Source organism: Ambystoma mexicanum, chromosome 10 (assembly GCF_040938575.1).
Source record: "Ambystoma mexicanum isolate Mex_15411 chromosome 10, UKY_AmexF1_1, whole genome shotgun sequence".
Lineage (NCBI taxonomy): Eukaryota > Metazoa > Chordata > Amphibia > Caudata > Ambystomatidae > Ambystoma > Ambystoma mexicanum.
Genome location: NC_090932.1, coordinates 822,125,474 through 822,197,562, shown reverse-complemented (window position 1 = coordinate 822,197,562; position 72,089 = coordinate 822,125,474).

The following is a 72,089-nucleotide window of genomic DNA, read 5'->3' as shown; positions in this document are numbered from 1 at the left end:
TTCTAAGCCTGCTGTGTTTGAGATTGATTTTTCTAAACTATTTAGTCTTATTGTGGCTTGGTCACACATAGGTAGTGTCATAACATGTACATCTAGTTTGTCTGTGGCGCTAATTTCCATTATTGGTTGCATTTCTTTGCTTAACATTATTTCATTGAATTTGAAACAACCTGCAAGAGTTGGCATTAAGGCCATGCAAGTGACATTTTTGTGGACTAATTGTTCCATAACATCTGCAGCACATGCATTATCACCATAAAGTGCATTAATTTGCCGGGTTTTCAATATTGATTGTGCTTCTTGAGATAGTATACCAACTCTAATACTTTTTAAGATGTTGGCATAAATGAGATGTGCAGATTGCCGCATGTTTTCTGTTAATTCTCTGTATTGGAAATGTTGCCAAAGGTTGACATTTCCTATGCTGCCAACCGTTTTACGGCAGAGTTTGTGTCCTAAGATTTTAAAAATAGGCTCTCCTTTCACTGGTGTCAATTGAAGAAAAACTCAGAAAACAATAATGTGTTTTCCTGCAAAGAGCTCTTCATATTTTCTTTTCAGTACTTCTTGTAATCTGAGGTGAATCAAAGCCAACATTAGGTTGGAGACCATGCTCACTTCATCTATTAGTAGCATTTTCATTTATTTCAATACTCTGCGTAGTTCCATTGCAGCTTCTGCAGAAAGTTTGTAATAGTCTAATTTGTTCTGGTGTTCTACTGGCAATAGTAGTAATCAGTGTAAAGTGACACCACCTATGTTGTAGGCAGCTAAACCTGTGGGGGCAGTGACAACAGCTGACAGTTTGTTGTTTGTCAATTGTTGAAGGAATTTACTGATAATTTTAATTAGGAATGTTTTGCCAGAACCAGCTTCACCAATGACGTACAGTAGTATAGGTTTATAATTATGGCAGGAACATTCTTTATTTTCATGTTGTACACCATTTGTAATTTGTTTTGTTACTTCTTCAAAAATGCTACGTTGTTCGTTGTTTCGTTTTGATTGTAGTATAGTTAAGTCTTCTTTATCTTCATACTGCCACATGGTGTTTTCTACTTCTATCATAGCTAATTCTTCCTCATTTATTATTAGTGGTTCTCCCAGTGGTTCTTGGCTTCCTGTTACAGAAGGTTGACTACTGTCAGGAGTGTCTTTATCTAGTTGGGCCTTGAGTTATTCTTCATGTTGCTGTTCATTGTGCAACATTGTTTTGTATTGTGTAAAGTTTACATCAGTTATAGTGCTTTCATTTGCTTTGAAAGCATCTTCATATGAGTCATAGTTTTCTAGTATTTCTTCTTTACTCCATGGTTTAAATGGTTGTTGCAGGCACATGTAATATATTTCTTTATGTTGAGGAGTCTTCAATGACAATTTGATATGGTTAATTAAATTTAGTTTAGTGAGTTTAATTAAGCTGCTTTCACAGTGTGTCACTCTGTATTTACTTTTTTTTCATTAGGTTTTATGTTATTTTTGTATGTGTAGTTTGGGGCTATGTGGTATAGACACATGGTTTCCAAAGTATTACTTCTGTTTGGGTAGTATTTGTCCAATAAATTGTTTTTTAAAATGTCTTGGCTGTTGGGATCATGTTTGGTTGTTGCTTCTATATCTTCGTATGCTTTTAGAACTCTTTTTCTAGTTTTACCTTGACCAAGACTTAGCCATACTATATTTTCAGATTTACCATACAATGCAGTACCAGTTAAACGATCAGCTGCTTCATATGATCCACATTCTCTATGGGAGAGCATTTTTATGCCCAAGCTGTATAATTTCTGAGACACTGTTTTATCTGATGACAGGTCATTCCAGAGGTCTTGGGGCTATGTCTTTTCTGCTTTGGTTAAGTATGCTGTGACATATCGTGCAACTGCAGTAGAATTGTCTACAATGTACTGCACATCTATGTTTGCATTCCATACGTGGGTAATGATTGCATTATAATCATTGATATATTTGTCTTCTTCTTTTCTTTTTATGTAATATGTATTTTTAGGTGACTTACCTTTAACACTATGTCTAACTGAAGATATGAGGTTGTTCACTTGACCTGTATTTGTAACTGGCCTAGGGAAACCAAATCGGCATTTGGTGTAGTATTTCCCTTTCTTTTTGTATTTGCAATGACAATATTTGCCACAATTATGTCTTTGAAATTGTAAAATGTGTGCAAGAAGATCACTATTTGTGGATTCTGATGGAATTTCACAAGTGACATATTTTTCAATTAACTGTAAAACAGTGGCATCACTGTCTTGACCAAATTTAGGAGCATCTTTAATCCATAAAAGCATGTGGATATGTGGAGCTCCTCTGGCTTGGTATTCTTTTCTCCAAAAGAAGTGTTGCACTTCTCCAAGGGGAGGAACAGTTTTATTACAAATAAAATGTAGCATAGCAATGAAGCGATGGTGAAAATATCTTGAAACATTAACAGGATCCAAAGAACAAAGTTCTCCAGGTGTTAGTATATCTATGTTTGTTTTGTTTTTATTTGATATGCGTAGGAAATCATGTAAATCTCCCCATGCATATTCTGCACAACTTAATGTGACCAACCAAGTGGGTGGGCCAAGGTTTCTGATCATACAACGCACATCTCCGTGACGTCGAAACCAGTACTCTTTAGTACCACACATATTTGCTAATAGATTTGTAATATTTGATTGTAAAACCTCATCCTTTTGTTGCACTTTTTGTAATAATTGTGTAGCTGTCATATTTTGAAAGTGGCATCCTGATTTTAATATGTGTGCAACTCCGTAACATAAAGTTGCTAGTTCACTTTCAAAGAGTAGGTGGAATATGTATTCCACATTTTGTCTAAATCTGGGATCTTCAGAATACATCCGTAATGAGCGGTATTCTGAAGCTGATATTTGAATAGGTCTATCATCATACCTTCCGCCTTTGCCAGTAGGAAAGAGTAGAGGAAAAGCACGTGCTTCTATACTTTTTTCCCATATGCTGATTGGTGATCCTTTTGTTTGACGCAGTTGGTATGTTTCCAGTGCATCTTCTATGGTGTCATTAGAGTGCAAAGGATGAATTGTATAATGGTCTAAAGTATTTGATATTGTTGCAGGATCTAGTAGCTCAAATTGACCAGCTTCTTGTGTTTCTTGAATTATTTCAGTTGTATCTTTCAAGTTTTCTTCAATATTAATTTCTTTGTAATATTCATTATTCTCTTTAAGATTTTGTAAGTCTTGTCTAACTTTATGTAAATCTACCAGCTGTTGCCATATTTTTTTGTCTTTTGTAGGTACTCCATTTACTAAGATAATTAAAGATTGCTGCATTGGACGTTGCACTCCTAGAGTATGCACATTTTCTTTTAGATCTAATGATAAATAAACTACTTTTCCATGAATGCCTTTTACCAATTCAGAGGGAGGTAATTTTACTGTTTTTGGTTGAAGGCGTATTATTGCTTGAAATTGGTGAACTGTTTGAATTATGATGCTCTCATATAAATTAAGTTGCTGTAGGGGTTTTGGTAGTGGGTATAATTCCACATTATTTGTGATAGCATGTGAAGGAGTTTGGTTGTTGTCAAGTTTTGTAGTGCAGTAACTGCATAGTATTAAGGGGTCACTTATTTCGTATTTGTTTTCTGCTACAAGGTAGAGAGCTAATTCAAACCATTTAGAATCTTCATTGTCTTCTATTTTATATGATAGGTCTACAGTTTTCGTGTTACGTTTATAAAAAGTTCTGCGGCAACATACACATACATGGTTTGGTACTTCAGCTGATATACTTTTAAATGTACTTTTATGTGTTTAGCAAAAGGTTGCCATGTGTAGAATTGTTACTAATTTGGTTTAAAGCTATTTCATTCTGTAAATGGCTTTCACTTCCAAAATATTTTTTCAGGATATAGTCAATTTCCTGAAGTAGGTCTTTTGCTGTACCATGTAGAAGAATGTTATTTAAATTTGCTAGTGCTAAAGCAGGACTTTTAGCATAGTACAGTTTATAGACTAGATTTTGTTATAGTTGAATGATGTGTTGATATTCTTTTGATATCATGGAAGGTGGTTTTACAAGTAGGTCCTGTAATGCAGGCCAATGAATGTCCTTGTAGTCCTGTGTATTTGCGCACTGGACAGGTATCCATATTTTGCAGTAGTTTAATTTGGATTTTGTCTTTGCTTTTTACATATTGATTGAGGAATTGGCGTAAAGACTTGAAAAATTGTTTTGGAATGTTACATATTGACGTGCATGGCCATTTGTACACTAGACGTTCTGATTCAGTTGAATAGAGGGGTAATTCTAAGTTTTCAGGGCATATTTTTGTAAGGAGTACTTCTTGTTCCATTATGGTATTATTAACTTTTTCATAACCTCGACTACTGCTATGTATGATAATTGTATTTGTTTGTTTTTGTTTGTACGCTTCTTCATTAAAGTATGGTTCTGTGCTCGTAGTGTGACTCCATTCACCTCTGCAGATACTTAAGAAGTTTTTTCTGTTGACATTTTGTTTATTGAGAACTCTTTTTTGTAATTTAGTTATTAGTTTGGTTAGTGGTTTCATTTTGTTTAACACTAAAATAAATAACTTTCGTTTGAGAAGAATTGCACTATCTATCAATGCTTCAAAAATGTATTTCCTACGATAGGTTTTAAGCATTGAATCTGATTTCTCTCCTGTTTTTATAAGATTTTGAAGGACTTTGTGACGGAACATTTTGGCTAAAATACTTTTCTTGGTATGCTTACTTTGCACTATATTAAAATTTAAAGAAGTAGTTTTATCTTTAGTGATAGCTGATATTTTGTTAATTGTTTTTTGGTTTGTTTTACATTTTGATAGAGAAGGCAAAGTTTTTGTACTTGAAACTTCTTCTGTTTCACTAAAGGACTGTATTAGCTGTTTTGTTTGAACTTTTAAAAAAAATTCTGCTAGAGATGGATGCTTATGTTGGACACTTTTATTTTCATTTGCTCTACTTCTGCGTTGCTTTCTACGGACTTGACTTTTGGTAGGCATTATTTAGGGTCTGTTGAAAAAAATAAAGAAGGTATGGGTTGGGGTGTTCTGCAATGTATGTGTGCTGTGTGCATGAGTGTTTGAGTAAGATGATGTATGTAATGGTGTCTGATTGTGCATTGGGAACTACAACTAGAAGGGATGTGTTTTCTTCAATGAATATGTTACTAAACTCACTTCCAGATGACAGAAAAAAATAAGCTAGTGGTGTGGAGAAGTACAAATAGTAAATCTTATGTATACAATAAAAACATTTGTTTGTTCTATAATATGAAAATTCTAGCGGTTGAGTTGGGTAATTTGTGTGTCCAAAAGTAGGAATTTGTGCGCCATTCTGGCTGTAAATCGCTGTTTAAGACATGGGGATTTTTGGACAGAATGGTGCACAATCTCTATTTTTAGGCACAGAAATAGCATGAATTAACTTTACAGTATGTTTGATTAATAATACAAATATTATGGTGATATTCTACTTACTTTTTTTCTAAAATGAGCAGTTTAATTCTTAGTTCTTCTTTGTTCTTGAAATTCGGCTGCTTCTTTTCAGGAGAATGGTCTTCACTGCAATTGTAAAAGAAACAAATTAGTAATTTTGTATATATATAGCATTGTTTTTAATTTAGATATTGATTTTTTTAATTGAAATCCTCAGCGCCTTCCGTAAAACCATTAAAACTATCTTAATCACATAAGAAATGTCGCACCAGTTCAATACATATGCTATGTTCTTAATGAACAAATTGTATTGCAATGAGTAACTGTAACAAACAACATATCTTTAGTATGTCTTGAGAAATTCATAATGTACCACTGAATACCACCATTTCTGTAACTAAGCTGTTCTAGGTAATAATGCCTTAATGTCATGCTTAAATTAAAGTAGTCAAATAAATAAATAAATAAATAAATAAATGTAATTGTATAAGTATTATTTTTTGAGATTGGAACATAGAGTGTGCATGCATGCAATTTTGTTTCAATATATGTAGTCTATAAATTTCATTTAAAAAAATGTTAGTTTAACATGATTTGATAGTGTGTGTATTAAGAAAGTAAATAGTATAAAGGTTTATAAGTGATAGTTGATTTTAGGAAATTGGAAAAAAGACAGTAGATTCATTTTAAAGATTACACAAGCTAAAAGTCAGTTTGAAAATGTGTTCATGTACTGTACATAAAATATGCATACCTATAGTTTGTGTTCATGCATATGGATATGCATGGAGCTGCAAGTAGAAATCTTGGAGACTTGTACAGTATTTCTTGTATATGGTGCTTGCCAATGATATGACACTTGTACTCAGAGAGATTCACAGTACATTTGCAGTGCTGATCTATGATGATGCAGTTAGATGTAGAGGTCTTGAATGTGATTGGTGCATGGTCATGTGATTTCTTAGCTACATCCAATGAGGGGATGGCACAGAGAGTGAAGTGGAATTGGTAGAAGGGCTGTTCATGTTACGATATGTTCGCGGACATGGCAGTAGTTTGCGGACATCGGGAGTGACAGGGATTGGTCAGGAAAGTTTAGTGGGTGTGTTGTGCCAGGAGAGAGTTTCTCAGATACTCTTTGTGCTGAGAGAACAACAGATAGCTATGGCTGTGTGTTTCAGAAAACAGATTGTTTGGATTTTGGGAGATTTGTGGATACATTGGTTGAAGGTGCATGCACAAAGCTGTGGAGTAGCTGTAGATCTTGGATTTCCACATGTGGAAGTACACTGGCATGGAGTACGTGGAATGAAGTGGTTGGACTTGCTACCTCTCGGTGCTACTTTGAAAACAAAGGAACATCCAGACCTACTTGTAATTCATTTGGAGGGAACAGTTTAGGACATGTGTCTGGAATTTCTTTGCAATTTGCTATGAAAGAAGGATTTGGGAAAGTCATGGACATGTTTCCTAATTCTCAAATAATATTTTCACGGATTGTGCAGAGACAAATGTTTCTTCGTTCTTCTTCATTTGGTCCACAAATGGAAAAAGCAAGGTGCAATGTTAATAAGGCTGTTTGTGCATTTCTAAGAGATTTTGGCATGTCCTCTTTTCACAATGAAAATATTATGTTTCGTAGTACATACATTTTTCGCAGAGATGCTGTCCATCTTACTTATGCTGGTAATCAGATTTTTCTGAGAAATGTACAAAATGCACTGGGACCTTTTTTAGAAATACAGCATCCATTTTGAAGTAGGTGTTAAGTATTTATAATTTTTGACATACAAACACCTCCCAAAGGCTCTTTTCAGAGCCACCACTTCCGCCCAGAGAAAAATGCAATGGTAACAATAGGATAGCACCCCAATTTTTTAATGTTCGCGAACTGTCTGCGGATTTTTAAGAAATACAAAGGGCCCTACTTTATTTATCTTGACTTCTATTTTTTAACTGTGAAAGGCGGCTCTGATTTTTGTAATTTTATATATTTTTTGGGTTTTTTAGACACGAACCACTAGGAGAAGAGGGGAAAGGAGAGTAAAGGGAGGGACACCAACCACAGGGATAAGAAAGGGCGAGCTGAGAGAGGAAGATGTAGAGTGGGTTTTATTTGGGTAGTGAGCAGGTCTTCTCGTGCTCTGAGACGATAGTCTCAAAGGCACTCCGAAGTCGCTCCCCCCTGCAGACTACTGTGTCACAGTACATACATACAGCTGTGACCCTTGAAAGGTAAGGGTCATCAGAATTCTGTATGGCCTGTGAGCCAGCTTGAGGAAGACGCTGTCCCACAGAGGTGGACCTTGTGGTGACAGGATCAGAAACCGAGGATGAAGTACAGGAAATCAACCTACTACGTTCTTCGCAAGGTACAACCTTGCGAATAGCCCCAGAGTGAAATGACCTCAGGTGTTGCTTCATGGTCGTGATCCCAAAGCTGTACGAACTGTGTTTCCCGCGACTGAGTATCATTTTGCACTCATTGAATATAACACGGTTTGCACGAGCCTTAGAACCATTCCTATAAGTGGAAAATAACCGCCACACCCAAGACTCACGTCTAGTGGGGTAGTAGGGATTTCCTCTACCTCATTCACATCATCCTCTTATTCCTCCTCTGCATCCTCACTCCTGTTCCCCTCTTCAGGCCCTTGGGAAGGTGGTGGTGGTGGAGGGGGTGGGGGTGGTGCTGAAGCAGGTGCAGCACCAGGTGGCAGTTCTGCAGCCAGGGATGCCATCTCGATGGTGGAATCAGCAAGTTGCTGGAGAAATAGCTGTGCTCTGAAGACTAGCCAGAAACACAATGAGAATAAGCTCTAGGGAGTGGTCTTTTATAGGGGTGCTTGTACGCGCTTCGTGGACATGCGCACTGTCCGCGGACAGATCGAACACAAAAAAGGGTTCAAAAAGTTTCAAAAGATATGTAGAAACTCAGGATTACTATGTGGGACTTGTGCCATGATGAGTTTTTATGGAAAAATATTGTGCATTACTCGAAAATATACTTTTAAATTGTTCGGGGACATGAACAGTGTCCGCATTCAGAACACACGATCAGCATGGGCGCGGTGACATGATCCCTTTGTGAACAGGTCCGCGAAGGAAGCTCCTGTCCGCAGGACACCACATGCATGGACATTGGTTTGCGCATGCGCATTGATGTTCTACGGACAGTGTTCGGGTCCTGAATTAATTAAAAGTGCGTCACACATCAAACAAACATTTCTGGACATCGCGTATGTTCTAGAACAGTTTAAACTTGCTAGCGAACACTACGGACAGATATAGTGTTCTTTGGGACACTTCCATTTTCGTTTGATTACGAACTTTTTAGGACATCAATTGTATTCTTAGAACATTTAACTTGCTAGCGAACATTAAGGGAAGGTATAGTGTTCTTTAGGACACCTCCATTTTCGTTTAATTATGAACATTTCAGGACACCAACTGGGTTCTTAGAACAGTTTGAACTTGCTAGCGAACAGTACGGACAGGTATAGTGTTCTTTAGGAGACCTCCATTTTCGTTTAATTACGAACATTTCAGGACACTGCTTGTGTTCTTTGAACAGTTTCAACTTGGTAGCGAACAGTACAGAGAGGTATAGTGTTCTTTAGGACACCTCCATTTTCGTTTAATTACGAACATTTCAGGACACTGCTTGTGTTCTTTGAACAGTTTCAACTTGGTAGCGAACAGTACACAGAGGTATAGTGTTCTTTATTAGGACACCTCCATTTTCGTTTAATTACAAACATTTCAGGACACCAATTGGGTTCTTAAAACAGTTTCAACTTGCTAGCGAACAATACGGACAGGTATAGTGTTCTTCAGGACACCACCATTTTCGTTTATTTACGAACATTTCAGGACACCGCTTGTGTTCTTAGAACAGTTTTAATTTGGTAGCGAACAGTACGGACAGGTATAGTGTTCTTTATTAGAACACCTCCATTTTCGTTTAATTACGAACATTTCAGGACACCAATTGGGTTCTTAGAACAGTTTCAACTTGCTAGCGAACAATACGGACAGGTATAGTGTTCTTCATGAAACCTCCATTTTTGTTTATTTACGAACATTTTGGAACACCCGCGCTGTCCGCGGACATCTACATTGTTTTTAAAAAAATAAAAAATGGGAAGTAATTACAACACAACATGAAAATGTAACTTTATTTCACATATATTAATAATTTATGACAGAGAAGGTGAGGCAGAAACAGAAACAAAAACAGGAGAATTAAGGGTTTCAACATGATTGATATCAGGTGAAGAAGGGATGGAAGTCTCATCAAAACGTTTTGGATTATGGAGAGGGTTTGGGGATAATTGACTGGGATATGGTGAGGGGGGACAAGTACATGTGGGACAATGCTATTAGGTTTTTGTTTTAAAATGATCCTCAACAAAAGTTTTGAAATTATTAAAATTGCTCAATAATAAATCAATTTTTCCTTTTAAGCTGTCAAGCGTGTTTTCCATAACAGTTTCTTCAGACATATTTTCTATTTTGGTATGCTCTGTACAAAAAGAAATATATATGTTAAATATTTATAAAATAATAACACTTAAATGGTTTATATTGTAAAGTGTGTACCATTAGCTTCACTATTTTCTGACATTTCGTCATGTGGGAAGTGCTCATCTAGCCATTCCAGAGTACTAGACATTTCTGTGAGAAAAAAAACAAAATAATAATACTTTTTTTAATCTAATACAGAAAGTTTATAAAGATATGAGTAAAATGATGTACACTTACTATTTCAGGTAAGATATGTTCTGAGTAGTCTGTAGGTCTGGTCTTGGTCTTAGTTGTGGAGTGTCTGTCAGGTAATTATGTTGGAAGCCTATTTATCTTCTCTTGGTATATTCCATTTTAGAATATATTGTATTTAAATGAATGGTTAGTGTGGTATATAAATATGGGTTACATTTCTTATGTATTACTACATATAATATGTATGTGTACTACTTTGTGAATGTTTTAAATGTTATCATGTTGTAATATAACAATGAAACATGCCCCCCCCAGACTTTTTAGGTTGTCCGAATATGTCCGCGGACATCAAAAATGTTTGCGGACCTTACATTCAGTAGAAGTGGATCAGTAGGTTCCATATTACATGTACATAAAGTCAAAGTTACTATTGTAAAGCTTTGCTACTAAAAACCTATGAAATTCAGTTAAAAAACTTTGTTAAAGGGATGTCATCTTTGATATCCTGGGTGTTAGTCTTAGCAGTGCACGGTGGTGGCGCGAGTTATGGTTGCTTAGCTTACCATAACTGGTGAATTTCAAGGGTTTTTCGGTTTTACTTGGAACCATAACGTCCCTTTAACAAAATGTTTTCACTGAATATATATATATATATATATATATATACATACATATATACAGACACACACATACATACACACACACACCACTTCTCGCATATAAAGCACTGTTCTTTTCAAAGCACTATTACAACACACCATACACGGCTCCAACTACAAACTAACATTCCATTACCACAAGGCCAAAGTTTTCCTATTCTTTAAAAACACTGCAACACATTCCAAATACAGCACTCACACTATTTCTACAATATCATTTCTTAACTCTCCTATTAGCACACATATACACACTTCCTTGCTCCTTTTCAATTACACCCACACAACCGTCATACCTATGCATTGAAATCACAACATTATAATAGCCACTGTTATCCTCAAAACATCATAATGTTCCTTCGTATTCATCACACCACCACTCCCTTACTCACCAACACCAGTAGTGCCCAACAAATTCTACTATCAATACTTTATTTCCCCATCACATAAATATATATACATCAAACTGACTGTTACTGCAATACTTCTTGTAAAATCCAATATAGTTAGAATACACAAACGGATATCTTAACTATGTTAAGCATACACTTAATTACAACACACTTCAAACAAACATCCTATCACACTTGCACTCACATAATATATCCATGCTACCACACACCTATTCTATAACATATATTCTTTAAAACCATGTAAATGCTAAAAACTGTATGTAAATACAGTCTTTTTTTTTTAAATCCACTCTGGATTTTGTTTCCCCAATCACCCAAAAATTAATTCAGGTTAATACAACATCAGTGTACCACACACTAATGTTGTACCAAACATAGTAAATAGAATGTGCTATTTATGAAGGTCAAACAGTAAATCTATATGTACAATTGTATGCAATTAAAGATTTTAAACTATCTTTAACAAATTATACTTTTGTTTTTCCATGAATTCCAGCTTTATGACCATATACAACTAATACCCAGTATTATCCAATTTCTTCTCTTCACAAACTACGGTCTATAAGCACTATCCTGAATTGTACTATGATCATAAATGCCATATACAATTCAATTATATCATTCCACCATATTACAAATACTGTAGACTCATACTATAGTGCCTATTATTACTCTTTGCAAAAGCACTGTTTCGAAATGAATGTCCCACTCCTCGTGCAAATTTGGTAAAAATACTTACAGTGGTTTGCGCTGTAAGTGCACACAGAATGATTTTTTCCATTATGTCTATTATGATATCTAAATCTTTGGGGCCGCCCTATAACTTTGCCCCCCCCTGAACGATACCGCACCAAACTTTGCAAAGTCGTTGCAGTGTGGCCATATAATTTATTTTGCAAAGTTCCGTAAGAATTTGTAACCCAACGCCAAAGCTATTAGTCACCCAAAAAATGCTCTTTCTAGGGGTTGAGCAACTTAACCTTAACTACATAGCTGCTACCGCAGACTGTGCAATAGCCATATTACTATAGTGTGAGTCGGTGGACAGTGGTATGGTTTGCGGACAGTTCCTCTGAAGTGACTCCACCCATTACTTTTAGTCATTATGAATCTGGCTATCCATGAGAGCACAAGGAAAAAGCCCCTGCTTTGCAGTCCACTAACTTGCATCTATGGCTCCAGTCATGACCCTTCCACCTCCCCACAGGCCGCCTCCGCACGGGCCGCCACCACCCCCGTCACCATCACCAACAGGAGGGCCTGGACAGGAGAACAGGCATGATGGTACAGAGGAGAACAGCAAGTAACAGGATGATGAGGTTGAGGAAGTTCCTACCTCCACCACCCAGAGAGAGACATGGATGTGGCATTTTCTTACCATCATTGGGGTGTACCAAAAGATCAGGCTTCCCAGGTGAAATGCATTGAGTGGGGATCATACTCGGTCACAGAAAACGTGGGCCGTACTCTTTTGGGACCACCTCCATGCACTCCCACACTCGATCCACTCACCCCGGGAGCTCTGAGAAAGGCTGTTCCTTTCTCATGGAGAAGTACGCTATCTTCCTCTTCCCCATCTTTCTCAACCGCTCCTGCCACCACACCCTACTCCTGTGCAGTAGAGGATCCCACTGGCTGTCTCGCAGGCCATACATGACTCTGTCTATCCTTATCTTTTGAGGGTCAAATTCTTCCGTTTGTACTGCAACACACCACTCTGCATGTGGGGGGCACTTTCAGAGCACTTTCCAGGCTTCAGTCAAGGAGCATGAGAAACACTGCACCTACCTTAGATTTAATGCTTGCCCAACATCATCCCCTGTCCACATGCCTCTCTTTATCTGTGGTTGGTGCCCCTTCCCTCCCCCACCTTACCTCTCCTAGACAAAAAACTACAAAAATAAAATAAAAGCCAGAAATACCAACAAAAAAAAGGTTTCTTTAGAAGCCACCTTTCACAGTTAAAAAATAGAACTAAAAAAGACAATCAAAACACCTTTTGCAGTGTAGTCCATGGACATAGTCCGCGGACACCTGGAAATTAAAATAAATTAACTTGTTTTTTGGTAAAAAATGGTGGCTCTTTAAAGAACTTTTTTTTAAATGAGGGGGTTTTACTGAAATAACAAGTGTTCTACTGAAAACCTTTTCTATATTTCACAAAAACTGCTTCAATTTTTTTCTTTTTATTTACAACTACTAAAACAACTTCACTAAATATTTCACGTGTTCACAAAAACGGTTTCAATGCATTTTGCATATTCAAAAGAAAAATATTAACAATATCAAACTTGATGTTTTCATAGTGGAAAGATGTAATTCCATCATCCTGCAAAAAACCACATCCAGCTTTGTTTACATTGCCCCTTGCTTTCTCGATTTGCGGACAAAATAAATTAGAAAGTGTCCACATTTGTATTTGAGCTTTCTGAGAAAAAACAATCTTCGAACATGAAAACCGTTTCATTGACTTTGCAAATGTATCCTTTATAGCAAACTAAGAAATTTCCAGTGACATAGCCAAAACTGATGACTCACAGAAAACTACAATGATGTCTGAAGGCTCCAAAGCAACCATACTCTTGCTAAACAGGAGCCATTCCACCCACTTCATTCCTCAGACTCAATACCAGGAAACTTCAAATCCAAGATTCACAGGTAATCCACACTGCTCACAGTACACCTTTAACTAATGAATCCAATAATCGCCCACCATTTAAACACTCTCCTTCCTCAAAGCCATAGCCATCTTCACTGAAAACAATAAAAATAACTCTTGCTACCCTGTCTTCCTGTACGCACCACAACCAGGAAACACCATTGTCTAATCCCCTGATATCCACAGACGTCCATAGCACAAAGCAGCCCTTCTACCCATTTTACTTTTATGTTTGTAACACTGCCTTATTGGCTACTTTTAAACAGTCACACATCCATCCACCAATCGCATCCAAAAACTCTTCATGTAACGCTGTCATCTCAGTTCAACACTTCAGATGAACGCTTGAACTTTCAGAGAACATCTCCTGTTACTCACAGCCATCTGTATCAAAAAACACTACGAAACTCTCCAAGATTTCTATTTGCATATTCAACAACATCTGCATCTAACAAGATATATTACAGTTATGCGTATATTTTTTTAAAAACTTTTACTATATATATATATGTATATATATATATCACATGGCCTGCGGTAGCGGCCATGTAGTTATGGTTAAGTTGCTCATCTCACAGGAAGAACACTTTTTGGGCGGCTTATAACTTCGGATCCCCCTGGATGAACCTTCACCAAACTTTGCAAAAACAGTATATGGCCCACTCTGAATTATTTTGGAAAGTTTGGTGAGGTTTGGTCCAAGGAGGGCAAAGTTATATGGGGGGTCCCAAAATTTCTTTTTTTCGCATAGACATAATGGGAAAAAAAACTTTGCTCACGCCTACAGCCCAAACCGCTGGACGGATGTCCACCAAATTTGCGGCAGGAGCGGCCACTTGGTCCCGAAAGCTTGCTTTTATTAATTTGGTGTAAATCCATCCAGTAGTTTTTTTTTTAAAAGGACACTGATTAGTTAATCAGCTTGCGTCATATCCGCGGACAAGTAACGTGTTCACTGATTGGCTAAAGTGAGGCATGAGGGGCGTCACATTGTTTCGATGCGCCCACCATCTTGGATCCGCGGACATCCACGGACAACGCGGCGGCGAACAGAGGCAAAATTCAATTTTGGGGGTGTGTTGGTGTGTACGAGTGCTTGGGGAGGGTTGGGGAGTAAGAGATGGGTCAAATACTGTATTTGTTTAGGTGGCAGGTGCCCCTGATGTGTTTGCAATGTCCACGGTCATCGTGGCTGTTCGAAGACATAATGCACTACTAGCAATTTTCTTTAGTATGATGTTGGTTTTGGGTTGTTAATAGAGCATTGATTGTAATTAATATCCCCTATAAGCAGCCCACATACCACAGTCAAAATGTCTGGTAGCATAGGTGTGTTATGCTGCAGTGGTTATGGCCAGGGCCTAGAGTCTGCACCCAAGACCCTAGGCCCTGGCCACAACCACTGCAGCATAACACAACCATAGAATCAAACAGCCATCAAATATCCACAACCCAAAATATTGTGTACTGTTTCATTTGTAGATGTTGTATGTGAAGTTTTGGCTAGGCTATGCAGTTAAGATTGTAGAGTTTGTAACAAGGACTGCGGCATAAAATACCCATGGAAGTAAACATTTTGGATTGTGGTACATAGTTAGATGTTTGCCTGAATGGGTGTGTTATGCAGCGGTGTTTGTGAGTCCATTTATTGTATACTTACTGGTTGAGATTTTTGTGGTTGTATTCAGTTTGTTCATGACATGGGTAATTGGACCAGACATTCTTTTTCGATCTGTGTGATAAAAGAAATGATCATATGTTAGTGTAGGTTGTTCATAATGAGTTATTGCATTGCATAATAGACATTTCTGTATTTTTTTTACCCTCATATTTAGTACTTTACAAGTACTATAGTTTAAACCTGTGTACTGTGCAATTTGCTCAGTTTCTGTGTTTGTTTTCTAAATCATTGGGTCTGTGGTGGAAAAAATCCATGCTGGATTAAAAAAAACCTTCTATGTTGTGGTACAATATATTTCTTTCATTGTTTTATGGTTTATTTCTTGTTTCTTGCTAATCTTCTACCTGTTGGCTTGTTGCATATTTTTGGGGCAGTTAGATACCTGTTGGCGGTTTCTAACTGTATATTTCTTGTTTGATTTTAGTGGTATTTATTTTGGGGCAGTTAGATACCTGTTGGCGTATTCTAACTGTGCATAGTTTTGAAGTTGAAGTTTTGCTTATGTTCATACACAGATTACGTATACAATTTTGGTTTTAAGAATATTAAGTAAGCATTTACAAGATTTGCTGCTAATCTCTGCTTTAGAGTAACGGTACTATCATTACATTCAAACCATCCACAATTCTTTTTTATATATGTAGTGTAGTGACCTGCATTGGTTGTGGCCCCTGCGTGGTAGATTATACCTATTGTTGTGAAGGTTTTCTTAACAAGTGATACTTGACCATGTGTGAATACAGTCAGTTTACAGTTGTTTTTGGTACCATCTGCATTGTAACGTAGTTACTGTAACGCTCACCTGACTCCCACGGAGGCGCTGGCCAGGTTCGCACTGCTGTGACCTCTTCTAAGGTGATGCGCAGGGTTCAGAAGACGGACTGGACCGGGCACCCAAATCTGGCTTGTCTGGCTTGCAGAAGTATCCTTCTGTGGGCGAAAATAGGGGATTAACTGTCTGCGGGGTAATGCAATCGGCCTCCCACTTTCCCCTCTCACCCTCCTCGAAACCCTTCTGTGATTTCTCGTAGCGTCTCACCTTAGGGTCTGGAAGGACGAGCTCTCCATCCTGCTTCTGATGCAGGGGCGCGTTGGTATCCAGTTACTTCACTGGATTTTCTGATTGGTGAGAACCAAACTTGCTTGGCTTCCAGATACGTTTTTTGATAAGAGGTTCCCCTTGTGTCCATGCATTAATGTACTAATGCTAGTGTCTTTTTCCCCATAGGGGCCAGGGTACGGAATGCCGGGGAACAGGCACCGACCCGAGATGAGAGGTGAAATCCTTGTAGAAATCAGGTAAGTCTTTAATGAGCGTTTTTTTTTTCGGTAATGTCTTTTCATTCGCTCATTAACGCTGATGTCTCTTTTTCCCCTTAGGGGCCGGGGTCCGGAAATGCCAGGATGCGGCGTGGACCCGAAATGGAGAGGGAATGAATCAACAGGTAAGTCTTAACATGGAGATTTAGCTTTCCTTATTCCCTTCTCTCTCTCACCTTTTGTTCTGGTCTTTTTCTCCCTAGGCGCTGGGGCGTCACTGCGAATCCGGATGATCGCTGCTGAACATGGAGGCACCCTGTAAAGGTGAGTAGAATGCGGCGCTGCAGCGATCGACGCGATGAGCTTTTAAATAAAAGTCTTCCTTTTCAGGATTGTCGGCGAGATGTCTCCGGGATGCGGTTTTTGCAGGTAAGGATTTTTCCTTCTTCTGTTCTCTTCTTCTCTTCCTTTGCAGGTGATCCAGGATGCTGGCAGGCGTGGCAGAAGTCAGGATGCAGGAGCAGACACGGTGAGCGTCCAGCTGCTAGATGCAGAACAACGCGAAGCACGTGTGGCTGTTCGGGTGGGGTTTAAATAGCCTTGGAAGAAGTTCCAGGTATGTATCCTTCCTCCAATCAGGTATGTATCCTTCCCCGACCACGCCCGGATGGTAAATTAGTCCCACAGGTAAAGTAGTTCCTTTCAGGCCTCAAGGAGGCCGGGATCCTGCAGCATGGTCTGCATCAGGTAAGTGCACCCAAGCACTCCCATAATGAGCCTGGCGCCTATGGCGCCAGGACTGATGTCTTTTATGAGCCTGGCGCCATAGGCGCCAGGACACTGTCCAAAGGGCCCCTATATGGGGTTGCTGGGTCCTTCCTTGGGGACTGGATGTCCGCTTTCGGGGACACAGGGCTTGAACCGGCTCCCCGGGAGCGGGCATCATGACAGTTACTATTACGTATTTACTATGTGTCTGTATTTGTAAGGTGGAGCGATTATCTGAATTGCAGGTAGTACATGATCTGCCATGGTTTGCATTTTGTACAAGTTGCTGAAATGGAATGGATTCACAGTTAGGTATGGATGCATACACGAAGCGTTCATTGGGGACTTGTTCCAGTGCCACATGCCTGCAGAGAGTGCATGTATGTTTCCACATGTATGAAATCTGGAAGATGTCATTTATAGGTATGTTTTTGTTTTCCAGTACTTGTAGTAAGTACATTAGACATTCTTGTGGATCTTCTTGTGAGTTGTTGACCATTCCAGCACACTAGTCCAATTCTTGTCTTATTCCATGAAAACCAAGTGTTGTCAGGATTGTTGGTTGCATTTCTATGAAGGACTAACATTTGCAAACACAATTGGTCTGTATTGTGTAAGTAAATGTTGTCAACAATTGGAATAGAATATTTATTGCTACATTTGCATAGCAATTTACACCAGTTGTATTTGAAAATCTGAATGGACCTGACAGTTCTGTGTTGAAGTCATTTGTTCGGAGTGTGTCTTGCTTCTTTGAAGAAGTAGTTGAGTTACTTTGAGCAGTAGATTCTTCTTTGGTTGTGGTACTTGATGAAGTATTAGCTTCTTTTACTTTCTTTGGAGGAATTGCGGTGAGATCCTGTATCGGTTCAGTTTGAAGTAGTTGTCTTTTACAACGTTTTGCTTTTTGCAGAACAGGATAGGTTTTTAGATGGGGGTGTAGAGTGAACGCAGTCTATTGTATTCTAGAATGCAAGGAATATCAGCATTTACTTTACTTGCATCAAAGTTGATTAGAAATAGCCCATCAAGTGTATGTAAGCGTGATAGTGCTACATAGCTCATGCCTTCTATAAAGACTGTGCTACCAATATCTATCAATGTTTTATCTAGAGTAAGACCTTGCGATTTGTGAATGGTAACTGTGTATGCTAGAGTTAGTGAAAATTGTTCTATGCGAAAATACATGTCTTTGAAAAGAAGGAAGCGGGCTGCTGAGCATCCTATTTTTAACTTCTGATAGTTTGTAAAAGAGAGTATTGACAAATTGAATGTTGTTGTCAAGTGGTATGTTTGAAAGCCAACAACTGTACCAAGTGCTCCATTAACTAGTCCTTGCCCTACATCAAGGTTACGTTTAAACATTACTCTACAGTTTAAAGATAATTTTAATATTTTCTCCGAACCAGCTGTGTTGGAGATAGAGTTTTCTAAGGTATTTAGTCTTATTGTGGCTTGTTGAAACATGGGTAGTGTCATATTGTGGCTTGTTGAAACATGGGTAGTGTCATACCATGTACGTCCAGTTTATCTGTGGAACAAATTTCAATTATTGATTGCATTTCTTTTGTCAACATTGTTTCATTGAATTTTGAACAGCTTGCAAGAGTTGGCATCAAGGACATACAACTGACATTTTTGTATGCTAATTCTTCCATGACATCAGTAGCACACGAGTTATGGCCAGAGAGTGCATGGATGTGCCTGGTTTTTAATATTGATTGTGCTTCTTGAGATAGTACACCAACTCTTATACTTTTTAAAATGTTGGCGTATGTGAGGTCTGCAGACTGGCACATGTTTTCTGTTAATTCTCTGTACTGGAAATGTTGCCAAAGGTTGACATTTCCTATGCTGCTAAGAGTTTTACGGCAAAGTTTGTGCCCTAAGGTTTTAAAAATAGGTTCACCTTTCACTGGCGTCAATTGAAGTAGATCTCTGAAAACAATAATGTGTTTTCCTCCAAAGGTACTCTTGGTAGTCTGTTTTGAGTACCTCTTGTAATCTGAGGTCAATCAAAGCCAACATTAGGTTTGAGACCAAGATCACCTCATCTATTAGTAGCATTTTCATTTGTTTTAAAACTCTGTGTAGTTCCATTGCAGCTTCTGTAGAAAGTTTGTAATAGTCTAATTTGTTTTGGTGTTCTACTGGAAGAAGTAGTAATCCATGTAAAGTGACACTGCCTATGTTGTAGGCTGCTAAACCTGTGGGTGCAGTTACAACAGCTGACAGTTTTTTGTCTGTCAATTGTTGGAGGAACTTGCTGATAATGTTGATTAAGAATGTTTTGCCTGAACCAGCTTGACCACTGACAGTGACCACTCACGTATAGCAGTATAGGTTTGCAGTCTTGGCAGGTACAGTTTTTATGTTCATGTTGCACACTATGTTTAATTTGTTTTGTTACCTCTTGGAAAATGCTACGCTGCTCATTGTTCAGTTGTGATTTCAGTACAGCGAAGTCTTCTCTAGCTTGTTCATACTGACACATGGTGTTTTCTACTTCTGTCATGGCTAATTCTGCCTCATTTGCTATTAGTGGCTGTCTAAGTGGTTCTTGGCTTCCTGTTACAGAAGGTTGACTACTGTCGGGAGTGTCCACTTCTGGTTGGGCCGGGAGTTCTTCATGTTGCTGTTCATTGTGCAACACTGTTTGGTACTGTGTAAAGTTTACGTCCGTTATAGTGCTTTCATTTGCTTTCAAAGCATCTTCATAGGAGTCATATGTATCCAGTAACTCTTCTTCTTTTCTCCATGGTTTAAAAAGTTGTAACAGGGACATGTAATACAGTTATTTATGTTGGAGTTTTTAATGACAATTTGATATGATTAATTAAGCTGTGTTTGGTAAGTTTCACTAAGCTGCCTTCACAATTGGCTACTCTGTATCTACCTTTCTTTTCATCTGGTTTAATATAATGTTTGTATGTGAAGTTTTGGGCTATGTGGTAGAGACACATGGTTTCCAAAGTGGTAGTCCTGTTTGGGTAGTATGCGTCCAGTAAATTGTTTTTCAAAATGTCTTGGTTGTTGGGATCATTTTTGTTTTTTGTTCCTATGTCCTCATATGATTTGAGAACTCTTTTTCTAGATTTATCAGGACCAAGACTTAGCCATATTATATTGTCAGATTTTCCATACAAGGCAGTGCCGGTTAAATGGTCTGCAGCTTCATAGCAGCCACATTCTCTATAAGAGAGCATGTTTATGCCTAACCTGTACAACTTCTGTGATAGTGTTTTGTCAGATGATATGCCATCCCAGAGGTCCTGAAGCTCCGTTTTCTCTGCTTTGGTTAAGTAGGATGTGACATATCATGCAACTCCAGTGGAATTGTCTGAAATGTACAGGCACATCTATGTTTGCATTCCATAGGAGGGCAATGATTGCATTGTAATCATTGATGTATTTTGATTCTTCTGTTTTTTTTATGTAATATGTGTTCTTAGGTGATTTACCTTTGACACTATGTCTGACTGAAGACATGAAGTTGTTTACTTGACCTGTTGTTGAAACTGGTCTAGGGAAATCAAAGTGGCATTTGGTGTAGTATTTCCGTTTGTTTTTATATTTGAAACGACAATATTTCCCATATTGGTGTCTTTGAAATTGTAAAATTTGTGCATGAATGTCACCATATGTTTGGGAAGGGGTTTCACAAGTGACATATTTTTGGATGTACTGCAAAACAGTGGCATCACTGTCCTGACCAGATTTAGGAGCATCTTTAATCCATAATAGAATATGGATGTGTGGTGATCCTCTGGCTTGGTATTCTTTTCTCCAAAAGAAGTGTTGAACTTCTCCAAGGGGAGGAACAGTCTTATTACAAATAAAGTGTAACATAGCAATGAAGAGATGATGGAAATATATTGATACATTTACAGGATCTAGAGAGCAGAGTTATCCTGGTATTTTTATATCTATGTTTTTTTTGTTTGCTATGCGTAGGAAATCGTGTAAACCTTCCCATGCATATTCTGCACAACCTAATGTAACAAACCAAGTGGGTGGGCCAAGGTTTCTTATCATACAGCGTATATCTCCGTGATGTCGGAACCAGTATTCTTTTGTACCACGCATGTTTGCTAAAAGATTTGTAATACTTGCCTGTAAAACCTCATCTTTTTCTTGCACTTTTTGTAAAAATTGCGTACCTGACATATTTTGAAAATGGGTACTTGATTTTAATGTGTGTGCAACTCCATATCATAGAGGTACAAGTTCACTTTCAAAGAGCAGGTGGAATATATATTCCATGTTTTGTCTGAATATGGGGTCGTCAGAATACATTTGTAAAGAGCAATATTCTGATGGTTATCTGTGTGGGTCTATCATCGTACCTTCCTCCTTTTCCAGTATTAAAGAGTAGAGGAAATGCCTGTGCTCTATAATTGTTCCCCATATGCTGATTGGAGATCCTTTGACTTGTCGCATTTGGTATGTTTCCAGGGCATCATCTATAGTGTCTTTAGAGTGTAAAGGATGAATTGTATAGTAGTCTAAAATATTGGATTCTGTAGCAGGATTTAGAAGTTGAAATTGACCAGTTTCTGGTGACTCTTGAATTATTTCAGTGGTTTCTCTCAGGTTTTCTTCAATATCAATTTCTTTGTAGTATTCATTGTTGTTTTTAGATATTGCAAGGCTTGTCTAACATTATGTAAGTCCACGAGTTGTTGCCAAATTATTTTGTCTTTTGTAGGTACGCCATTTACTAAGAGAATTAAAGATTGATATATTGGCCATTGCACTCCTAGAGTGTGTACATTTTCTTTAATGGTAAATAAACTACTTTGCCACAAGCACATGTCACTAATTCAGAGGGAGGTAATTTTGCTGTTTTTGGTTGAAGGCATATTATTTCTTGAAATGAGTGCACTATTTGAATTATGATGCTTTCATATAAATTTAGTTGTTGCAGGGGATTTGGTAGTGGGAATAATTCCAAGTTATTTGTGATAGCACGTGAAGGTGTTTGGTTGTTGTCAAGTTTTGCAGTGCAGTAATTGCAAAGTATTAAGGGGTCAGTCATTTTGTATTTGTTTTCTGCTATAAGGTAGAGAGCTAATTGGAACCATTTGGAATCTTAATTGTCTTCTATTTTGTACGTTATATCTACAGTTTTTGTGCTACTTTTATAAAAAGTCCTGTAGCAACACACACACACGGTTTGGTACTTCAGCAGATGTGCTTTTAAACTTTAGTATTTCTGTATGTAGTAGAATGTTGCCATCTGTACAATTGTGGCTAGTCTGTTGTAAAGCTATTGCATTTTGTAAGTGGCTTTCACTTCCAAAATATTTTCTCTGGCTATGCTCTATTTCTTCGAGTAGTTGTTTAGCTGTACCATATAGAAATTGTTATTTAAATTGGCTAGTGCTAAAGCAGTACTTTTAGCATAGTAGAGTGTATGGACCAGATTTCTTATAGTTGAATGATGTGTTGATCTCATTTCGATATGATGGAAGGTGCTTTTGCAAATAGGTCCTAAAATGCAGGCTAATGAATGTCCTTGTAGTCCTGTGTATTTGCGCACTGGACAGGCATCCATATTTTGTAGTAGTTTCATTTTGAATTTGTCTTTGCTTTTTACATACTGATTGAGGAACTGGCGTAAAGATTTGAAAGATGTTTTGGCAATCTTACCCATTGATGTGCACAGCCATTTGTAGACTGGACGTTTTGGTTCAGTAGAATGGGGAGGTGATACTGAGTTTTCTGGGGATATTTTTGTGAGCAGAGTTTCTTGTTCCATACTGGTCTTATTAAGTTTTTCATACCCTCGTCCAGTGCTATGTATGGCATTTGGGTTTGTTTGCTTTTGTTTATATGCTTCATTAAAATATTGTTCTCTGCTCGTGGTGTGACTCCATTCACCACCACAGATGTTTAAGAAGCTATTTTTGTTGATATTCCGTTTATTGAGAAGCTTTTTTGTAGTTTAGTGGTTTGTTTTGTTAGTGGTTTCAGTCGATTTAAAACTAAAATAAATAACTTCCTTTTGAGAAGGATTGCACTGTCTATGAGAGCTTCTAGGATTAATTTTCTACGGTAGGCTTTAAGGGTGAGCATGATTTCTCTCCTGCTTTTATAAGGTTCTGAAGGACTCTGTGGCAGAACATGTTTTTGTAAAATATTTTTTTTTGTATGGTTACTTGTCACTACATCACGATTTATAGGTGCAGCGCTAGCAGTAGAGGTAGCTGAAGTCTTGTTAATCACTTTCTGTTTCATTTTACATTTTGATAGAGGAGGCAAAGTTTCTGTACTGGAAGCTTGTTTTGTTTCACTTAATGACTGTATTATCTGTTTTGTTTGAACTTTTTGTACAAAATCTGTTAGAGATGGATGCTTATTTTGGACACTTATTTTGATTTGCTCTACTTCTACGTTGCTTTCTACAGAGTTGCTTTTTGGTAGGCATTCTTTGGGATCTGTTGGAGAAAAATAGAAAGTGTGCGTTGGGCTGCTGTGCAGTGTATGCGTGTTTTGTGCACGAGTGTCTGAGTATGATGGTAAGGATGTTTGTGGAGGTGTGTGATTGTGCAATGGGCAGCTACATCAAGTTGGGAAGGCTAGTCTTTTATTTGTGCGTTACTATACTGGGCTTCAGATGACAATATCAAGTATGAAGCTGGTAAGGGGAAGCACTAATACTACATCTAATGGTAGAGGGTTAATACACTTGTTTGTTCTACAATACTAAAATGTTAGTGTTTTTGAGTAACAGTTAGAATATTATATTAGCTTTGTACATACTTTTTGTATGGAAAGAGTAGGTTTTTTCTAAGTTCTTATTCGCACTTCAGACGCTGCTGCTTTTCAGGAGACTGGTCTTCACTACAATTGTAAAGGAAAGAAGTTAGTGAATGTGTGTTTATAGTACTTTTGTTAATGTAGACATTGATTTTTTTTGTTTTTGTAGTAGTAGTGTTTTCTTATAACTGAGCATAGTATGCACATGCACTTTGCTTTGCCTATGTGCATCCTCTATATTTTTATTTAGAATCTGTTAGTTGAATATGTTTTACAAATGAGTATAATAGTAAACGTAGAGAGCACACTGTTTTTTTAAGGCTGTGTTATTGGATGTTAAGAGATAGAAGAAATAATCATATGCATTTTTTGCTATTTTTACAGGGTAAATGGCAGAGATTGTACAGAAAAGCATGCAATGTATGCATTTGTGAAGGTGTGGGAAATAAAGCAGAAAGATTTGATATAGAGGCAGTGGTGTTGTTTCAGCTGGGAGCCTTTCTAATGATATTGTCTGTGTGTGTGTGTGTATGAATGAAGATGCATGTCCTCATCCTGGCTGTGTGTAATTTTATAACACACTAGACAGCCTTTTTCATAATTATACTGTTATTTCTCCCATCTTTTAATATGAAATGTAAATGTTTTAGATAACTGTGTGTGTAAACAAACATTTGGAGAGCAGACAGGTTTGCAAGTGACACTTCATCAAAGCAGATGGGAGAAATTACAGTAAGTTCATTGTATAGTTTATACAGTGTAAGTGGCAGTTACTCTGTTTATATGTATTCCTAGAAGAGCTGTACATGTACCGTGTAGAAAATATTCATACCTGTAGTCTGTGTTCATGCATGTGGATGTGCATGAATCTGCAAGTAGAAATCTTGGTGAGTTTTAAAGTAGTTGTTGGTGTAAGTCTTTTGCAATCACAGCCCAAATGAACTGAGTGATCAATAGTACATCTAAAGTGCTGATCTGTGATGATGGAGTTAGATAGAGTTCTTGGATGTGATTGGTGGATTATTGTGTGACTGCTTAACAGTAGCCAATGAGGAAATGGTGCAGAGTGAAGTGGAAAGGGTAGAAGGGCTGCCCCAGTGTTATGTGCTCCACGGACACAACGGTTGTCTGCAGACACTGTGTGCCACATCCGGGGTTTCTCAATAAAACCAGAATGGAAAGGGGACTGTAGGGATCAGCCAATCAGATGTTGAGGTTATGGTTTGTGTTGAAAGAGGCTGTGTGTAGTGAATATGGCAGAGGTGGAGAAAGTCAGGGTGTTGGTGGTTGGAGATATGTTTGTGCATGGTTTGGAGCAGTATGCTAAATGCAGGAATGTGGCAAACAATTCTGATTTTAAAGGAGTGGAGGTGGTGTGGAGCACTGTGCCTGGTTTTAATGTGCAGAGAATTGTACAAGTTTGTGGAGATATGGGCAGGGTGAACAGTCCACATGTAGTTGTTTTGCACTGTGGTGCTTTGCATTTGGGCTGTGTCAGTGCCCCTACTTTGTTGGAAGATTTGGAACACTTGGTTCAGGCAGTAATGAAAAGACTTCCAAATGCCAAGGTTATTTTATCTGGTTTAGTACCTAGGGCAATATTGAACAATAGTTCTGTTTTTTGTCCTCAGCAAAATATTGCTAAGTGTGCTATCAACCGAGGCATGTTTGTTTTCATGCTTAGAGCTGCTATGTTCTTTTGTAATAATGGAACATTGATTCTGGTAATGTTTATTTTAAAGAAGATGGCATGTCTTTATATTTTATGGGAAATGCCATGCTGTTTTAGAACATAAGGGTTGCTTTGGAGAAGCTAATGTGAAGATTTCTACAGGAAAATAAGAAAAAAAGAAATAAATACAAAATAAAATGTGTTTCTGAAGCATCATTGGTTTTCAGAGCCAACCTCAAAAGGGAAATGGGGCACACTATTTAAATTTTCATTCCCCACACTCAGATTTTTCTATTTGTCCATGGACATTGCAGTTGTCCGTGGACAGCGCGTATTACATATGGGGATTTTGGGGTTGAGAGGTATGCAAATGAGACTTTGCAGAGCAAGGGATTGGTCAATAAGGTTTACTGGGTGTGTTGTGTAAGGAGAGAGTTTGTCAGAAAGTATATTTCCTAAGAGAAGAGCAGATGGCTATGGCTGTGTGTTTCAGAAATCAGATGGTTTGAATTTTGGGAGATTCGTGGATAAATTGGTTGGAGGTGCATGCAGATCGCTGTGGAGTTGTTGCACATCTTGGATTCTCTCATGTGGAAATGCACTGGCATGGAGAGCGTGGAATGAAGTGGCTGGATTTGGAACCTCTCTGTGCAACTTTGGTGATACAGCGTCATCCAGACATTATTATTATTATTCATGTGGAGGGAACAGTTTAGGACATGTGTCTGGAATCTCTTTGCAATTTGCAATGAAAGAAGGACTTGGGAAAGTCATGTACATGTATCCAAACTGCAGAGTAATATTTTCCCCTATTGCGCAGAGACAAATGTGGCTGCGTTCTTTTTCATTTGGTCCACAAATGGAGAAATAAAGGCCCTATGTTAACAAGGCTGATTGTGCCTTTTTGAGACATGTTGGTATGTCCTCTTTTGTAGTACACACATTTTTTTCGCAGAGATGTAGTACATCTTACTTATGCTGGCAATCAGATTTTTCTGCGAAATATACAAAATGCATTGTGGAATTTTTTGGAATTACAACAATACATTTTGTAGTAAGTGGTGACCATTTCAAGTTTTTGAAACACAAGAAAAACCACCAAAAGGCTCTTTTCAGAGCCACCACTTCCTCCCATAGAAAAGTGCAATGGTTCTGATAGGGCAGTACCCCAAAAACCAAAAAAATTAAATGTCCACAGACTTCTACAAAATGCACAGGGCCCTGCACTATTTATTTGTCACTTCTATTTTTAAACTGTGAAAGGCGGCTCTGAAAAGAGCCTTTTTTGGGGCATTTTTTGTGGTTTTATATACATTTTTTTAAAACATGATACACAAGGAAAGGAGGGGAAAGCAGGGTAAGGAAGGGACACCAACCACGGGGATACGAAAGGGCAGGTGGAGAGATGAAGATGTAGGGTGGGCCTTATAGAGGTAGGTCACAGACATTGTCATGCTCCTTGACCGCAGTCTCGAAAGCACTCCGAAGGTTCTCCCCCTTGCAGAGTGCTGCGTTGCTGTACATGCACAATATTGTGACCCTCGAAAGGTAAGGGTCAGCAGCATCATGAATGGCCTGCGAGGCAGCTGGAGGGATGCGCTGTCTTTATTCGCAATTTCATGTAAATGTTGCGCACTGTTGCCTGAGGGTATGCTCGCACATTACAAATAATAAAACAAACAAACAAAATAGCTCCCCCACCCTTTCCAGGCCCTCTCTAAGCCACAAAATAACCCCAAAAGTAATTTCCAGACTTTTTTCTCACTGCACTGTCTGCGGACCACAGCCGTGGATCCAATATGGCAACCGTTTAAAAAATGATGACGCACCTCACGTTTTACATCCAATCAGCGTGTGTCTGAAGTCCGCAGACACCAAGCCATCCTCTGATTGGCGCAGAAGCTTCTGCAGACTCCAAATCAGGAAATTAGTCTGTGGACAGGACCCAGATACTACAAATGTTTTTATACCTATTTATTTGGCAATTTTAAATAAATAAATTTAAAAAAAACACTACTGGACAGATTTACAACTAATTTGCAAAAGCACACTATCTGGGTCAAGCCGCTGTACCTTGCACAAGTGTGGTTCAAATTGGTCCGGTGGTTTGGGCTGTAGGCACAAGCAAAACATTTTTCATTGTGTCTATGTGGATTTCAAAAATGTTGGGACCCCCCTATAACTTTGCCCGCCACCCTCAGACAAAAAAGCATCAAACTTTGCTAAATCATTCAAAGTGGCCATATACTTTTTTCACAAGGTTTGGTGAGGATTTGTTGAATGGCACCAAAGTTAAAGAGCCTCCCAAGAAATGCTCTATAAGTTGAGCAACTTAACCATAACTATAAGGCCAACGTACCGTGTGACCATTGTGCCTCCTCTGCAACAACATACGGCATCCACCAGGATCATGCCACACTCAGTGAACCAAGTTTTCTAATAAAGAGTTGAATGGTCTGGTGGAGGGAGTATCAAACGAGTCAGCACACTCGTAGTTCGAGAGCAAATGCACCGACTCTGTATAGCCAAACTGCAGAACACCAACAAATTCAGAATAACACCTCACTCGGTGACCCAGATCCAGATGTGCAGGCAGATCCTGAACAGGTATTTCTGGAAACTGGTTGCCAAAAAACCTAAGGAGTGCCTGTCCATGGCAGGTGGCTTGCCACTGATCTGCAGCCATCATCATGAAATCAAATCATACCTGTGTACACCCTTCTCAACACTATGACCTACAACATCTCCCTTCTCATGGCCTTAATGAAGGTATTGGAAGTGATTGTTATGCCCCAGCTCAATTACTTTCTTGAAGATTCTAACTCACTGGACACATTTCAGACAGGCTTTCAACCTGTAATGCTGGAATGGGTACGGAATGCATGCTCATCTCCATCATAGATGACAGGACTATTATGGTGGACCAGGGAGGAGCAGCCCTGCTTATCCAGTTAGATCTTTCTATAGCATTCAACACAATTGACCATCTTATTTTATGTCGCCGCCTCAAGGAAATTGGCATTGGAGGATCTGTGCTTGGATGGCTTGAATATTTCCTTCCCAAATCGGATGCAATACTCTCTCTCCCTTCATTTCTTTCTGCTATCTCTCCTCTCACTTGTGGGGTTCCACAGGCTCAGCCAGTTCTCCTCTGCGTTTCAATGTTTATGCTTTACCACTTGCCAGACTAATTCATTCTCACTAGTGTTTTTTATTCCTACACTAAGGACAAGCAGCTGGTATTAAGAATTGACTGTCGGGTTGCAGAGTCTTTGGGTCAGCCTGAATCCATTGCTTCTTCCAAGGATCATTGTCCTATTTTGCTGTTTACTGACTACCAGCTCAAGAACCCTGTCTCACCGCATAGCGGGCCGCAGAGTCGGGTTGCAGAGTTTTTGGGTCTTCTGCCTCGCTCCCGGACACACACACACAACTCGTATGTTGCGTCTAATAACTCGCTCCATCAGTTAAGACCTCGTCTGAGGCCCTATCGAGGACTTTTGACCAGATAGCCCCCTTGACGGTGAGGAAAACTTCTGAGATTGTCTACGGAGGTAAGCTCAACACCACTTTTATATTCTGACTGCCTGTTGTTGCTAACCCAGCTCTCTCTTGCTGACTTTGCCGCAAACGTGTGTTTTCCCTGTGGGTCTTGTGACCGTTGCCGGTCAAGTGCTTACCTTACTGGTACTCCCCCTGCTGCTGGATGCTCGATGTGGCTGTCGGGGGTGCCTGTTGGCCCACGGCAGCTACTCCACTTTTGCTGTGACTGTTCCTCCTGGAAGCCTTGCGGAGTGTCCGCCCCCTGGCCTCTTCATTCTGGGGAGACGGTTGTGCTCTTGAAAGAATTTGCAGCAAAACCTTAGCACCTGCAGTGCTATACAAAGTGATAAGGATCTGCGACCGGGAGCCTGCGTGGGCATGCCCCTTTGATCCCGCACGGCTGGCTGCCTCGCTCAGTTTCTTAAACCCAAGATCATTCAACGCAGGGCCAGTATCCTGCTTGTTAGAGATCACGAATATTGCCAGGCTGCACAGTGCGTTATAAACAACGGCATGTCTTCAAGGACAAGTTCTGCCCCGACTGTCCAAGTGCAGAATGCTGCCAACGTATCAGGACCAAGAGCCAGACAGCGTGGGAAACTCAGAGTGAAAACACCAAGTGTTCCCCTCCCCACAGCAATGCAACCTACTATTGAACAAGTGTTTCTCAAATCTAACCACAAGAAAGGTGCAATCCCTTGTGGCACACAGAGCCGATGCTGTGAACGAAAGAACCAGAAAATTCCAGAGACACTTGAAACTCAGAAAGCTGCAACTCCACGATCAGCGATGGTTGACTTACGCTGGTCTCATGAAAAACCAACAGCTGCAACCAACCCTCTGCAGCCTGCAACGGTTATGTCGGAACTTGGAGCGGCTGTCAGCCTAGACCTTCCCACTGCTGGGAAGACAAACTCTGACATATCAGACAAGAATAGTATTGCCTAAACGCCCATCCCAAGTCTAAAACCCTCATCATTGCCAGCCTGACCCCCAACTCCTTCCTCCAGTCTCACTGCTTTCCCCTGCTACTGAAGTCTGACCCGGAAAGTCAAGATGGTGCTCTTCTGTTAAGAGCTAGCCCGACTCCATCACCCATCGGGGTACAGCCCGAGAAAATGAAGCCAGATGTGAAAAAGAAGAATATAGCGATTAATGATGTTCCCCTACAACCACAAGCAAGTTCTTACCATGGGACATCATTCCAGCCTTTTCCGAGCATTCCACAAGTGATTTTCCAACGTGCTCAGCAGACTGAGCAGGCAACTGAAGAGAACCTTGCTTTACTTTTGACAGTTGCTCCCCAAATAACAAACACAACACTGCAATGCAAGCTCGATCGAAATCCTCAACCTGACTTATCAAAAAAAGACAAAGCCTACCTGGCCAAATTGAAATGGTTACAAACATATACTGCCCACAGCCCCCCTGAAAACATTACTATGCAAGGATCCCCCGGAACAAATACCAGGGTGGCTTGTCTTTCTTTAGAAATTACGGAAATAGAGTCTTTAATGAGTAATCTTGAAAAAAGAAAAGTTTTTGGAGACTTACTGCACACATGGGCAAAAGATACACCTGTTACTTCCACTCCTGCATATAGAAATCTTCATTCCCATTTCAAACGGATACCTGGCACAAACATTGACGCACAGCTGCCAAAAACCCATACGAAAATAGCACCAATGCTATTCACATATGAAATAGAGGAGACAATTTTTTCATTGCCTTGGAACAAGTTGAACAATAAGGGAACTTCACCTCCATCGCTACATGAGAATGATCTGAAAGAAAACCAATGTCAGTGTGAAGGTCCTGAAGAAGTATACCAACAGAGGATCCCAACAAACATGGTGGATTTACAAAACATATTAATAGCAATCACTTCGCAATCAACTACTCCCTTCTTAAAACTTAATGAAATCAATAATGACAACATAACAAATTAAGCCACATTATTAGGGTTGATTCATATGAAACAAATTCACATTGAGAACTTTATCACCACCATGGAAAAGCGACTGGATATTGAAGCAGAACAAACCCGTCAATGGTAATTGAGATTGTTTGAGATGGCAGGGTCTGAACGAGCAGAGAAATTACATCTGACATCACAAGTGATGTCGTGGCTGAATAGCCATCCGCAGATTGCGCCAAATACGCAAACTATTCCAGCCTTTCCTAATCCATTGCCGGCCCATTGTCCGGACTCGGGAGAGATAGCTGCCACTCAGGGAGCATAAAAGGCTATTCAAGTTGCCACACTAAACCCCCCCCCTGCTTCAACCAACAATCGTCACACCATCAGCAATCAACCCTCCTGTGAAACAAGCTGACACATTTCAATTTTTTTCCAATAATAAAAGCAATACTGGATAGAAGCCTCCCAAAATGAAAGCGAAAAAAAAATAATAAAATTTGCAAACAAACAGGCTGAAGAGCCTTTTTAAGGAACATTACCTTACCACAACAAAAATCTGTAATTAAGCAACAAAACAAAAAATCACAGTTACAAGTGAAGGAAAAGATAAGAGCCCAGAGATGAGAGCCCCCAATAACCAGCACTTCTCAACTCATCCTACAATCTATCCACCCATATAGACAATCCGGAACCTGAGGAGATCTCCTCAGTTACTGATGAATCTCTGCTAATAATAATTGACAAATATGTCATTGAATCATTTGAGTCGTCCTATGCCCCTGATCTTTCTTGTGAAGACATCTCAGACTTACCTTTGAATTACTCATTAGACAATACAAGAGCCTCAGAGGAGAGATATGATGCAGATGACTCCTCACTGACCTCCTCGAGCTCACTGCGTAGAATTCATCCCAATGCATCAAATGATGAACAGTTTGGTCGACAAAGATTCTATGAATTCCAGAGTGCCCGATGAATTCAAGTCACCTCTATTTGTTGATCCATGGATCCAGAGAATGCACTATACTCTTAGTTGGCTAGGGCTGACCAGATAAACAGGCCTTTAACACTCAACAGGACCAATGTCCTCCATCTACTACATGCAATACCCCAACTAATGACAATCCGATCAGAAGATATCAAGGTCGTGACATTTGAGCACGATCAGTTCCTAGATAAGGTCCAGATTGAACTCCACGACATAGATGTAATGAATCGGATTCTACAAATGGCAAATCCCCTATCAAAGTTAGGATTTACTGGTCTACGACAATCAGAAAATCAAACACATGAATTTGAAAGACAGAACAATTTCATGCCTGAGCTCCCAAGCACAAAAGATCAATGGAGTCGGATCCAACATCAAAAAAACATCTATGACGAAGAGAACCGTGTAAGCCCCAACTTGTGATCGATATTTCAAGAGAGAAAGCCCTCAATATCGTTCGAGATCCAGCTACACTTAACAATTCATGTGGCGAGAATACGTCGGAGATTGCACAACTCAGATTAAAGACATGAATCACAACTCATAACCACGAACAACTCAAAATACTTCCAGTTGGTCTTTATGCTCATGGAACGCTAGATGCCACTCCCACCTGTTTGATCTTCCGTCTCCCGAACTTGAACCTTTTCACATCTTATGTTTTCAAGAAACATGGATTACTAACACGCCCAGTTGTGACGGCTTCCTAACCCTTCTGAATCCCACAATACCAAGAAAGCAAGGAAGAGCCTCTTCTGGCCTCCTTACCATGATTAAAGTTGAATTTAGTTGATATGACAAACATCAACCCCTGGATCCAAAGCACGATTATAAAGATTAAGAGAGATGCTAACCAACCACATCAAACTCTTACTAACATCTCTCGCTTCAGATTAATAGCGATTTTAAATCTGTACTGGAACCGAGTGGCCATACACAATGGCAATTTCTTAGATGGTGTCTTTATGACCATCGACAGTTCAGCCGCCAAATATCAGAATATTGGTTTTATAATCTGCGGAGATCTTAATATCCATATGTTTGCTTCAACTGGCCAGCCTCTAGCTCACAACGATCTCCCGCTAAGAGCCCTTTGATGGACTAAACAAATAACCATTAGAAACTTGTTGTTCCCAGGACAACCCACAGATGATAAAAACCTCTGGATACCTACATGGTCACTTGGTAACTAGTGCAATAATTGACTACGTTTACTTGTCTCCAGGCCTCAACAACTTAATAGTGAACTCCAAAACGATTCCAACCAGGAAGAGCGACCATCACATGTTGATATGCGGCGTAGGTCTGAACGATCAAAGCAAGAAACAACTTGTCCCTTTCTTGGAAATTATGGGAGGCAATTCAAGACTGCGAATAAGTCAAAGACAATCAACTAATCTCCTGATGCTTTTGCAAAAAGCAAACATGAACTACGAATGGCTCCCGATTCTTTTCCGGACAAAGGGGTCCATTGCAGGGAAAACAACTCAAACATCATTATAACTCAAAATTGGCAGATAAAGAGAAAGTCTTGCAGAAAAACCTACTCCTGTGGAGAAAAAACACCAACGCAGAAAACATTCAAAAAATTAAAAAAGACAAACAAAGATACTCTAACTGGAAAAAAACTCACACTATAACACTCCAACAAACGGATGCTGAAGCCATTTTAGCGATATTCAAAAACCATAATCTGAGAGATCTGTGGAATTTGCTTAACAAGTATCAGCATCAACATGTGTCTAACGTGCCTGAAAACAAATGGGTCCACCACTTTTCCGTCCTATATAAAGCTCGACCCTCAGATGCCAACTCTACTGAAACACCTCATTCTAAGAAATGGAATCTAGTCTGGGATAAACAAGACTTTGTGGAGATGATCATCAAATGAAATGCCTCCCATGCTCCTGGCCCAGACGTCCTCTCCAATGCCATTATCAAAAAGGCTCCTGAGAGCTGGGCGAACCTGATGGATCACCTTTTTACTTTAATCGACAAACTAAAGCATATACCTACCACCTGGAAAAGGGCTACGCTCATCCCAAAGGTGATAGGGATGAGCCGTCTAACTATTGACCTATCGCCCTCCTAGACCCTCTGGGCAAATTGCTACATTCTTACTGCAAAAACTCACTGCGTGGGCTTATCAAAGAATAGATTTGCTATTAGACAAACGGGATTCACAGCTGACGTTGGAACCAACGTGAACCTTTTGCTTTTAAATCTGATAGAGCATGAAGTCATAGTGAATAACAGGCAGGTTTGTGTAGCCTTTGTAGAGCTCCATATGGCATTTGATGACATAAACAGGCAAAAACGGTGGAACAAACTTCTGCCCTGGAAAAGTCCTCCTGAGATCATCTAGCCAATCAAACATTTGTATTCTAACACCTCAGTTACCATCAGACTTTCAAAAGAAGGTGCCACTACCTCCCCAATAAGGAAATGGAATGGATAGAAGCAGGGATGCCCCCCTCGCTTCAACCCTCTACAATCTATTCACAGCTGCTTTGAAGATTATATCAAAGTCAACACACTCAACCCTCCAAAAATTAATTCTGTGCCGATCCCACCCATGATGTATGCTGATGATATTGTGCTACTAGACAAAACAACAGCTGGCCTACAGAATATCTTGCGAATGACGGAAGAATGAATGAAGCATAATGAACTTCAAGTCAATGTAAAAGAAAAAAAAGAAAATAATGAAATTAACGAAACACACAAGCAAGAACAGCCAGAGGTCAAAATTCACATTAGAGGACAAAAATCTAGCAGAAGTAAACACCCTCAAATACCTCAGAAATGTAATAAACCAATCTAAGTCCGAAAAAGAATGGGTGATCTGCATAGAAGGGAAGATGCTATCCCTAGCTAGACACGGCTGCTTGCTACAAAGCCAATATGGAAAGTTTTCGCTTAAACCCATTATCGTGTATTATCGACAAAAAGTTATACCCATCATAACATATGGGAGTGAAGGGATGATCATTGCAGCTCGGATAAACTGGCAAAGGCTCGAAGCTTGTTTCTAGCAGAAGATTCTAAAACTTCCTAACAACTTTCCAATAGCTAGAATAAGATTTTAAATAGCAATTCAGTCATTAACATCTATCGTTTTATGGAAACAACTGGACTTACTTCACAAATTGATGAACAATGACAAAACTCCGGCCATCCAAATACTTTGTGATATCCCTAATGCTATGAATAACACCATATTGAAATTTTGGCAACAGGAGTTAGAACAACGACTGAAAGAGGAAGATCTCTCCACAGAAATGCTAATATATCGCCCGCAAAATGCTAAAGTTAAGAACCAGCATAATGACTCGATCAAAACATTACATGATAAAACATTGTACATTATGAATATCCAATGCACCAGTGATATCTGAGCTATCAATGAACTCCCTCAGTATTTGTTTCTATTTCGGGATCCCCATATTTGTGATCGGTTTATGAAAATTCACTTGAATATTATCCTGACCGGGTACAGACTAGCGAAAACAAGACAAATCCCAATGTTTGACCAATTCTGTCATTTTTGTCTGGATCAGAAAGCACCAGAAATGCTGCATCACATCATCATGGTCTGCCCAGCACTCTCCCAAAAGAGAGGTCTTTTTGGAGATTTCTTTAAGATCTCCGCCCAGCAATTAGTGCCAAATCCAGATGGTCCATGATACTGAGTGGTTATGATAAAAAACTAATATATACTATTGTGCAGTTTCATTGCCATATCCTGGATCTTGACAAACCATTGCAGTAATTAATTTCCATTTTGTCCAACAAACTAATGGGGACGTCTGTTTTATGATTTTCTTGCTGCAGTTGATCTAATATGCACAAATATTAACATAAGCAATATAGGTTTCTTAAAATGTTTAAATGGAAAGTTTATGTATAAACTATATCATTTTAAATAAAAAATAAAAAAGAATTGACTGATAATGAGGCTGCATTTTCTTGCCTTAAGAACTACCTCACTGACATGGGTAACTGGATGAATGCCAACTGGCTGAAATTCAACTGTGAGAAGACCAAGGTCATGATTTTTGCCCACTCTCCAGATAACCCCTCTCTGTGGACCCCTAAATTCTGGCCCATCTCTCTTGGCCCGCTACCCACCATCGTTCCGCTGGTCAAGAATCTTGGCATTAAGATCACCCCGTCCCTTTCAGCATTACCGCAAGTAAGTGCTAGGTGTGGGTCTGGCCACCTTTGCCATATTCTGTACGGGCCATTCTGGACCATTTTGCCTTCAGGAAGGTGTTGACAACATTTCTCTTTCTGTAGGTTTATGTTAACCTTTTTCTATTTTCAGGTCCTGTCTTTGTGTCACTTACCGTGCATCGTTCCGTCAGCGCCAAGACACCCTCGGGTCTAATTTACGCTTTATACATTTCAAATGTGTTAATTAATTCATGCTGACAGATATGTGGCCATGTTGGGGAGTCAGTGTGTTGATATAAAAGCCTGCAAAGGGCATTAGATCACACCACCCAAATATGTGGAGGTGAATGATGCATTTACCACCACAGTAGAAAGGTCTTATCAGCTCAGGGGAGTAGAACACCAAAGTGGATGGCCAAGAAGTACCATTTCATTATCAAATGTGAGGAAATGGGCACCAAAATTAAAGACCTAATGTAAAGACGCAAGTATATCATACCCAAGAGTGAACGTATTAAGTATTAATTCCTGTGCATCTCTATTGCACCACCAAGGTAAAATTAGGCAGACAAAGAGTGCCGAACAATGTGAGGTAAGCATATGTGGTGAACATCTATCACATGCTCTAATAGTTCCATGTGCTTTATATTCGTACTGAGATTGTGCCCTCATCCACAACCTGGAAGACAGTGGTGATGGAGGAGATAATGGAGATGTAAACTATGGTTATAGGGACGAACCCATGGAGAGCGCAAGATACTGTGGCCAAGACTACATAGATGAGCCTTATGTGCATCATGCCTCAGCCTCCTCCAGCAAAAGATAAAAGCTACATGGTCATGACAACAAGGACATCACCATTGCCACAGTTGCCCAATGTGACATCCTGAAGCGGATAGCTATGGACTAAAAGGTTGTGGCAGAGAAAAACACCACCATTACCTTGGATACCTCTCTCTCTAAGCTAGTTAGGAAGGCAGCTGCACCTAGTCCACAGATCCATTGCATTCTGCTCAGTGGGGAGAAGGCATCCACTACTTCCACTGCTTCCACTGCTTCCCACACAACTCCATTACTTCACCTGCTACTGTGTCTCACCCCTTTTGGGGAAAACCCAAAAATTCCTGGAGGATGTGCACATGAATTGGAGGGAGTCAACCAGTTGAGGGCCAATATGGTGGTCGAGATACATACTGTGGGTAGATGCCAAGTAAGGCACTTGGCATGCCTGAGAGAATACCATTGCTGTCACTGCTACATCTTCATCGAAAGAGCCCGGTGCATAGTCAAGCAAGTATCTGCAGTTAGCGAACAAGCAGCACTGACAAAAGGGGCCTTGACTGAGGACATAGAAGATGTACGAAAAGGGCCAAGAGCAGGTCTCTGCTCAGGCACCTGTAGAGGCCCACACTGGGGCCAGTGAGGATGCATAACTGCCCTGAGAGCAGGCCTTTGTTTCTGCTGCAGCGGAAGTGTATGCTAGGGCCAATGAGTTTGCTTTTTGGTGTGAGAGACTTTTCCTATGACAGGTTGACACCTGAAGGACCAGAGAACAGGCCACTGGTGCTGCTTCGGATGCATATGCTGATGCCAGGAAGAAAGCTTCACTGGCTCGAAGGCATTTAATAAGGCACACAGAGGATAATTGCATTGCTTCCAGTGTTTTTTGTGATACATTGCACCAATTTTCCCACAGCAATGGTGCCCTCTTCTGTCAAATGTTGGGGTCAACCTTTGCCATGCTTAGTCAAAGGTTACACTGAATGTAATATGAACCCACCATGAGCCTTCCCCTTTTGCAGGAGTATGTAGGTAAGGAAACCACTCCTACCTCCTACCTCTACCTAATCCCCTTTGCTCTGGACCCTCACTGGTGCCTCTGCTTAAACCACCTCCAGCTTCTCCATAAAAACATATACCAACTACTTTGTTATGTAATGTATTTGTTTTTACTTCCTGGTTTACTTTGCACTTTATTTGTTCCCCCTTGGATTTCTAAGTCTTGGACGTTACACTGGACTTTGCTTTTGAGGCACTGTCAAAGGCTAATGTGAACTTCTGAACTGGACATTGTATATTTGTGTAACCATCTTACACATCCCCAACAATTTGTGTGCAAATATCCCATCATGTCCACATAAATATATCTTGATAATTTCAGAGTTTGTATACCAATTTATTTTACATATTTTTTCATTTGAGGCCTGGGTTGTGGAGGGTAGGGGATTATTATTTGTAGTGAATCACTTATGTCTATTGAAGAATTAGCTGCTCAGTTCTTCACCAAGTAACAGGCCATCAATGTTGTCCTATTGCTGTCAATCTCTTGGTGACTGGCAACCATCATCGGGAATGGGCACTTTGTTTCTGATGGGTATATTGTTCGACAGTGTGAGAAACCAGAAGATGTCTCATGCACTAGTCCCCGGGGATCTGTCATCCAGGTGGCCAGGACATGGCCATCGTATTTTTCCAGTTCCTGGGGATGGACCAGTGTGGGGGGATCACCTGGATGAGGGGTCTTCAGGGAGTAGGACACCGGATGGTGAGATGTGGTATCCCCTTCCCTAGAACACCTTTAACCCCATCCTACCAGGTAAGATATTTAGAACTCTACCCTCCACCCCTCATGAGAGAAAACAGACCAACAGCTCAGCCGTATACCTGACATGTCCCAATACAATGGTCAGGCGAGGTAAGGCAATTACTGACCATCACACACACCTGACTTCCATTAATCTTCCACACATGGATAGAAAGGCAGAGCACGAGAGCACACTTTGAGTGAAGAATAGCACATGAGGAAACAGCAGTTTTGAGATGGTAGCTGAATGAGAGAATTAAGAAAGATGGCAAAACCGAAGGGGATTGCAAGGAGGGAAGTTCCCTTGACCTTTTCGACAAGGAACTGTTACTTTTTTCGGAAACCTCGATAATAGAAAGTGTAAGACCAGGAAACCAGGCTGAAGAATCCTGCATTGTGTGTCAGAGATACCCAGGGCCCTCCCACGTCAATAATCGAGGCAGGGGGAATCACCAGCAGCCGTGGTACCATCCTTGGCTCCAAGAACAAAGCAGCGTCAGTGAAAACTGGTGAGTTGGCGAGACCAATACAAGACCAGTCGGTGTTGAAGCCAAGGTTGCAAGCAGCAACATTGTATGTTGAGTGCTGGAACTAACATTGTTAAAACGTGCGTGATAAAAGACGCAAGTAAAGTTGGACTGCAGATGAGTGACTAAACTTTCAAAGCAAGATATAATGCCTTTGACAGAGTGGTCCGGCACCGCATGGGTGCTCAACGAAGGTCTCCGTAAGATATTCAGCTGAGAAGTAGCAAACAAGAAAGTGATAAATAGGTAATATCGAGAAGAGTGCGAGTAATTGTGAATCGTAGTGATGGTCCTGCGACAGCTGGTGCAAAATCCCACACACAGTCGAAAGTCTTCAATTTTTTAAGTAAAGATAGCTTAGCAAAGTAGATAAAATTGGTCTGAGCCCGGCAGATGGAGATCAATTGAAAGCTTTGTGTTAAAGTGGTTCTGAGCCCCGCGGAGGGGCACCCGGGGTGAAAGTGAAAATCACCTAAGAATGTATGCATGTGAAATCCTAAGAAGAAAGGAACTTTGATGTTTGTCGTGTTGCATCAGGCCCTCTGACATAAGAGCCTTTGAATGGCAAAGAGACTTTATCACAGAAGGCCCGGATATTGAGGTTTTGAACTGCATCCTCATGCTAGAGAAGCAGAGACTGTGCTAAGATCTAGTATGCTGCCTTGTTCCATGCTGAAACCATGGGGAAGGCAAGCCAACGGCTTGAATATCCTGACATATCATTTCTTGAACACTTTTGTTTTGCATCACATTATTTCCCACACTAGTTGTATTTAGAATGAAGGATTGGCAATATGTTTATTTGTATAGGCCCTTTTATTTTGACAGACTCTACTAGGACTGTATTATTATTTGATGGTCGTAGCTTACTCCCATCCTTAGATTTAGGATTAGATAGGCATTTTTCAAACCCAATTGAAGTTCAATAAACACCCTTGACCTGTGATCACTTCTGTGTTTTACTGTTGGATACCAGGCCTTCCTTAAAATATGCATATAGCTACAATTAGGCAAACTGATGATCAGTACTTAAATGCAACACAAGGCCACCTTAGGCACATTAAGTAGTTTATGAGCAGCCAATTTCTCACTCACTTATGGTGCGGGTGATCTTGTGGGCATTGTTGTAGTGTTGCAGTCTTTGATATCCTGGATTGCGCAGCGCGGTCATCAGTTATGGGCAAAACAGGTAACCACCATCACCTCAGCAGTGGCAAGGATGGTCTTGACAAACACGGTTATACCTTAGCGAGTGCGATAGTTGGACCAGGCTTTTGGTACAATTTGGGCGTTACATGCATTTCGTGGTTTGTGTTAATATTATCATATGTCATTAATGAAAGACAAGTCTCATGTTAGAGTATGATGTGGGATACTGTGTGCCATAATAAGATTTAATGCCTATTTGATTGTGTGTGGTTCATAATGACCACATGCATAGCTTTGAGGTCTCCTCATTACATTCCTGAATGAGACATAAGTTCCTCTTCGCTGTGTTCTCTTATCTGTAGGAATGAAATGGTCATGATAATGTCCCAGTGTTCTGCAAATGGAAGCCGGACTTGGTGGTTATTTACAGAGGATGTTGGGACAAATGATGCATACAGGTTTGGTCCACACAGCTTTGGGACCACATTTCATTGTATGATGATATGCTGCCTGGATTTAAGTATTATTCCACCCTGGAGTGAACGTCGGGAGGATGGCCATGGAAGGTTGAATGTGGGGACAGCCAGTGATTTGCTAGCAAATGTTTGAATGTAAACAATCTTATGATTTAGGGTTGAGTCTGCACCAAACTACTGAGATTGATATTTAAACAGAGGTTCTGCACCTATATCTAGTCAAACCTGGGACTTTTTCCAAAGAACAAAGTAGATGTAACTCAAATGCTAATCATGAGGAAGAACTTCCAGACCTGAAAATCTTCCAGAAATCACCTTGCACGATGAGGGTCTGGTGTGTTCGCAGAGACCAGCATTCTACATTGACTAGATAAGTGCCAGATTTGCTGTCTTCATCCCAGGACCCAGCAGGACAAGCTGAATGACAACCTTGTAACACAGCATGCACTGATTCTTAGGCTAACCCGGACCCAATGAGTTGAGGACACCAGATGATCAAGAGCAATGATAGCTACCATCTTCTACAACAGGTGGCTTCACTAGGACTTCAAGAAACCATGCAGTGCTTAGGTATGCTCTGTGGGGCACTTATGTGTGCTTCTGCTACATATTTCTTGCTAGTTTCATTTCTGTCCAAAAATTGGAGAATTTGTAGACCACTTCACCAGGGAAGGGACCTGCAAATAACCTTTCATAGTATTTGCAATTAATGCTTTGCCACTGCAGTGACAAGAACTGTCTAAAACCGTAAGGGCCCGATCCATAGAAAGTTTTGCATACCACATAGACCCTTTGCGGCAAAAAATTCATGGGTTACTAACCGCAACTTCCCAGAGCGAAAAGGCACACGCAAACCGTGTGATCTCACTGCCACATGATACAGGACGCAACGTACAAAGCACAAAGGCCACATATAAAGCACACAATGCACAACATTACAAAATGCCACCTCTGGGATGAATCTCGCTATAGTGGAAGTGATTGTACATGTTCATGAAAGGAGGAGGTGTAGGTTGGCGAGGGATAGGATTTTCTATCCTTGCACAAGGCTTTTTGGGATGCCAGATGGCGAGGTGTATGCAAGGTACAGATTCCCTCCCCATGTCATCCTAGAACTGGTCAGGGACTGGGAGGAGACCCTTAAATCACCCACCATCTGCTCCCATGCATGGACAGCCCTGGAGAAGGTGCTGGCCGCCTTGCATTTCTTGGCTACAGGCTCATTTCAGCACACCTCTGCCATTGTTGGGGACATGTCGCAGGCCACGCAATACAGTGTGTCAGGAGTTTCATGCAATACCACAATTCCCATGAGTACTGGAAGCCATTGATTGTATGCATGTTACACTACACATGCCCCCAACTTCGAGTGACTGAGCACATGTAAAACAACCAGAAGCATTGGCATTCAATCAATGCACAGACAATTTGCGATGCAAAGGGAGTTACGCATGTGAATGCAAATTTCCCCAGAAGCACACATGATAACTTCATGTAACACCGCAGGCCCTGGCATGGAGAACCTTTGGCAACACCTTGCTCATTGGTGAGCATCAACTATCACGCACATGCAAGAAGTCACATGATACAAAGAATACCAGCCCATCAAACAACTATCATTTGGATGGTTACTGCCTGTAGCTGAGGCGATCGTCTCTCCTACTGCTATGGCATGCTGTGTGGCAACATTGTGCAGGACACAAGAACTTGCATACTACTGGTGCGGAATATAGCAATGCGCTCCCATAGTGGTCAAGGAAGCAGTAGCGTGACTTGAGTACCCCGAATGTGCATTCCACTATGCCCCTAGTGGCTATGTGTGCTGTGCTATGCCTTAACTTAGTTGAGTTGGCAGGATTACTGAATGGTGTTTTTAGGAATGGTGAGAGCGGGTAGGCACTGTTTTCTGCAAATGTGGAAATGTTTGTTTATTTGCTTGTCGCTCACACAAATAATGTATTTCTTATATAGCGCTATAAACCCACAGGCCTCAGAGTGCTGAAATAACAGAAGACATTATTATCCCATAGAGTGGTACTCAATTTATCAACCTCAGAAGAATGAAAGGCTGAGCTGACCCGGTCGGGATTCGAAGCTGCCACAGCAGGCTGCATACAGATATCAGGGGCAGGCACTCAGCTCTCTGTTCTATCTAACTGGCTACACAACACAGGAAATGGCATTTCTTACCACGTTCTCATGCTCACCACCAACAATTGGGCACTTAGCCACCCAACAGCACACAGGAGCACCCAAGTTAAAAGGCACAGCATATCACGTAAGCAAGAACACATTCTTGTGAGGACTGCTCTGGCCACCCTAGTCGTGTTTCACCCTAATATACAGGTAGAGTGGCTACTCCATTCCCTGACAACAATACAGTGCATAAAACACATCTACATATAGTCTACCTGATGGCTTACGCAGAATAAAGGTTTTACAACAAGAAATAGTCATACAGACTGAGAAAAGTGCAAGATCAGTTCAAGAAAGATGCCCCTCTCACCTCAGCTCGGTTCCCTTTAGAGTGTGCTCCAGCTGTCCTCAGTCATGTAGCAATACACTTTTCTGGAGGTACTGAAACCAGCCTAGTCTACTGAGGTGTGGCGTGCAGGCATTCCACAGCACTGTGTCCATGCATAGCAGCAAGCATCTCCCCTAGAAGAATAAAGAAATGAAAACACAAGATCAGAGCAGGTAACACATCCCTAACCCCAATGACAGTGTACCCTGTGACCCCCTGAGTGCCAGACAAAAACTGCAAGCAATGACTTACCAGTCTCCCATCTCCATGTCTCCCTCCACACCCATGCAGCTGGACCTGCTCACCTCAGGCCAATTCACAGAAGAAAAAAAACACAAAGTGACAGCATCCCCACCCACAACACCACCACCACCACTGTGTGCCCCACTGTGTGCCATGCAACAACTAATCTATGCCACACCAGTTTAAAACAGGGATATCAGAGTGTAAAGACTGGAGGGGGTGTCTGCACTTCCGCTCTCTATATGGTAGAGGGGAGGCACAGAGACCCCTGCCAAGATTCTCTATTATGGTAACGTAGTCAAGCAATCAAGGCCTAGGTTCTTGGGAGGTGATGCAAGCTGGTTCTTAAATACAATGTAGTCCCCAAGCACCCACAAAGGAATTTCCACACACTGTATAAACAGTCTTTATATAATTAATATTCAAAGTCATATACACAATCACAATAACTCACTTTGTACTCCGAAAATCAACAATGGTAAATATGTACAATTCTAAACTGGTACCACTAACGTTATTAGATCTTATTAAAGTGCATATGGTCAGAATAACACACAGATCAAAATAAAGAGGAAACCAGCAGTAGAGAGAGGAAGGAAAGCAAGATGGCTGAGCAATAAGCAGAATACTGGTAAATACCGTTAAACACAGCTCTGTGTGGAGATCCCCCCACCTGGGCAACCTGTAGAAGAAAGATACAAGCCCAGTCCATATATTGTTCACACTAGACTTTCCAATAGTTCTGCAACTCCAAAGTACCTGGCGTTGTAGCGTTCCTCGTCAGGGAAATCAACAACCCTTCTTGGGTGCTCTCCCTTTCAGGCAGGAGTGGGTCATCGAAAGTCCGATGGAGAACAGGTCGAGCTATGACGGTGAAGTGGCTGCGTCGTTCCTAGCGGTGCTCGTTGACGGGAAAGCATAAACGTCCTGCAAGGTAAAGGCGTGAAGGGCACCTCGGTGTTGATAGTTCTGGACCACAAAGAGTTGAAGAACTGTGGCCCAGCAAGGGCGTCGAGTCGTCGGCATCTCTGTGGTCTTTGGGTGGCAGGAAACCCACCGGTGGATGCTCCTCGACGCGTCGACGGTCAGGTCTTCTCCAGCATGATACAGAGGCGACGATGCGGATGAGAGCGTCCTTGGATCAGGAAGTTCTTAGGCAACGGGAGCACAGCGGCTCCAGTTGGCGATGGTGGTCGGCGACAGTGGTGGACAACAGTCCGGGCGCTTCTCCTTGCAGTTCCGCAGCAGTCCTCGTATCGGGTCAGCAGCCTGTCGAAGGTCTGTCTACCAGGGAGCTTTGGCAAAGATCAGCTGTGCACGATGGTCCCTCGTAGCTCGGGAAGAGGGCGCCTTACCACGTCCTCTCTGGGTCAGTTCTTCAATAACAGCAGCTTTCAGATTGTGAAGGAGAGTAACAGCAATTCTTCTCGTCCAGCAGGGCTTCAGGATCAAGCTTCAGTTACTCCAGTTACTCGTCGTAGTGGACTTCAGCTTCTGAACACGATTCCTAGCACTGAGAGGTCCCCAAATATACTGTTGATCTCCCATTCATTCCGCTGGGTCATACTGAAGCATCCAATCATGTCTACGGACATTCATGCAGGCAGCTAATCAGGAACACTAGGTATTCAGGCCATTCACTTCTCTCCAGACACTCACAACAAGTTATGTGTATTGGGACAAGTACCAAGCCATTCAACACTCCAAGCTGCATTCATACCGGTTTCGGGCAGGGCTGTCTCAACCATTGTGTCAAACACCAGATACTAGACAGCCACAACATAGCATGTATATTCGTCACAAAGTCCATTCACCCAGTTCCCACCCACGGGTGTACCCACAACATACAGCCGTTGAGAAGGCTCCAGCCAGTCTGGTAGGCACTTCCCCACACTACCATATAAGTAACTTCCACCCAACAGCCAGTCAGGGGGAAGGGACAGAGGCAGGGCTTCCCAGGACTTCGGGAAGATCAAGGTAACAGGTGATGGAAGGCAAGAGGCCTTGGGGGCAATTTTGTCTCCATCCGGAATCTACCGATTCCCAATAACATGGCCTGGGCATCCCAAAATGGAGGACGCTCAGGGCACCAGTCATTTCAGCACGCAGCTGCCACCAGCCCATACCCTGCTCTGTGGGTCACAGGGTTGTACCTCTACCCATGGGTGCCATAAGGGTATCCCACGGGTCTGTTTACCAAACCAAAAGAGAGGGGGCTGCACCGCCAGGAGTCCCACATGAACTCCTGCACGGAAAACATGACAGACCACACGATAAAAACAGTAGTGAAGGACAAGGATACGGAGGCCCTGTCCCTCCAATGCATTTCCAGCATCACACAGAGTGCAAGATATCCGGAGTGAAATGTCAGAGGGAACCAGTCACCAGATGGTATGAATGTTTATCTGGCCCCATACCCATATCGGTCAAATGATTAGCATGTCAGGACCTCTATGGACCACCACCATTATACCCTCTGCCATCACCCTGGCCAGGCATAGTACACCATTTCTCAGAACCTGTTACACACGTTCATGCAACACCTCCACAACAGAGTGGATCAGAGGTACAGGCAGCATGCACGGTGCAATGGGATCACACATCAGCTGGTGTACGCTGGCCCGGCCAAGATAGTCGCCATTAGTTTTGGTTTGGCTCACAAACTTGTACACGTTGGTCTGTGTCACAGGATGAGTAGGGTGGGTAACCGATATCACTGCAGTCTCCCCTCCCCCCAGACACCTTTTGTGGGCTTCCCCGTCTGGTGGTGCTAAGTGGTCAGGGTACTGTGAGGACAGTCCACCCAAGCTGACAGTGCCTCTTTCCCCTGTTTCTGCCCTGGTGACCCCTGAAAGATGCTAAGATGTTTGCCAGGGGAGTGTGAGCTGGCGGTCAATCACACTTGGCCAAGTGGACATTTCAAAACTAGAGCCAGGGGTCAGTAACACACCCGGCCCTTTCTCAGCCAACCTGGAGCCCAGTTGTGGTGCACCACAACAGAGGTAACTTGTCCTGTGTTGGCTGGATGTACCAGGGTGGCGGTCATACAAAGGGATCTGCGGTGTTGGGTGACCAGACTGCCCACTGTGTTGACTCCCCCATGTTGATCTCTAGATGAAATCATGCCCTCTTCAACTCACTATACAATGTATACTTTGTCTGTCACTCATGGTACTTGGTGGATTTTGGTCTCAAAATCATACTCATCCTTGGATTGAGAAATGTCATTGCTTGTGTGTGTAGCCAATTGGTGTCCCAAGTATCCGATTCAGAGTTTACCTGATCCCACCGTGCCAATGGATGCTACCAGACTAACACCATCCACATGGTGTGCCCTGAACAGACGGACTTGGGGCCCCTGAGTGATGTTGGGGAGTTGGTCTACTGTACAACACATTTCCTTCACCCACCAATGGATGTGTATGCAATGCTCTTCCCTCTCCACGTGCTGTTAGTGAGGCAATCCTTGTCAGGTACTTCATCCTCGCCTTATGAGATGGTCAAATTCTGTGTCTCCCCACATCTGTTTGAAGCAATACTGGTGAGCAGAAACTTGGTGGCTGTCTCAGAGCCAGGCCTATTGGGGTGTTGACCCAGCGTGGTACCTCTTGCGTTGTCAAGTGTGTGCTCTCTTGATCTGCAACAAACACCACATGGGTAGTGCTTGCCTGATGAACCCTGGGAGGACCCTAGGGGTGAGCAGAAACGTGGTGGCTGTCTCAGAGCCAGGCCCTGTTGGGCTGTTGACCCAGCATGGTACCTCTTGCGTTGTCAAGTGTGTGCTGTCCTGATCTGCAACAAACACCACATGGGTAGTGCTTGCCTGATGGACGTGGTTGTGAACCTGCAACCCACACCCATCCCATGCTGGCAGCTGTGAAACACCAGACAGCCATATGTGGCACAGCCAGCTGCCCTTCGATAGGCGAATGTGTGTTGGAGGTTCAGCCCAGAACAACCACCAGGTGCATGCTGTGCGTGTGCCTCGCCTGACCCCATGAGGTGTGAAACTGGGAGGCCAGGAGACCCCAGAAACAAGATCCATGGATCTAGTGACAGTGCTGATCGGGGTCTGATCCTAGGGGGACAAAGGTAATGGGGACCCTGTGACAGCCCCAGTTGCACCCCGGGGAGGACCCTAAGGCAATTGACAGGAAAGTGACCCTCAGACCAGTGTAGCCTCAGGAGGTACCCCAGAGCTGCACAGTGACATTGAAGTGATGATGCTCAAGGTGTCCCACAAATCACACATTCGAAATGCGAGCTGCATTCTTCATGGTTGCATGATCAGAGTTATCCACCAACAAGCGTTAGACAACTGTCATGCATCCAGATGTCAGACTGAACCTGCTGGTGCAGGAGAGATTGATGGGAGGCAGCATCAGCCGTCCTGCCCGCATGGTGAGACAGACCCATGCCCTTTTCAGCATCCACACTAAACAAGAACATCATGAAACAACAAATGTGTTCCCGGTGCACTTCCCTCTAAATCCGCTTGCTTTGCTCTGTGGCAGCATAAAAGTCCTTCACATAGTCACGGTAGCCAGATCTTGGATAGGCATATGTGTGCTTTGTACAATACCACCAGCCCGATTACAAGATTTAACTTGGGCCAATAACACGTGCAGCAACTGTAACATATGCATGTGGACCTGGACTCACCATGGCTGCTGCCACCAGACTTGCCCCTTAATGTTTCTGCATTAAAGGATGTGAAATGAACACACTCTTTAGTATCCCTGTGAACAAAGTCCTATGACATTGATCCAAGTCACTACCAACCCAAATTGGGAGTGGCCAATTAGAATGGCTGCTGCCTAACCTGGATGTGGTTGCCATTTGTCAGGCTCACTCACTTGAATTGAAACAGGATTCACCCTTACCTGTGAGCCACCATGGTAGGCACAGGAAGTTGACAGGCCAGACATCACTATGTATGTTTGCTGTCACAGGGAGGTGCAAACTGACGATGTGTAGCTACAATAACCAAAGCAGACATGATATGCCATAGTGTTCTAGGTTGGATTAATACATGCATCCCAGGAGGTCAGTGTTTGCTGATATGTATTAGCTGGACATCCACCACAAATAAGAATGTAACATAGCCATCCACCAAAGGGTACATCACTAACTCCATTAGCCATTTGCACTGTCACTGTACCAGCCATGTGTACAAACACATGCATGACTCTCTCACTGAGAAAAGCATATGCCGCTGGCTGGATCCTCACAGTAGTTCCACCTGCCTGAGCATAGCAATGAGGGTGCCTTGCACCTGCCCAGGCGGATCTGCACGCCCCCTTGACATCTGTGGAAAAGAAGAAACAGAACATGCAAAGCCCCAACAGTTGGGGGGGTTGGACAGATCAACCACACGTGCACCGGCAGCCCAGCCTGAACCAGTGGGGTGGTGGAGGAAGGGGAGAGACTGGCCTCAAGCACAACTGAAAGTGTGAGGGGTCATGCAAACCACCACCACCAGTGTGCTGATAGGGGGGGTGGTCATTCTGAACCACTGCACATTCGTGCATGGTGGAAAAGGTTGAACAGCATGGCAGAGAGAGCCCACACTGGGGCAAACACCCAGGCCCGTCCACTCTGAACTGGCCAGCAATGAGCTTCCAGGATGTTCATCCTCTGCTCCGCCTGTAGGGGTGGGGGTGACACCCATGTAAGGGGGCTCACCCGAGGGGGCATACCCTTGACACAGTCCCAAAGAGGGTGGAATATATTTCCTAAAACTGCAGTCATGAATGTGGGAGGCACACCAGAATGGGGAAGGCTGCGTGGGTGACCCCAAGCAGAGACAGTTTAGGACCAGGGATCACCCAACACAATGCGGGTACGCTGCAGGCAGAGGTGGACTGGGTTTCCCCTCTTGCAACAACAGGAAGGTCATATCAAAGAGTGTGCACACCAATGAATACACAAAAACCGGAACTCAGGAACAGAGTAATCACTAGCAGTGAAGTCAAAACATTGCCACCAGGGTACGTTTTGCACTCTGGACACGAGCTAGTCTGCACTGGAATGTGGTCACAATGCAGGGCACTGATGGCAAGCATACAAGTCTAGCTCACCCACGGTCAAGTTGCGCAGGGGCCTGTGGGTTACCCTTGGATGCAGAGGAGTGAAAGGGACACCAAGAGAGGAAGGGAAGGGCTGGGGAGTGAAAGTACAAGTGGGTGAGCTAATGGGAAGGAGGAAAGAGGACAAGAGAGACTGGGGAGAGAGTAGACAGAGGGAATAATGGGCAGCTGGGGAGCAGAGAGAGAGTGGAATTGGGGAGCAAGGAGAATTGCTGGTGGGGAGATGAGGGGAAAGAAGGGGGCAGTTATAGTGGGTGAGGACTGAGAGAAGGGGAACAAGTGAAAGACAAAGACAAAAGCAGTGGAAAGGAAGGACACATGGGCAGAGAGGCACACTGATTGAAAAATAGTGCATGTTGAGGTTAAGGGGGCCAATATGGGGGGAGGGAGTGAAGGGCAGGCTGGCAAATAAAGGCTCCCTGCTTAAAGGAACTCCTCAGCTTCTCATCCCCAACAACACATGGTCAACACACCAGGGGAGGCAACCCAGAAAGAGAGACAGGTCCTAAACCCCCATGCATATAAGGCTGTGGCACTCCTACTGCAGACCCCCACACCCTTATCTACCACCCGTGTTGGACACAGTTCACAGACATGTCATTACTCTCCAGCCATTGCTTCTCCTCCAATAAGAGCCCCCACACAGGATGAGCTGTTCCCAGGAGGTGGGAATCATAGGGTATAGTGCAAACAGGTGCAGGAACAACAGATGAACAGAGGCTGTGGGGGTAGGATGATGTTTCAAATGCATGCACCCACAACTTAGTCACACACAGTTCAGTAGCTCACAATGCAAGATTTGAACAAACATTTTGAAAAGCAAAGTCATGCAATACATTCAAGAGGATAAAACATACAGAAAACCAACAGTAAACAACAAGTGACTTGAATGTGTAACAGTGGTAAAGGCGGTCAGGACGCCACATATGACAAGCACCATAAATCTTCCAGATGGTTCAAGTGTGCGTACTGGGTCCTGTGGAGTGCAGTGAGACATATGGGCAGGCTGCCCTGTCATCTGTGAACAAGTGAGCTGATGTACACCTTTTGGCAAGGCACCCTGCTGGCCAAAAGAAGCTGGAATCCTGAAAACTAACATAGCCATGACATGGAGTACAACTCAGTCATGGGCCAGCATGGTGTCCCTAGCAGGCCAATCTGGGTTGGGACATTGCATTGGGTGTGGCATTTGTCGGGCTTGGGGAAGGAAAGAGTGCCATTTGGAAGGAAAGGTGGTCCTCCACTTGGCGGATGCTGAGTGGGAGGGACTGTCAGAGTGTGGGAGCTTTGATGGAGAAAGAGGTATCTCCAATTTGAGTAGAATTGAACAAAGGGGTCACAAGGAGGAGGGCAGAGCCTGATGTGAGGTTTCTGTTGTGTTATTAATCTGTGAATCACTGTTGGAGGAAGTCAAGGCACATCTTGTGGAGGGCACCGTTGGTGATGCAAATGGCCCTAAAGGTGGTGCATCAGACAATGGGAATCCAGTGGAGCAACCAGAATGCAGGAGTCATGTGTTTCCTGGGGGTGAGTGCAAAGATGAGGCAGGCTGCGTTGTTTTGGATCTGTTGTAGCTTCATGAGCTGATAGGCATGGGCATGCACATAAATGGAGGGAGAGGTTGATAGCCGACATAGCCGTGACTCGGCGAGGGTAGGATAGGTAAGGCAAAGATCATCTAAGGATGTGGAGGTGCAGATGACAGGATCTACAATCAGCAATAATGTGGCGAGAGAATGTTCCGTCAGAATCCATGGTGCTTCCAAGGTTCTTTACTGAGCTGGAAACTGTGGGAGTTTAGTCTAGGGAACAAAACCAAGGGAGTGGGTTTGTGGAAGAGTGCTTTATTCCCGCAAATCAGTATTCTGCTTCCACCAGGATGTAGGAGGATGTCATTAGCTGACAGGTAGTGGTTGGAAATCTGTGCGGCCCGAGGTGAGATCAGAATGGGGAGTAGCCAGGGTCTTGGAAGGATCTGGTTGTCATCTGTGTAGTTGCAGAATGACAGGCAAGGGTGGGGAGATGGCTCAGGCACAGGTTGAAGAGGAGGGTGGATAGGGATTCCCCTACAGGACCCAGCGCGGGTGGGAGGAGGGAAGGGTGACAGGAAGCGAGGTAAGAGGTGACCCATCTTAATGCTGAGACCATGATGCCGAGAGAGTGTAGTCAGTCGATGAGGATGCTGTTGCCGATTGTGACAGAGGCTGCCGATGGGTCAAGGTGGAAAAGTGCAGCACAGCCTACTTAGTCTACTGTAGTTCTTAGTTCATGGAAGTGCAACCAGAAACCCAATGCATATGCATAGATGATCAACGGGACATGTGCGCGTGCGTGCACACACACACACACACACACACACACACACACACACACACACACTGGGGCATGGAGGGCTAGAGTCTGGCAGAAGTTATAGGGACTAAGGTAGAAAAAGGGTACTGGGTGGACCTATCAGGGAGGACAGTTACTGGATGAGGAAAGATGCCTGTAACGACATAGGACATTTGATCTGACCAACTAAAGGAGTCATTCATGCAGACTGCACATGTGTAAATGTAGATTGCTATCTGCATCTGTATGTGTAAGGCTGTTGCAATCGACATAAACATGACAATTGTCTCCACTGTGCATGGCTCCATGTCCAGTCCTCCACTCAGGTCAGCCTCGAGAGGGGAATGGCACATCACTCAAGGTGAAAAAAGATAAAAGAAAAGGTGTCAGTCACAATGCATCCACCCTGGCAGGGGGAGGGGAGTGTGCCTACACAAGTGAACAAAAATGTCCACAGAACTGTGAAAGAAAAAGGAAAAAAAACATACCCCCTCCATGGGCTCAAGGACATTAGTGCACAGGTGGCAGAGGTGGTGTGGGCAGTCTGGCACTGCCATCCTTTGGTGGATCCTCAGGTGGTGGCAGTGGTGCATCCTGCCCATGCAGTGGCGAAGCATGGTCTTCATTGGCTAAAGCCACTCATGACACAGATGCATGTATGCGTTAGCCAATGGTGGAGAGTTCACAATGAACTTCCTCCCAAGTGGCTGCAGAGTCTGCAGGTGCACTCAATCATGCTGCATCAGAGTGCTGGGAAAGCATCTCTCTCAAGGCATCCATCGCCAGGTGGAGGGACGACCTTGTAGCCAAAAGCTCATCATGCAGTGAACCCCTCAAGCTCTCCATCCCATGGCAATGGGAGGTTCAAGACGTCAACATCTCCAGCTCAGTGCCACCGCATCTCGATGCAGAGGATTCCCACAGAGTCGCCAGATAAGCCTGCTGGCTTGTAAAGTTGGACTCCATGACCAGTTTGTGAGAGAGCCTTGAGGAATGCATCTCAGCATGAAATTACCTCATTAGGCTGTCCATCAACCGCTGCTGATGGTCCAGAAAGGCCGGATGATGTGCATCCCATGCAGCTGGTGAGGAGATATTCTCAGCCAGGCAATGGATATCCCTGGCCATATCCTGCATGACCTTGCCATTTCTGCATGACCTTGCCATGTCGGATGGTTGCATACAGCATCTGCTGCTCCCACATTGACTGTCCGTCATGCACACATCCACCACATGTGTGGGTCCGACAGCAGTGGGATGCTGGGCTCCAGGCCTGTCCTAGTGGGACCCCTGCCCTTGGCTGCAGGTCTGCAACCCTCCATTGGACAACAGCCACTGCTGCAGAATCCGACACAGGTGAAGGCAATCTTGCAGTCTTAACCACCATAGACGCTGGACTTCCCAAAGACTGGACCCATGACTCCTGGCTCACCTCATCGGACTCAATGGCCCCAAACGGACTGCCCATTACAGAACCTTCTATGTCCCTTATGAGCCTTACACATCATATTCATTAACTTCATGTGAAGAGTCAGAAGAAGAGCCTGCAACCCTACTGAGGAGTGCTTGCAGCAGGTATCAGGTATTAATATCGCCACATATATGGTTGGCGTAAATAATATCACCGGGAAAATGTTGTGGCGATATTATTTGGGTGACCATATATATGGCGATAGGGGCAAAAAAAAAAAAATATTTGAAATAAAAAAAATAAAAATGTGGGGGTTGCGGGGGTGTCCCCTGCATGTTCCATGCAATAATGTTGCAACAAAAAATGACCATTTTTCGGCAATATTTTTGCATGGCGATATTTTTGTGGCGACATTATTACATGGAACCTTGCAGCACCTGGGGATTCTCATGGGGAACGACACCCAAGACTCCATGGTGGTCTGTGATGTGTCAGCTCCTCTTCCACCAGTTCATCTGCTGCATCATCACCTGTACAAAGACAGACAACAACATTGCGAGGTAAGAGTACCTCACAGACAATGCATATGTGCATTACGATGCATAGAGACACAAAATGGCCACCCACACATATATTCATCAGACATTGTGACCTGCATGGCACAGATGAATGGCATTCGGTGACCTGTACAATCATGGCTGGGCAGATCAGACTGTGCAACATTTCATGGTTTGTGGGAGCAAGAGTACATACATAAACATGGACAGGATTGAGAGCGATTCCCATCAGTGGGAGGGTGGAGGTCTGTGCATCATCAATGAGCCCCTACTCTGCTGCAACCTTTTCTTGTTGCAACAAGTGTTATCTGTAGTCTGCTGACACATAATTTCAAACAGGCATATGTGTTGCCATGACCTCCCAAACCACCATTGAAACATTGCCCCAAGCAAGATACGTGGTTGGTCCCAATCACATGCATCGCAACCATGTGTGCAGAAAATGCAACATGGAAATGACGAAGGCATGCTTGCAGGGCCAATACTCCATTGACACTACAAATGTGGAAAGTACTACACTGAAACATCCATTGGCCATCCACATCTGGTCCGGGCTGGAAGACGGCCTCCTGTGTCTATGCACAGACATGGTTACTCATCCATATCCACCATCAGCCAGGTCCTGGGACTGGATGACTGACATCATGCACATTTTGCTGTGATTCTATGTGTGACCTGACTAGCATTCCCAATGGACGAAACACATACATGACACTGAATGTGTACACCGAGATGTGTGTTGCATGACATTGCCACACATATGATTACTGGCACAACAGTGAAACCCAGCAGACAGTGCTGTGTATCGTGAACCAACATGTACCATGCACAGAAACCACACCACCACCTCCCTGAATGCAGATCAGGTGATGGTAGTGTACACCATAGCATTCATGCAGTGTCCAGGTTTGGCTGCCAACTGAATGTCATGCAAAATGATCAACACATATGATACACACAAATGATACTCAACATATGGAGACCCAAGCTACCCCTCACTGATGACGCCCAACAACGCTGAAACATGTCTGGGGATGCGTGTGGTCTCGTGCAGAAGGGATGTGATCTAGCAGTTCGGGCTGGACTACCTCTTTGGGGGTGGGACCAAGCCTGATTTGCATATGGTCTTTCCCCTTTTGTAATGGCTTGGCAGGCGAAGAACAATGGTCTGGAGGGTTGCCCAGAGCGATGCCAGAGGTTAAGAATCATTCTAAACCTTCCAGCCATCACCTCTTTTATTTTGCTATCAACATGTGTGTCGTATAGGCGTCCATGTCTCCCACGCCAAGCACCTGCTCACTGCTGATCATTCCATTCGTAACCTCTTTGAAAGGAGTCAGTTCCTCCTCCTCTGGTGGCCCCTCTGCAGGGGCCAGGTTGCCATCAAGCTTCTCCTTAGTCCTTCGAGTGAGGTCATCCATTCGCTTGCATACCTACTAAGCAGTGCACCTCACTAAACCACAAGTGGTAATGAGGTCTGTGACCTCATGCCACATCCTCATTCACTGAGCGGTAGTACGGGTGCTTCCAGCCAAGGGGTCCCCATGGTGTTTCTGTGCACAGTCTGTGAGGGTTTCCGGCTAATCATTGGTGAAGCGCTTCATCCTCAGTTGCCCCTTCAGCTTTACCTGTGTTTTATCATGAAGTGGTGCCTCTTTCTGCTCTGCAGGGTATCCCTACTTGGCCCTAATCGCTGTTGGTGGTGCTGGGCCACCTGTAGCCCTATGACCAGGTCTTCGTATTGGTGCCAGGTCATCTGTGGGCTGAGGCTCACCATGTCGTCCTCCTGGAACTGGTGCACATGTCCCCTCACCACATCCCAGTCCTCTGCCTTTCAGAGCCTTCCCACTCATGGTGCAGGCGAACTGAAAAACACAACCCAAAATAATTCTACCCAAAAGAAATACAAGCTACGTAATAGACAACATAGATGAGTGGTCCTGCAAAGCTCCAAGGCACCCCAAACCCAGGAAATGTGGTGCGTGATGCCTAGAGGGCCTCTCAGCAAACAAAATGCACATGTGATGCTGTATAGGCTCCTCAATCACAGACAATGCAGTACATGGTGCATGTAGTGCCCCTCTGCCAAAAGAATGTGTATGCAATGCCGCATAGGCTCAACAATCCCAAATAATGCAGTACGTGATGCGTAGAGGGCCCCTCAGCACAGCAAACAAGAATTGCACACAATGCCATACAAGCACACCAAACCCAAAAAATACGGTACGCCCAACGTAAAGGTGAAGCACCCCCAAATGCCTGTTTGAGATAGCAAATGCTCATCTCAGTACCTTTACAAGCACAACTGGAAATGCATATCGCACCTCTTAAATTTCCCCGTCACTACCGTGTGCCACATAGGTGTGCAGCGTAGGTGTACTGCATGTACCACATAGAAGGTAACTTATGCGCCAAGGCCCTTTACTTTGTAATCAGCATCCTCAGATGGAACACCACAGACACCAAACTTCCTTCTACTACCCCGCCATTGACTGCCTCCTCCTGCCCTATATTGCCTCCATATCTGTAAGTGCCTGCTGCCCACCAGCACTACCTTGGAGTGCTACATGTTCTTTCATTGCCTGCTCTCCTTACTCAGCTCTGTTACTACGTCATCTGGCAATTTGTGATTTCCCCCTCTCTGTATCACCACTACAGCTCTACAGCACATTGTCAGGACCAACCTGCCTCAGGGGTTACTGTGTCTGTGCGATCCTATTCGGCATCAAGCTGCACCCCCAAGACAGCAAGGCAAAGGGCTGCCAACTTCACTTACACCGAATGTGGGATCCAGGTCCTGGCTAATTAAGATTACTTCTACAAACAGCAACACAGCTCAAGACAAACTGGCATCTTCGGATTTGAGATCGCATCACGGCTGCCATCAATGCATAAGAGGTGGCAGTTAATTCCACCAAGACCGAGAAGAAGCGCTGGGAGGACCTCAAGCACTAGAGCCATGATATGGCAATGCCAGCCCTCGAGGCAGTTACCACTGTAGAGGTGCACCAGGTGGGCTGCTGTTAGGGGGAATTCTCAGCTGATTCCCTTCTACCTTAGAGACGCCCAGCTATTTTGCTGGACTCTTGGATTTTTCCTGGAGAGAGTAAGACCTTTCTCTCACTCGCTCTTATTTTTCTGGGATTTTGACTCTGTTTCTTTTGGAGTCTGACAAACTCCATAGGCATAATCTTTTTACATTGTGACACGCAGCACCTTCAGTGCACTGGCACAGGGAAGTCTTTCAGATTTCTCAAAAGTTGAAATACCTTCTCTTGGTTAAACTACTGTTTCCAAAAGCAGTGAAGTGAAATTGATTTGCTTAACATTTTGTAACTTTCTAGACTCAGCACACACTATCTTACAATAGGGTGCTGGACGGGTTACTTAGTATCCCCTTTGTCTAGTTTCTTATGTAACATTTTTATGTTACCCTTTCTACAATTAATGACTGGTGGCAGTGGCCTACTTTTTAATACCATTGAGTGTTTCTACCGCGGGCTGCATTGCAGCTGCAGTAAAGCAACCATGGGTGCCCATTTTGTCAAAATGGCCCAGTCTTTTTTCAACATTTCTTGTTGGAAAGGTCCTTGAGATTTACTCTGTGTGCCAAACCGGGTTTGGTCCCTTTGTTGGTTTTGTCTTTGGCGGGACTCACTGGTGAAGCCCGTCTCTGGCTTCAGCTTGCCTGGCAGGGGCAGGAAGTGAGTGAGGTGCCAGAAACTCCCTGTGCTTAATCCACTTGGAAGTGGCACCGGAAGTGTCTGAAAGTGTTTGCTGTTGGGCTGTATCGACTGTGCTGCTGCGCTGCTGCTCTCCTCCTGACACCGTTGGCAAGGAGAAGTAAAGGTTGCGGTGAACCGCGCCTCTATACCCTGTTGGGTGGACTTCCACAGGTAAATATTGACTGCTGCCCTTTTGCCATTTCTACTGGCTGACATATCATGTTTAATGCTTGATGCTACGCTACGTCTTGTAACGTGGTAGAATCTTACCGGCACTATACTGAAGCGTTGCTTCTCTTTTACAGACACAATCCTCTTGTGCATGATTGCCCCGTCCCGCACCTGCTGTGATTGGACACTGGACACTATACCTGATCAGGGCATGGGCACCGTGCGCGCACCGCAAGTGTCTGAAAGTGTCTGCTATTGGGTTTTTCGGCAGTGCGGCGGGTGCAAGGGGCCCTTGAATTTAGTCTGTTGTGAGTAATATCGCTGCTATTTTATAGAAATGTGGGGGCAATGACTAATGATAAGTTTGGAGTCGGAATTCTGTCATTTTGGGCTGATTATGCTATTCTGCACTAGCGGTTAAAGGTAAACTGTGTTAGGCTGCCGATTTGTGATCATTTTCTTTATAGTTTCCCTCTTACCTTCTGGAGCGAATAACGTGTCATTACACTCACGCTCGCCTCAGAATGGTGAATGGATTATGCAGTGGAAGGAAACTTATAGATCCACAAACCACACTGCATCCTAATCCTGATAGTGAGGATTTATCACCACCTATTGAGGTTCTACCTGCGTTTCCAGCTGCTATGCTAACAGACGTGGGTGAGGTTCTACCTGTGTTACCAGTTGCTATGCTAACAGATGTGGGTGAGGTGCTACCTTTGTTACCAGTTGCTATGCTAACAGATGTAGGTGAGGTAATGGGTAGAACTGCAATAAACCCACCATTAGATCTGAAACCAAGGATGTTAGAAGAAATGGGTATTACTTCTAAATTCAATGTGAACGCCATGATTCATTATGCTAAGAGTGATATTGATGCTGTTCTACCAAGCACGAAATTCAAGCTGAAAGACTTGAATAATAGTAATGAAACAGGTACCCTGCAAATAGATTCATTGCACTTTAATGATATGTATGGTATTACTAAGATATCATATAAAGATGATACTATCGATTGCTCAATGATGGGCCCTACAGTCGAAGCTGAATTGGGTAAGCGTGTTCGACTCTCTCTTGGTCCATCTATGCCAATGAATCAGAGAATGGTTGGGAGAGAAGACGTATTCATGATGAGCAAACAGACCCTAAAAAAGATAAATACAGCATCTAAATCTAATTTTGGATTCATAGGCAGTGAAAAGTCAAAATTGGTATGGGAAACTGACCTTGATACTAATGATTCCCTTAGCAAACCTATGGTGAGCTCTCCAAATGTAAAAAACGTTCAAACTGCACTTATGATAGAATGATTATAGACATCCAAGAGTTTCAGTCTAGCTTGAATGACAGAGATAAGGATGCTTCCAGTAATGAAGCATGTCCGGAGAGCATTACCCTTGATGTCCCATCATTAAGTCCTGATTTGCCTGTACTTGCAAGAATTCTGGACCTGTTAGATAAGGGCAGTGTTCTCATTATGAGATCGGAATTATGAGAGCAGCGATTGGGGAACTTACAAATAAAACCAATCGAAACAAAGGTCTTTTGTTCGCATGTGATACTGTGGCCGCCCTTTCTGAAAGGCAAACCAAAAGGAAGGTTATGGTCGATAGTGCCATCCAATTTGATGGTATCTTTGGTGTACCTACGCTGAAAAAGCGATCTTTTGCAAGCGTAATGACCCCTATAGTATACAAAACGGTGCACACACAGACTGATGAAAATGATGCTGAATTAATTAAAGTACTGACCTCTGTTAAAAAAATTGAATGTCACTTGGATAAACTAATAGACACATGCCCAGCACAACCGTTGGCTCTGGTCCCTAAACCTTTGAAGGAGTCTAGTGGTAAGCCAGAAAGTCCGGATAGTCCATCCCCATTGACTGACCTGATTGATCTCTCTGAGCAATGTAGGGTCATGGGGCAATCTAAACTATCGGATCAATCTGAATGCGAACCGTTATCTCAACCCAAAGTAGTTTAACCTGTAAAGAAAAAAGGCTTGCTGGGAGGGCACAGAAAGGAGGGCTAAAGCAAATGCCTTGGCAAAGAAACAGGTTAGGGCAGCCCTAACGGCAAAATTAAAAGTAATGACTGCCACTTTTGAGAACGAGGTGGTTATTGACCTTTCCCAGTTGGATGATGAATCCAAGGTATTATTGGACCTCAATCCACCTCAAGAAAACCAAGGTCAAAAAACATTGAATAAGGCAGGGATAAAAAAGAATGGGAGTGCAAACTTTATCGAAAAAAGAAATAGGGTAAAGAAGGAATGTAAAACTACTACACCAACAAGCCCCGATTCTACGGGCACTATGATGGGGTGCTGAAGATGTATCTCTCCCAGTTTTATCCCATGACTCACAAACATACAAAATTTAATAAATGAAAAATAAAAGAAGACAAACTAATGGTTAGCAAGTTGGAGTCAAGAGGTAGGGGGTTAGCTTATAAAGTGACCTCTGGTGAGCCATGGATGATGGGGGTTTTGGGTAGGGATCTGTTACAATCCAAGGAGACTGTGCCTGCCGTGAATGGTCTGCTTGCTAATAATGGTGCAAGTCCACCACCGATGAAGGCTGATATACCAAAAGAAAAGGTTACTGAAACCCCTATGGGAATGGTTGCCCCAGCTGTAGCTGGAGCGACAAGTGGTATAAGTATTATACAAAAAGGTGAAATCCATGATGTTGACCTAAACCAGACCAGGCTTTTATAGTGGGATGGGAAAGTGATCCAAAAATGAATGCCAAACTAAATCTGAATCGCTCTTCTTTATTAAAAGTTTTCCATACGATTCCTTGTCTAAGAAGACTATGCCCTGAAGATATTGATTGGGTAAGATTAGCTACCAATCACAATAATAGGATGACATGTGGTTTCTACACCAGGTTAATTATGAAATTGGTCTGGGAGCAGAAAGAGAATTTTGTGTACGTTGGTTTGACTCCATTCCTTATACACTCTGAATTAGAGGCCAAAACCTTCTTGGAAAAACCAATTGCACCCCCTATAATCGTAAATCAGAATACGGAGCATGATCAGTTACCACACATTAATGAAGATTTTGTCAAGCAGATACTAGCTATGGCTGCTGCACCCTCTGGATATAATAACCTATCCACAATGGTACCTGTGGCGACTTCGGTAGTGCCACCCTAGACCTGTGCAGCATGAAATACCATTTGAATGTCTGTCATGGAATAGCTGTGGGCTCGCTAATTTCAATCGATGGTGGGGCACTGTTGATGGAAATGCCCATCCTGCTGTTATCCTACTACAAGAAGCTATGCATGTAATACATTTTACTGTGGAAGGATTTGAATGTCACTCACAGCCTGCCTCCAGAGGGGAAAAGGGTAGACCTTTGGGGGGGCTAGCAATTCTTGTTAAAACTGCCTGCAAATTTACTACGAAACATATTTACAAGGATGCAACTGTAATAGCCATTGAACTAACCCCTGCTTTATTATGTGATAACCGTTTATTAATTATGTGCATTTATTGGAATAGGATCACAACCACGTTCAATGAAATTACTGATACTCTTGACATAATTCTAGAAGGTGCATTCACTCGACACGCCCAGGTGGGAGTTGTGGTGGGGGGTGATTTTAATTCCTCCTGTTTGTTTCATAAAATGTGGTTGGGGCGACAAACTTTAACCTCTTCTAGTACTGTAAATAACGGGAAAAAATGGGTGGACTTCTTCCCCAATTGGGATATCCAAGTAGTCCCCACTAGAGAGAAGGATTCCACCCATACATGGCCATGAGGAGGATTGTACTCACATATTGACCATTTTTTAAAATCCTCGATACTTCATAATTCATCTGATACCATTGACATAAAGAAGTTGGGATTTGGCGACCATCATGCAATTTCTCTAAAATTGAAATTAGATGGCTGGGATTTTACGCCCAAACAGGTCCTGCAATTGGTAGAAAGTGATCGGGCAGGCCTATCGGTCCGATGGAACCCTTCATCCTGCCATCAGCTGATATGTCGAATTAAAGCTGATCCAGAATTGAATATAATCTTGTCTGCTTTCCATCTTGACCCGGTACGATTAGATACAATCATTTCTAAGAGGATAGACTATCACTTACTTGAGATGGTAAAGCAAAGAAAACCTGCTTTGAACAAAAAACAGCATATACATATCTTCAATATAGACATTTTTAGATTAAAGATGCTCAAAAACTATAAGGTTCGACAACTTTTTAAGTTATCACTTGAACCGCGAAATTATTATTTGTTAAAAAAGAACATTCTTTATAATTACAAAACTGTGGTGAATAACTTAAAAGTAAAACTCTATTTAAATGATAATCAGAATATGATGTACCATCTACTTAAAAGTGATACACGTAAAATCTGGTCAATCCTAAAGATGATAAATGGTTCAAAAAAGGGTCAAAAGGAAAATGGTATATCAGCGTATGAGTGGGTTAATTACATCAAGTCTAAATACAACCTCCCAGATCAATGTCTAAATATTATTAGAACTGATCATGAAAAAGCCATGGTGATTCAATCTTCCTGGTGCCTGAAAGATATATCAAGAGCTATTATGAAATTAAACCCTTCAAGGGCTACTGGACCAGATGGTATTCCCGCATGTTTATTTAGATCTGATACCCTTCTGTGGGCAATGATTTTTGAAACATAAATTTAATGCTATATTCCCCTCACAAGTCATACCTACATCATGGTGTTCAGCAGTTATTATTCCTATCTATAACAAAGGTCCCATTGATGACCCTGCGAACTTCAGACCCATTGCCCTAACAGATGAATCCTCAAAGGTCTTTTGTCAGTTAATCATTGAAAAACTCCAAGAATATATGAAAAAAAATGCAACACTTCCTAAATTTCAGACAGGTTTTAGACACCACGTGGGATGCTCTCTCAATGCTACCCTGGTATCACATATCCAATGGAACACCAAGCATAATCATATGGGAGCTGTCTATATGGCAGCTCTTCACTTAAGTTCGGCGTTTGACACTCTGCTGAGAGAACTATTATGGGTTAAGATGCTGGCGATGGTCATTCCAGAACATCTGGTGGCGCTTATTGACTTGTTACATTCTCACACCAATTATAGAGTTAAACTAAATAAGGAAGATGCTCTCACTGACCTTATTCCTTCTAAAATTGGGCTGAAACAGGGCTGCATGCTGGCAGCAGCGTTGTTTAATTTGTGCATTTGTGATGTGGAGGAATGTTGAGTGAAGGAAATTATCTATCCAATCAAAATTGGCCATATTAAATTGAACTATATTGGTTTTGCCTATTACGTCCTTATCTTTGATAAAACCCCATTTGGGCTGAACAATAAGATCAATGCATTTATCTGTTATGCTGCAGCCCATAATTTAAGGGTAAACCAGTCCAAATCTCAGATTTTGATTCTAACAGATGGGGAAAAAAAAGGATGCTCCTACAATTGGATGATTAATGGTATACAAATTGAAATAGCACAAGAAATCAAATACTTGGGGTATCCTCTATCGGACTCCTTTTCAAAGGCTTGGTGGAAGGAAAAAATCCAAGGTAAAATCAAACCTTTAGTCTCTTAAATGAGATTAATTATGGCGAAATACTGTGGATTCTCACTTCTGCCTGTCCTTCAGTTCTATCTTTTAAAAGTTGAACCATCTATTCTTTACATCCTAGACATGTGTTTATGTGAGGTGGATGATATACTGGATACCCTACAAGGAAGAGTCTGGAAAAGAGTACTTGGTTTAGCTGCCTCCGTTCCTAATGACATACTTCGTCATGAATTAGGTCTTCTACCACTCTCTGCCAAACGGTATTGGCGGCTATTGAACTATGCAAAAATTCTCAAACCACCTTGTAATTCACTCTACGAAGAGTTGAATGAACAGCTAAGTCTAGGTTGTGTGAGTTCAATAACCGGCTATGCTGAGAAAATGAATTATGGTATTGCTGGGGATCTCGAGGGAAGATCTTATATTGGGTTTACCTAGATGTAAATTGAAACTGCACCTGTATTATTGGAGCTGTCAGGCAGACAAAATTGGCTCAAATAGATCTTATTATGAGTTTGCCCAGTTTAGAAGGAAGTGGGGGGACAGATGAAGATATATCATGCAATTTCCATCTGCTTCAGGTCGTTATTTATATCTTCGATATAAACTGAAGATACTTCACACCAATGAAAGGTTGCTTAAATGGGGTAAATGTGATAACAAATTTGCAATGGGTTCATGCTGTTTTTGTAAATATGCTACAGTCCTTGAGACCCTCAAACATCTGGTTATTTATTGTGAACATTTTGAGGATCTGCAACATTCTATGTTCGGGAACTTTATGCACTCATGTTCTATTTTGTCTCGGGAAGCTCTGTGGCAAAGATGTATGTGGGGAGAAAGTACTAAGCTTACCATTAGACTAACTCTGATTTTGGCTAATATTGATTTTAAGTTGAAGGAAATGAATTATGAGGACTCTGTTATTTACTAAGTTGTTCGAGAATACCATTTATTTTATCCTTATTTTATTATGTGAATTGTTCTGTATTTTGATTTTAGGTAAATCATATTTGTGTATCTAACTGAATTTGAATATGTAATTTTTGATGTAGTCTGTATATGAATTCGTAAAAGTTTTTAACCAAATACAATAAAAAAATATTATAAAAAAAAATAATCCACTTGGTTACATGAATGCACCCAAAGGTAATTGGCTGCCTGACTGTACTTGGAGGACAGCCACTCTACTGTGTGATGGACAGCTAGGCTGTGAATGAATGGGAGAAACCTGCATAAAAGGTGATGTATTTTGCTTGGAAGGCAGAGTCGACCACTGGACGAAGGAGTCCGAAGAAGAACTTGGAAGAGACGCTTCCTGCTGCAACTACTGGACCGTTGGTTTGCCCGGTGAAACCCTGCTGCAGTGCTGAAGCTCCGAATTCGCCTCGACTAGAGAAGCCCTGCAAAGGACGACTTCTCCCCTTGGGTTGGTGACCCCAAGACAAGCTCATTTGGAAATCCTCTCAGAGCTGGCTGTACTTCCATTGCTGCTGCAGGAACCGATTGCCAGAGAGAGGAACACCAGAATCGAGTGAGTGTCTTTAAGTCGGACCCAAGCTACAGGAAGATCCTCCAGACTCCCATGAAGTAGGACTGACCAAGCCTGAGCCACCGCAAGAGTTTGCTGTACCCCCGATGGGGGGAAAGTCTATCAAGTGTCCGAGAACCACGGTGGTGCTATTCGCGAGAAGCTGAAACTGCAAAGTGCCGCCGATCTGAAGTTTGCCCATTGCTGCCGCCAACCTTAATACAGTAGTGCAGGAGTCCCCAAATGTCCTCCCTCTTGTCCCCACAACTGAGGCCCAGGAACAACAGGATCTGCCATACTACAACTGGAACAGAAGCCAGTTGGAACCAATTTGTTCAGACCTAAGGTACTGTAAACTTAAGGGTACCTATCTCTTGTTTTGTAGCTTTGCAAGCTCTCAGTTGAGACTTGTCTTTGTTGCTTTATCAGAGTTTCTTGCAGCTTTGCCCCTCACAAACCTCCCAGCTTGTGGCCCTACAGTAATTCTATTTTCTAGAAAGACTTCTAAAACATTGGGCAAGACTTTTTACTTACCTTCAAGAAGTGCTTCAGCTCCCATAGACTTTGCTCAATTAACATTGGCTGTCCTGGCTCACTGAAAGACTCTTCTAACCTCTCACATTCCATAACTTGTGTAGCTGGGAAAGGGTTGTATTCCCTAAACATTTCCTTTTGACACCAAACTCAGTATTGCTCTATATGTACCAGTGATATATCAATGTCCACAATGTCCTAGTTATTTAAGTCACCTCAGGGTGTAGGAAGTGTCTGTGTGCCATCCCAAATGGGTGTCTATTGATTTATTGAAATGGAGTGTGTATTTTTGAAGTATATTTTTGTGTTACATATATTGCTCCCTTCTAAAGAAGGCTTATTTCAACTGACTATTAAATAAATAATTGTTTAATCAAGAAACCTTGAGTGTAAGAGTTTATTCGGATACTTGTCACTGTGAATCTCTGTGTTACAACCCTACTGCTCATATTGACCCCTCTTGAGATAAGCCTGGCTGCTCAGTCACTACCAAATTATGTAGCATATGCTCATACCAATGGTTGGGTTTAACTATTGCCAAGAGAACAAGGATAGTGCAGTCTCCCACATGGTACTGCATACAATCTTGCCTAACACCTGCCATCAGAGTCATCACTTTAGCTGTGGGTCCTCGAGAGGTTCTATCCAGAGTGCCACACCCAGATCCTTGACTGGCAAGCCCATCTGGAAGCTGCTGGCGAGTACCCATGGGGTGCACTGCTGTACTGTGTATGTGTGGCATGCATGGGTATGCATGATAGCAGGTTCTCCCATCTGTACACAGCACGTGTTGGCTTGCGGCCCCCTACCGATGCTGGATGTATGTGCTGGCAGACATCTGTTAAGTGGTGAAATGTACCTATGCACACTCAGTTCTTCGTGAGTTGAGGTTCTCATGCTCATGCAGTCTGAGTTGGTGACAAGTGCTCTGACCGGTACAGAATGCAGATTACAATGTTGGGGGCATGCGAGGGACATGCACGTCAAGATTGGAACATCCAATCCCAGCAGCTGACACTAACACAAGCGTATGTCTGGGAATGTCATGTTGATGCACTGACCTCTCAGGTACAGAGTGTGAGCCATCAGCCCACTGCATGGGGAGCCAGAGAGGACGTATGATTATGCCATTTGTTTGGGCTGAGAGCAACAGCATAGGTGCATGTACCTCAGCAATTTGTGCATTTACGCTTTGCATGCTTGCGGGTTTATCGATCAGGGAAGCATGTTGATACATTTAAGTGGGTGTACAGGTGCCCAAGCAGGTGTCATGAGATCTATCCACTTGCTGGCATAGCCATGATGTGCATAATCAAATCATGTCAGGCTTGTGTGGTCCTGCATAGAGCAGGGTGGCTTGACAGATATGGTGTTCCCAGCAGTGCACCATGTATGCCCAGGGGGGTCTGCCAAACCAGCCATGCTCCCATGCATTCAGTTTTTGCCCACCCTACCAAGATATCCACTGCCGACCCTTCTACCTAAGTGTTGTGCCTCCTGCGGCCAGGCAGCATGGGGGTATTTTCTTTGCCAGGAGGCCACAGCTTAATTTGTGGGGGTGGTTGCCGGTGGCCAACACCAGCACTCTTTTTTGGGCACCGGAACTCATGCGGGGCCAGCGCACGTGTAATTGCTTTGTTTGTTGTTCCACTTCGCTTTGCTTCGATTATAAATCATTGGGATTTGTCATTCTGATCTCGATCTCTCTCGTGCTTGCAGGTTGCAGGCCATGGCTGGCTGGGCCTGGGAGGGGCCAGCAATAGCAATGAACAATAAACTGTTACAAACAACAGCCAATGAAAACTACCATTCTTTTGTTACTATGCAGTATTTGATACATTCTGTATAGTAACACAGAATGTGCAGTTTTCATTGGCTGTTTTTCTGAGGCCAGTGAAATTACATGGTGACGTGTTGTTGTTGCCACAGGAGAAGCGCAGCCCCACCTTCATTTCACGAGTTACTGTGAAGTGAAGGTGTCGAGGTGTGGCGTCGTCGGTCCTGACTTGTGAGAGAGAGAGCGTGCCCTGTGTGGTGCGGCCTAGTTGCTTCCTGGTGCCCCCTCTGCCTGCTTTTCCATTTGTGCAGGTGCCAGTGTGCGCATCCGCCCCCCCCGCCACCCTGGGGCCCCGACAGGAGACCACGTCCCAGCCGGCAAAGCAGGTAAGTCACTTGTTGTTGCGTGTGGTGCAGCCTGAGCATGTCACAGTCAAGTGATCAGGCAAGGCCTAGGTTGGGGCTCGGGTGGCGGCACCATCCCTGATGGTGTCCTGACTGCTCAGGAGTCAGGACCCCACCAGGGGCCCGTCTGTGCCCGGGCTTCTGTCTGTGTGACCTGTGTGCAGTGTGCTGCTGACTGCAGTCAGTGCCAGGCCCAGGCCAATTTCTGTGACCAGGGGCTGCTGGCTGCCGCAGACTGAGTCGGATGACTCTGCCGCAGGCGGCCGTGCCTGTGGATTGTGCCCAAAAGTTGTTTTTTACTTTTTTCTTTGAAAACCTGACCTTCCGTGGGGCTGATGGCTGGGGCTCCACCCCACAGAAGGTAGGTTTTAAAAGAAATAACTTATTTTGGGTGGCGGCTGTGGCCCATCACTTCGAAAGTGATGGGCTCCAGCCGCCCAAATATATGTTTTTTCTTTTAAAATCTTATCTTCCGTGGGGCCGCTGCGCACGCACCTATTTTTGTCATCATCAGGCTCAGCATGGCCGCGGTGGTCGCGGCCCCACGGAAGATAGCCTACGTGATTGAGGAAAGGGCAAGGCCCAGGACCGGGCGGGGCACGGGTGGCACTGACAGCGTGGTCCCTGGTGTACTCCTGGGTGACTGGGTCTGTGACCTACCTTAACGGCTGGCTGTTAAGTCACTTGTTGCGTGCAGTGCAGCCTCAGGCTGTCACAGTCAAGTGATCCTGCAAGGCCCAGGTCGGGGCTCGGTTGGCAGCATGGTCCACTGGTGGTATCCTGACTGCCCAGGAGTTAGGACCCGACCAGAGGCCCGTCCGCACTCGGGCTTCTGTCTGTGTGACCTGTGTGCAGTGTGCTGCTGACTGCAGTCAGTGCCAGGCCCAGGCCAATTTCTGTGACCAGGGGCTGCCGCAGACTGAGTCGGATGACTCTGCCGCGGGCAGCCGGGCCCATGGATTGTGCCCAAAAGTACGTTTTTACTTTTTTCTTTGAAAACCTGGCCTTAAGGTTTTAAAAGAAATAACTTATTTTGAGTGGCGGCTGTGGCCCATCACTATGAAAGTGATGGGCCCCAGCCGCCCAAATATACATTTTTTCTTTTAAAATCTTACCTTCCGAGGGGCCGCTGCGTCGCGCACCTATTTTTGTCATCATCAGGCTCAGCATGGCAGTGGCGGTGGCGGCCCCACGGAAGGTAGCCTACGTGATTGAGGCAAGGCAGGGCAAGACCCAGGACCGGGTGGTGCCCGGGCGGCAGCATGGTCCCACTAGTCTGTCACAAAAAGAATTAAATGTCGTTTGCAACTTTGGCCACTTTTTCCATTGGTGTCGAGCCCGACTCGAGACAATTTTATGCCCCAGTACGACCCTAAATAGCATTCATCTAAGCGAAACATGAGCTGTGAATTTTTGCCTGGGTGTTTCTGTTCTTCATTTTAATGTTATCAGCCTCATTAGTTCACAAACGAGCTTCAGCGAGGGGACCTGGTCCGGAATGGTGCACGTATTGGGCCAAAACCGAACCGGCTGCACTTCGCGGGAAAAGCCCATGCAAAGACGAACTTCTGAAATGCCATTTCAGGCAAAGATACACACATGGAAACTAGACAGGGATAAACATGGTGCACGTGCCCACTAATCTGTCGTCATAAATAAAAGCACTAGTTGAGCATTCATGTATAATTCTCAACCGTCTTTTGCTGTTATTTTTTTTACATAATTCCAGCGCATGTTTTCTATCCTGATGTGTGGTTTATACACCAGATGTGGCCCCTTAACATGGGTACAATACGCTCCGAGCATGTGCTCCGAATGAGAGCACATGCAATACTCAGATAGGAATCCTCAGATAGAGGTGGGTGACTGTTACACCCCGCAGTTTAGTGAAGTATGTCAAGAACATGTCAGTGGGAAGGAGATATCTGAATGTGCATTCTCCTCTGGCTCCTGAATATTGGGTGACAAAACATATTTCATTTTTTAATATGTGTTAAGGTGGAAAGCGGCCATAAAGCAGAAGTAGCACAGGCCGTTCACTTCACAACAATGTCTTGCAGAAATGACTTTTTCCAAGATATACACCATCATGCTCATGCTTGAAGGAAGGGTGAAGGGGGATGAATTTATGAGATGTGATGACTGATATGGGCTTGAATACACAAAACACCTGGATGAAGTGACTGAGGAACGGGCTGAGGGGAGGGTGCTCTTCCTGAGGTAACCGATTAACAATACTTGGTGTACTTTAACAGACTGTCAGATGGGGCAGAAGGGGTAGAGACAAACAGTGCAACAGTGACTGAAACAGAATGCCTTTTTATTTATTTGCATTTTTATAGAGCTCACACAGCCCGGGGGCATCGAGGCGCAGTTACAGGAGGAGCATGTCTTAGTTGCGTATTTATAACGCGCTTGATACCCAGAGGTTTCTAAGCGAGGAGTCGGGGATCGAACCTGTGTTGCTTCGTGTCGTCTTGCTTCCAATCGAGCATATTGCTGCTGAGCTATCCTGAGTCCTGGGACAATGATTGCAATGCAGCTCCACTCAGAGCCATTTGGCAAACAGAGCGGTGGGAGGGAGTGGGCCGGGCGGTGGGGGGTCATTCTACAAAATTGACAAATAAGATAACATCCACAGGTTTGCAACAATTTTATCAAATTCATTATCACTTCGAGGACAGCAAGTATGGTCCAGACGTCTAACAAGTGTGGTCTAGAACTTAGAAGTGTGTTCAAATGCACTCTTTTGCCTCTGGGTTTGCCGGAATGCTGGAACCACTACACCTACCACAACAAGTGTTTTCCAACTTTAAAGCATTATACTTTCTCACTGTGTGCCGTGTTAGGCATAATCCTGTGCAGTACCCTTAGGGACCACTACACGTAATTAAGACTACAGGTGGCAATACAAGTTTACCTTTGGTACAAGCCTGTACTACTATGTCAGAATAGTAGCAGTGGCGGAGCAGCCAGGCTTATCTCAAGAGTATATGAGCAGTAGCGCAGATTACACAAAGGGACCACAATTACTGTGACTCAAGAAAACACTGACTCAAGGTTTCAGGTAAAAAAATATAAGTACATTTATTTTTAAACCATCTGTTATAAACACAACACTTCTATTAAACTTAAACACAAACCACACATCAATTATACTACAACTAACCAATTCACTTTGTACAGTATTTCTCAAGGTAAGTACCCTGTGTTTGAACGGACCAGTGTTACGAACAAAACATGTTACCGCGAATACGATTGCGATCACTTTTTGACAGTTCGGTCTACTAAATAAACGCGTATCTGTGACATGAAATGCTATCGGGGCAAAAACACACTTAGCACTTGAGATGCCCAGAGGGATTTGGAGGCAAAAATCACAGGCAATATTTTGGTTAGGTAGGCAGAATCAAGAAACACACAGGCAGGAGTTCAAAAGTCAAAGGGCCGGAGACAAGGTCGAAAGACACCGGGGCCTGTTGCCGAAGATCACACAGTCAGACAGTTCACGATTCAACGTAGCCAAAAGTACTTCGATATTGTCAATGTTCGGAAGCAAAAGTTATAAGAAGGAGGGAAGACAAGGGCAAGCCTTGAAGATGAAGAAATGGATTCACCCAGTTTCCTCGAGCAGAGCACAGTACCTTATTTCAATGGTGCAGCTGGTGCCCTGGCAGTTGTTCCTGTTGGTTTCCCGCAGACCCACGATTCCTGGAGCTTTGTTGTGAAGGAGGACGTCTGAAGAGGGTCTGCACCACACAGGGATGAAGCCGGCAGCAGCGACAACGAATAAAAGGTGCGCTCCTTAAAAACAGGAGAGGCTCTT